Consider the following 72,089-nt stretch of genomic DNA (forward strand, 5'->3'; position numbering starts at 1 on the left):
TACTATGGGAGCCTACAGGGGGGAGAAAGGAAAGGAAGTTGCTAGAAATGTGCGGAGCCTAAATTGTTTGTCTCGCCGCAGGTTCTAAGGGGATGAAACGTATCTGGAAGGACTCATCATGGAGGTCTGGGCCGGATGGAGAGGAAAAGGGAAAGTGACGCCTCAGATCAAAGAAGACGTCACCTGTGAGTCCCTGTATGACACTTTTCTTATTTTGTAGAACATTTAGTAGGGGCGCCCCGAGGTGACAGCTACTACATTATCTGTACTCAGAGATATCACTGTGTTATCTGTGGTGTTACATAGGACTGCAGGTGACATCTACATTATCTGTACTCAGAGGGATATCACTGTGTTATCTGTGCTGTTACATAGGACTGCAGGTGACATCTACTACATTATCTGTACTCAGAGATACCACTGTGTTATGTGGTGTTACATAGGACTGCAGGTGATATCAGGTGATTTCTCCAGGTTGCAGAAGTTCAAACTTCATCGTGCCCTGGTGTGCTGGTGTCTGTATGTCTGTATACATGTGTGCTGGTGTCTGTATGTCTGTATACATGTGTGCTGGTGTCTGTATTCATGTGTGCTGGTGTCTGTATACATGTGTGCTGGTGTCTGTATGTCTGTATACATGTGTGCTGGTGTCTGTAGACATGTGTGCTGGTGTCTGTGTGTGAGATCAATTCTAGAGAACTGGCTCATATACCCCATTTTCCCCAGTGGCTTAAAATGTAACCTCTGTTATACAGTTATAAAATTGTAGAACCTAAATGTGAACAAGGTGCAATTCAAATAGACACTCACTTGTATAGCTGTCTCTTGTGCTCTGTATGCAGTGCATTATATTCACCCTTGCAACGTACAATTTATAGCGTGTCTACAAGCCCAGCGGGGCTCATTATGATGGAGACTAAAGTGGGGTAGGGGTTCCCTGTATTCAGAATGCTGTTGAGTGCTAGGCAATGCCCCGTCTGGGATTATTGAATTTCGAGGGTCTATGCAGAGCAGGATAAAGACACCTCTGCTGCACAAACAGGATCTCCTAGAAAGCGTTCTCACCGCCATGTATTCGCTATCACTGGCTTGGGTGAGCTAAACTAGTCTGCCTGGGGGGGGGGGGGTGATTTGTATATGCTCACTAACATGGAACAGCCTCATTATATTAGCCTTATCAACATATTCTATGTTAGTGAGCATACCGGGGAGGGGGGGGGGGGATATTGGTGAACATATACAAATCAAACAGCCCCCCCAGACCCTCGAAATTCAATAACCCCAAACGGGGCATTGCCCAGTACTCAACAGCATTCTGAATACAGGGGAACCCCTACCCCACTCTTGTATAAGTTTTAGTCTCCATCATAATGAGCCCCGCTGGGCTTGTAGACACGCTATAAATTGTACGTTGCAAGGGTGAATATAATGCACTGCATACAGAGCACAAGAGGCAGCTATACAAGTAAGTGTCTATTTGAATTGCACCTTGTTCACATTTAATTTCTACAATTTTATAACTGTATAACAGAGGTTAGATTTTAAGCCACTGGGGAAAATGGGGAATATGAGCCAGTTCTCTAGAATTGATCTGAACCAAATGATACCTCCCAGCAAGGCGTGGGTCGAACACACAATTTTTTTTTTTTTTTATTAATGTGGGGGGCCCAGACACTTTGGTTGTATGGGGCCCCGAAATTCCTGATGGCGGCCCTGCCGCCATTTAATGGCAAATGATTTCCGTTATTTTAAAACAATGGCCATCCACTCAATTTTTAACAGTGTGTGAACATAGCCTTTTTGTGTTTTCCATCCACTCCTGATTTTGATAATACTAAGCAATACTAAGCAAAAATACTGTGTATGAACATAGCATTAAAATGATACAATAATGAGAAAATAAATAAAAAAAGACCTATAATTCATTTCCATGAGGGCAAGAATGACCTGCTTGCAGGTCAACTAGACAAGTGGGTTACCCCTGGACCATATCCCCAACACATTTGGATTGAGAGATTCAACTATACCTAAAGTGTTTCTTTATTATTATTATTATTATTATTTTTATTTTTTTTATTTATAGCGCGGCCTTAATTCCAGAGCGCTATACAATAGATAAAGGGAACGAGCAGAAACAACACAAGATCAAAACACATTACATGAAGGCAAATGGCAGACTGGTACATGGAGAAGAGGACCCTGCCCGCGGGGGCTTACAATCTATAAGGTATGGGGAGAGAAACAGGAGGTAAAATGCAGCCAGTCAAGTGTGATGCAGAATTATTATAGGTTGTAGCTTACTTTGAAGAGATGGGTTTTCAGGTTACTTTTGAAGGACTTGATGGTGGGTGAGAGCCGGATGTGTCGGGGTAGCGAGTTCCAGAGCATGGGGGAGGCTCGGGCAAAGTCTTGGAGGCGGTTGTGCGAGGTACGCACAAGGGGGGAGTGCAGACGGAGGTCACTGGAGGATTGAAGGTTGCGTGAGGGACGGTAGCGGGATATCAGGTCAGAGATGTACGGAGGGGACAGGTTGTGGACGGCCTTGTACGTCATGGTCAACAGTTTAAAGTGAATACTTTGGGCAATGGAGGGATTGGCAGAGGGGAGAGGCAGAGGCAAAGCGAGGGGAAAGGTTGATTAGTCAGGCAGCAGAGTTTAGGATAGACTGGAGGGGATCAAGGGAGTTAGATGGAAGGCCAGAGAGGGGGATATTACAGTAGTCCAAGCGGGAAATAATAAGAGCATGTACCAGCAGTTTGGTAGAGTCAGGGTGTGAGAAAAGATCGGATTCTGGAAATGTTTTTGAGGTGAATGCGGCAGGAGGTGGTCAGGGCTTGCATTTGGGGTTTAAAGGACAGGGCAGAGTCAAAGGTGACCCGAGGCAGCGGACTTGAGGAACAGTGGACATAAACTGCCTACAGAGGACTGATCTGCAATCAGAGACACTGGCTCACAGCTGAGCGAGCAGGAGGCCCGGGAGCATTGATTATTCATGAAGAGGAGGAAGGAGTGGTGAGGTGTCCCAGAATGTGGCACAAATGATACTTTGACACTTCATTACAGTAGGATTGTGCATAATCCACTCCACAGAAAAATTACCTAAAGGTACCATGCTCAATAGGAAACTGCCAGCTACAGCACACTGTCAGCACCTTAGGTAGGGCTCGGGTGCTGACAGATTCCCTTAAATCACACTTGTGGTTTGGTCTGGCTAGGTGGTGCTGAACTTTATTGAGTGCACAAAAGAATGCCAATAATGCAGGTAGAATAAGGTAGCGGCACTCACCCACTGATGGAATCTTCTGTATTATATTAATAGTAGTCAGCAGTGCGGTGTGGGTTGGGCCCCTAGGGCTAAGTTGATGTGTGTCTGATGTAATACAGCCATCACCCACACGGCACCACTGACTGCTTTTACCATCATTCCATCTATGGGTGAATGCTGATACCTTATTCTACAAGGATTATTGCTTTTAAATTACGATGACCCAGCACAGACAAATGTAAATTATAAATTATATTGTAATCAGAGGCCATTATATTTTAAGGGGCAACTGTATAAATGTTACTTTAGATTTCCCCTGATTTTGAGGGTAGGTAAGCTACACAGTATGACATTCTATACAGAATACTTCAGTACTATATTTAGCTTTCCAGAAATCACGTCTTTCCAGTTTTACCCATTCCTTTATGGTGAGATATAGTACATTGTTTGCACAAACAGTATTGACAGGCACAGGGAGCAGCAGACATTCATTATAACCTTTAGAATTGCTCCACGACACTAAAAGGGGAAAATCAGGTGTGACTGCAGTATCCTGTTACTTGACCTTTCTTCTGGTCCGAAGGATCTGTCGGTCAATTGTGAATAGTCACTTGAATTGACATGTGTTAAACTTTTTCTGTTAGGCTATGTTCACACAGCGTGACGTGTGTTTCTTTTTCTGTTAGGCTATGTTCACACAGCGTAAAAGTACGGCCGTTGTTGCCATCGGCAACAACGGCTGTACTTTGTCCGGAGTGGAACACTGCCTATTCTTCTATGGGATCTTGGCCGGAGCGTATCCACATTGAATACACTCCGGCCGGGATACCATGCAGTGCCGCAAAGAACTGACATGTTCCAGTTGGGTTCAGGCCACTACTGCTGGGAGCCAGCTGGCAGGATTTTTGACACTTTAGGGACTTGAACGTGTCAGAAACTCAGGGCCCTATTACACGAAACAATTATCATGTGAAAGATCTTTTCATCATTCGAATTTAACTGACAATCGTTTTGCATGAATGCAGGAAACGTCGTTCCCATGTCGTTGATTGCATCTTTTCAGCTGAACCTAAAATCATTGTAAATCGTTCCCTAATTGTTTGCTGTAATCCCACATTCATTCGCTAATCGTTCAGTGTAATTCCACATTATTTGTTCAGTTGCTGCGATAAGATGGAGTAAACAATCGTAACTAACCACTGTCATTCCATGCAATATGGTGAACGATATCAGGTAGCTCTTGTTTGCCATTGTTTATCGGTAATCGTTAAAAATCTGTGCTATCTGTGGTGGCTGTTTTCTCAGTGCAGTTGTTCAATCCTTCTTCAGTGGGCTTCTTTTCTCCAGGCAACCCTCCACCACAACATTTTGAGGTATGTATTGTTATATAAACAATATTCGAGTAGGACTATGTCAAGGAAGTATGTGATAAAAAACCAGCAGACTAGAAAGCACAGTGAATTCATCTAAATGAATACCTTAGCAGATCTTCACAGGTGACAATGTGTTTAAGATCAACAGGGCAAAGCAACACCCTGAGTTTCCGTCATACGAGGGACTGTCTAAGCTAGAACCGTGACAACACAGGAGCATAGGTAAATATTTCGTATAGAGGTATTGTAAATCAGTCGTCAGGATTATTGCACAGATACAGTACAGAGACATGTGAGTACATTGTTATATCTAGGGCATATTTTGTTTTGTATGTTAGATGTTTTTACCTTTTTACGTGATAAGGCTCCTAAGAATTTATGTTGTGTGTGTGAGTATATTTGTATGTACCTGGGAATGGGGAAACTGTAAACTTCTTGTATTGTGCAGATGGATATGATATGAAGGAAACACAGTAGTCTCCTGCAATATTTTTCCTTGGGAAAAAAATTATTTGACAACTATTTTGACCACAATTCATACAATACATCTCAGCTTCCTGGACCTTGTCAGAGTAATACTGTATATGGAAATAGAATATTTGGGTCAGATATTACTGGATTTGTTAAGTTTTTAAGTGGATTTAAACTTTAATGCAGGCCTTACACGTTCGATAACTAATGGTCAAACGATCATCCGGCTGTCAGGTATATCTCCCATCCGCTGCTGATAGGAGCGCTCGGCACAGGCAAGCGTTTCTGTATTCTCTGTCAGTAGGGGACATAAGCCAAGAAGGTTCTCTCATTGTGGTTTATCTCTCCCAAAACAGAACAGGCTAAATCGACTAGACTCTAAGGTGAAGGGGGACCTTAAAGAGGATGTACCACCAGGTACATCCTCTTTAACCTAAACCCACTGACCAAACGGCGCCGGCACGGGGAAGCCGGTGCCGCGGTCCGTTTTTCGGACTGAGGCCCGGTTCCAGAGCACGGCGCCGTTCTATGCACCGGAACCGGCTGTTGCTCAAGCACTGGAGGTGGGCCGGGCCACCCCCAGTGGGAGGGAATTCCCTCCCCTGTGTGTCAGAAACTGACTCAGGCCACTTACTGGCTCTGTATGGGTTAGCTCCGCACCATCTATTGCTGTTTTATATATGTTGGAACTGTATCACTATATTTAGATGTGTCATGGCAGAAAACAAGCGATTACCATCACCCAAAACACCTGCGTGGTCCCTATTACTACTGCTGTGTGTGCTGGGAAAAAGCCCCCATGCCATAGATCCTATTCTGGGTACCATGACCTGACCTTTTCCGTGGTGGGGAACTTAAAGTCCCAACTGGCTCCATGCAGTGACAACTGTGCAATCCTGGTGACATGTTGAACATCTTTCAAGGGTCCACAACACAATATATTATATATATAGGCTTATTGTTGTAGGATGAGTTTTATTATTTATTAGTACCATTGGCTGGTCATATACAATTTTTTTTAGGTGAGACAGTGGCATAGATCTTTGGGAAGGACAGGGCTACACGAGGTGGTTGGGGTTGTGTGTATTCAGAAGAGGGAACAGGTGACACAAAGTGTTAGGGGTTCTGTATACAAGGAGAAGGGGGGAACGAAAGGTGACATAGACTTTCTGCTTAGAGTGGAGCAGTCTTCAGGGTAGGATGAGCTTTTCAGGGGGGGGGGGCGAGGAGGTCATATGGTGGCTTTATGTCTGTGATGAAATTGTGGAGGGTCAGAAGGGTTTTTTTCTGATGGAGTAAGGGAGACAGGGCATGCAAAGTAGCAGGGGGATGTGGTTGGATAGGGTAGGAGAACACAACTTGACAACAATGTATGCCACTAATATTCAAAATATAGGAGAAAGATGTATAGGTCCCACAAATTGTACTCCTCATGTACCACGCAGAAGATCAGCATAGGTAAGAATTCCTAATTTTTTTTAACCATGGAAAACTGCTGAAAGATAATTTTTTTACTCTGAATAACTAAATCCTTCAATTTTGAGGCAACCTGGGGGCTCTCTGGCCATGCTGATATACTGAATATACCCCATTGCAGGAAGATGGTATTTCTTCTGTATTTAGTATAGTCACTTTAGATGTATCTTTTATGTATTGTGGTTTTGCACTGTGTAATTTTCAATAGGCAGAACACATACTATATTCACACTATTTTTGAAAGTGTGATTTACCATGTTTTTGAGTCCCTCCATAGGACTAGGATACATTCAGGAAACAGATTGATCATAGACAATCAGAACCTGTTGGGCTATACATCTGTATTCCCTGCTGACGATGTATAGTTCAACGTATCCCCAAAACGTGATGTGAATGGGGCCTAAGAAAAGGCACAGTAAGCTCAGTTAACATTTATTTTTTATGACATTAATTTGAAACTGTACTTAAAGGGGATCCCACATAAGGACAAGAACAAACCCCAGGCTACTGACTTATCACATGTAGATTTAACTGTGGTCAGTAGTGGACTATAATTGGTCCGTTTTGGGCGGTAGCCCGGGGCCCTGAGCTCCTGGGGGGCCCATGGCCAACCAAAAAGGCTTATACTTTTAGTGGTGTATTGTCTCCTGGTTACAGTTCTGCCAGGATTTGCAACAATCCCTGTTTTTTTACAGCAATTTTGCACAATTCAGGGCATCATGACATTATCTATCCTTTATTATGAACTAGTGCCAGTGCTGCCATAGTTACAGTGGGGTGGGGGGGCCCAGGCTTGGTGAACAGCCCAGGGCCTATGGTAAAGTAAATCCGCCCCTGACTGTGGTGACTGTTTTCTCTTTGCAGTTCAATCCTTCTTCAGCGGGCTACTATTCTCCAGTCAACCCTCCACCACAACAGCTGGTTTGAGCTAGTTATATAATCAATACTTGAGTATGAATATGTCAGGGAAGTAGATGATAAAGAAAACAGAAAAAAGTTAATTTATGTAAATGAATACCTTAGCAGATCTTCACAGGTTACACTGTGTCTAAGATCAGCAGTGCGACACAACACCCTGAGTTTTCCGTCATACGCGGGACTGACTAAGCTGGAAAAGTGACAATACAAGAACACAGGTAAATGTTTAGTACGGAGGTATAGAAAATCAGTCGTCAGGATTACTGCACAGATACAGTACAGAGCCGTGTGAGTACATTGCCATACCTATGGTTTGTATGTTAGATGCTTTTACCTTTTTATGTGATACGGTTCCCAAGAATTTATGTTGTGTGTGTGAGTATGGCTATGTTCACACAATGTCAAAATTCAAGAAAAGGCGCCCGATTTTGACATTAAAAAGTCAGTTTTTGCGGCAATTTATCTGACTGCAATGGCAATGCATTGAGGTCAATGGAAAGGCGGACGTCCAATGCACACAACGTACTGAATAACGGACATTTTTACCGCGGACGTCAAAATAATCATGATCATTAATTTCGGACGTCTTTTGCAAACTGCCCACAGTTTTTCTTTTCTCACAGTTCTTTCTCCGTTTTTACTATTAAATTCAATGGACTTTTTAATTAAGCCACACCCAAAGGGCAATTAGTAACCCCAAACTAGAATCATTGCACTAAATGACATCCGTTATTTTACACTCAAAATGATGGACGTAATTTGAGGCTGCGTTCACACTACGTATATTTCAGTCAGTATTGTGGTCCTCATATTGCAACCAAAACCAGGAGTGGATTGAAAACACAGAAAGGATCTGTTCACACAATGGTGAAATTGAGTGGATGGCCGCCATATAACAGTAAATAACGGCCATTATTTCAATATAACAGCAAATATTTGCCATTAAATGGCGGCCATCCACTCAATTTCAACATTGTGTGAACAGAGCCTTTCTGTGTTTTTAATCCACTCCTGGTTTTGGTTGCAATATGAGGACCACAATACTGACTGAAATATACATAGTGTGAACCCAGCCTCAAACAGGGCTGAAAAAAATGTTGTGTGAACATAGCCTATATGTGTATGTGTGTGGTTGGGTGGGGGCGATTTATTTCTTGTATTGCCCAGCTGGATATGACAAGACACACAGTAGTCACCTACAATATTTTCCCTTAAAAAAAAAATTGACTACTATTTTTACCACAATTCCATTCAGCACAACAACAGAAGCAGCTCTTACAGAACGTATGGGAATATGCACCCTGTGAGAGTAATATAGGTATATAGAATATTTGCATTTGGGTCAGATATTACTGGATTTGTTAAAGTGTATCTGTCTGTCATGAATGTGCCTGGGATGAACTCCGTGCGCCCCTTGGCTCGTGCTGCGCAGCTGAGATGGCACTGATATTCAGTGTTTTTGTATGTTTGTGCAGTGTCCTGAACCTTGTCTGAACACTGGCCTATTTCCTCTGGGTTTGTACAGCCACACCCGCTGGCTACTCCGGAGTTAACTCTGATGCTGGTTAGCTTGTCTGATAGACTGTTCTCCCTGCCAGTCAGGTTGCTCTTGCCCCAGGTGTTCTGAGGAGATCAGGGGTCTGGTCCAATCAGCTTCTGCACTGGACCTCTGGTCTCCTATACAGTGTGTGCCAGCCTGCCTCTCACTGCCGGATATTGAGCTTGTCTCAGCCGGCTTCTGCCTCTGTTTAGCTCTGTGTTTATTCTGACTATTTTTGCCTTGTATTCTGACTATCCCTGCTTGCTGCCTGCCCCTGACCATATTGCCTGTTTATTGACCTTTCTTTTTAGATTGTGTTTTTGTACTGCGCTGCCCGATTGTTGTGACCCGTACTGTCGACCATTCTTTATTGTGTTTTGTCTGTCTGTTTTGTCATTGTGTCTCACCAAGCCAGTACAGGGACCGCCGCCAAGTTGCCCGCCGCCATCTTAGGGCGGATTGCGGCAAGCAGGTAGGGACAGTGGGCAGGGTTCAGCGTCAGGGCTCACTGTCTTGTATTGTCCTGCTGTCCGGTTCCTGACACTGTCATTATAACTTTCAAAATCTAAATCAACAGTAGATGTGATATAAAGCAAGTTTATAATATACATTCATGAATTTTTTTTTGTTATCATGCTATAAACCAAAGCTATACTTATATCCAGGTCCAGTCTCCTGAAGCTTTTTAGTCTTATGTTGGTTGAAAAGAAGAGACTAAACATATGCGCACAGCCGAAAACCTACGCCACCTGAAAGGTGGAGTAGGTTTTCTGTGTATCTTCCAGTTTAAAAAATGCGTCTCGCGTTTGTAGGGCGTCCCGCGCCCTACCCCCCCCCCCCCCCCGCGCGCGCGTACGCGACGGAAAGTGACGATTTGCAAATATTTTATTAGCAAAACGGCCATTTGCAAATAAAATACGCAAATCGGCACTTTCCGCCGAAAATACACAAACCGCCTCTTGATACATGTTGCCCTTTGGGTACAAACACACACACCGTATACGCAGCGTATTTACTGCTGCGATACGCAGCAGATACGCAGCAGATACGCAGCAGATTAGATCTAAATAACTGAACACAGCATCAAATCTGCACCATCAAATCTGCTGCAGATCTGCTGCGTATCTGCTGCATGTTTGCTGTGTATCTGCTGCATATACGGTGTGTGTGTTTGTACCCTTTGGAAAAAAAAGAGCCAGAACACAGAAAGTGCCGTGTTTTCCATGATAACTAAAAATAAATATATAATGAATGTAAATTGCAAACTTGCTTTATATCACATCTACTGTTTATCTAGATTTTACAAGTTAAAACGACAGTGACACTTTAAGTTTTAAGTGGATTTAAACTTTAAAATGGGCAATACACTTTCAATAACTGATGGTCGAACAATTATCTGGCCATCTGTTATGTCTCCTTTTTGCTGTTTGTCCCCCCCCCCCCATACACAGGAATGTTAAGCACAGCCGAGCATTCCTGTGCTCTCTATGGGGAGATAAGCCACAAGGCTATCTCACTGCAGCTTCTCTCTACTGAAACAGAGGGGTGTCATCGGTTTGCAGTCGGAAGAATCCCATGCATCTTAGATTGATGGCCAAATCCACCGTGAGCGGCCTCAGTGGCATATCCATAGCATAGATACACATGCTGACCAATTTACAGTATGTGTCATGTGGATGAGAGAAGAACTGCAGTGGGGTTTCTACATAAAACTGTGCTATGTTCCCTCAACTGTAAAATGACGAATGTCTTTCTGGACGCTTTCTGGACACTCACCATTTTGTGGCACACATAGCTTACATGTTATCCTAAAACCATGCATGGTTTGCTAACAGTAGTGGGTTCTTAGAGATCACCATAGCTTGATAATGAAGCTCCCAGGGACATCAGTTCAATGGGTACTCCCATCTCAGCTACTTGTGGCTGAGTAACAAATACATTTATTTAGCAAACCTGTCTCCTTCTCCTGACATCTATATGACAAGTCAAAAATCTTTTTAATTAACAGTGACACTTTACTGTTTCTCTTGTCATGTGATTTTGCTCTGTCATTTCTGTCCTGCACTATTCCTTTTGTGCCATCTTTACACAATTTTGGATACATTAAAGCGACTCTTTACCCACAATCGGAACCCTCCAAACCACTTGTACCTTTGGATAGCTGCTTTTAATCCAAGATCTGTCCTGGGGTCCGTTCAGCAGGGGATGCAGTTATTGTCGTAAAAATAACTTTTAATCCAGCAGCACTGTGTCTAACGGCCGGGGCTTACATTTGTATATGCATTAGGCTGGCACCACCTCTATGTCCTTCCTCCCCACCCTCCTCATCATTAGGAATGCTGCAGGCAGATTGCTTCCTATTCCCCACCTGTTTGTATAATGAACATGGGCTGGATCGTTAATACACCTGTGCAAAGCTCAAACAGCAGTAAATGCTGAGGAGGGTGGAAAGGAAGGACAGAGAGGGTGTGCTAACCTAATGCATATACAAATGTAAGCCCCAGCCGTTAGACACAGCGCTGCTGGATTAAAAGTTATTTTTATGACAATAACTGCATCCCCTGACAAACGGACCCCAGGAAAGATCTTGGATTAAAAGCAGCTATCTGAAGGTACAAGTGGTTTGGGGGGACAGACTGCGGGTACAGAGTCGCTTTAACATTAAGCGAGTCTGCCACACTGCAGATTTTGCTACATATTGATGTGAATGGGTCCATAGGCTGTATCCGTGTTTTCCTAAACTCCATGGGGCTGCATCCAACTTTGATAGCCATCTGTATTCTTCATGCTCATCTCTACATATTACCAGCACCTGCATCTGTCTCTGTATGACTCACAGACTACATCTCTGTGACTAGCGTGCACCCAGGAATACACCAACTTTGCATCCTTACTTTGGTAATTTCAAGCATTCCCATGCTAGGTTCCTGGACAGTTAAATAGCAACAACTCGTTCTATTCAAGGCTATGTACGATGCTGTGTCTATACCTGCACTCTAATAATATTGTCCTCCTGAGATAATATGCAGAAGAAAATCTGTGGAGCCTCATTTAAGCCTCTCAAAACACAAGACTAGCCAGATATTCCTCCTGGGAAAGGACTTAGCCAAGAGAAGACCACCAAAACCACCATACCAAGTGGCCCTTTCAGTCAACATCCAACTCAATTTACGTGTCTAAGGATATGACAGGGGAAATACCAAAGCCAGCTATCCATCCACAGACAGCTGTTTCGGGGTGTTGCCCCTCATCAGTGTGAAGAAAGATTCTGGCTAGGTGGGAGCAATGCCTAGAAGACCACCGTGGTAAAATGATCATTGATCTCAGGAAGACCAGCTGAAGAAGACACTGTAGGCTGCTAGCAAAAGTGTTTTTTCAGCTATTGAAGTTAATGGAGCTGAATTGCAATATCAAACACAACTTGAAGGCAGGAGTGGTGCTGTTTTTGCCAAGAAGTAGCTGTGCTTTTTCTAATCCTGTTTAACCTTGTGAGGGCACTAGTACCTTGCAGGGGCGTAATAAGGGCATTATGTGGCCGCATAGTGGGACAGTACGGTAAGATGCTGGCAGCGCAGGAGCTGGGTAAGTGTTGTTTATTATCTTCAATAACACTTGATATCAGTAACACTTGATCTACCCAGTTAAGTGGTACACTTGCTTTAAGAAAAGAATATGTTTATGCAATGTGATTGTTCATGGCTCTGAACACCCAGCTTGTCCTACGCAATGGAATGTACAGTACTGTACATAGTGATGACACAAGAAGATCTAGTTTAGTTGCTTTTGTCCTAGGTCATCGACCACTAAGTAGACTGCTCAGCAATACTGAGACTCACATTCTAATGGTATACAGAATATATATATATTTCACCCTCCCTCCATGGACCCATTGTTTCTCATTCTTCATATGTATACAGGTTTGACATGCATTCATAAGCCTTGTGATTTTCTTTCCTTTATGTAAGTATGGATCTTTTACATATGTGTGTTTGGATCCTTTTACATTTCTATAAGTTTTATTTTAATTTTCTCTCTTGTCTACTAATTATATAAATTGTATGTTATAACTTGTATAGCGTGTTATCTGTACGAGGTTCTAAATATGTCTATATTATTTTATTTTTTGCAATTAATATTTAATAAACTATTAGTAATGTGAAAAATTGTGTTTGTGAGTTTTTTGTTTTTTTTTACAATATTTATTTATTTTTATTCCTTTTTCTAATCACATGGGGGAATTTTTAATTTGTATCTTAACAACAGACAATATAACCTAACAGCCCTTGAGTAGATCCTGAACTGTCTGACTGTACAAGTTAACATAGTAATATATTGTACGAACACTTTTTCCTTAAGCATCCTCTTTGTATACCAACCTTTTATGTGGCACAGTATGAAATGTTTTTGAAAAATCAATATACTGTACACAACAGTCTTGAGCTATACACCCATGCTGATATACAGTTATGCTTTCATTTTTATTGAGATACTCCAGCATACCATCTCTTAGAAAATTCTCAAACTATTAACCCACTGCTGAATTTAACCCCTTAAGGACCGGGCCTGAAATGGCCTTAAGGACCGGAGCAAATTTTATGAATTTGACCAGTGTCACTTTATTCATTAATAACTTCGGGATGCTTTTACCTATCCGGCTGATTCTGAGATTGTTTTCTCGTGACATATTGTACTTCACATTTCTTGTAAATTGGAGTCGATACTTATAACGAATCTTTATGAAAAAACCCAAAATAGCGTGAAAAATTGTGAAAAAATGCATTTTTCCAACTTTAAAACTTTTCTGCTTATACAGAAAATGGTTATACCACATAAATTATATATTAAATAGCATTAGCAACATGTCTACTTTATGTTGGCGGCATTTATTAAACTATATTTCATTTTTTTTAGACAATAGGAATCTTAAAACATTAGCAGCAAATTTCCAAATTTTCAGTAAAATTTCAAAATCAGATATTTTTAGGGAACTGTTCAGGTTTGCAACCCTCGATTCACACGTTGTAAGAGTGCGGCTGTATTTGCGGCTGTAATTGTGCGGCGGTATTTTTGGTGGTTCGTGTGTATGCTGGGAAGTATAGGATATGCGGCTGCACAGTGCACACTATGTATGAATCTACGGCCCTATCGTAAACGGACCCGTAAAAAATGAACAAGACCATTATTTGCGGCTGGACATGCGGCCGAGGATTGACAGGCGGTCCGTACGGAGTACTTCAAAAATAGCCGGCAATGATGCCGAATGCCGATGCCTCTAATAGTTACTATATTAAATTAATCAAAGACATTTTATTTGTAATCAAGACACTTTCGTTGATCAATAATTTATTTCTAACGAATCCATCATTTTGCAATTAAATATACTGTTAAAAAAAATAGATATATAAATAAATGTATATTTATCTATATATTTATTTTTTGACAGTATATTTAATTGCACAATGATGGATTCGTTAGAATTAAATTATTGACAAACGAAACTGAATTTATTTCCAAGAAAATGTGTTTTATTCATTAAATATTAATTAGTACAGGAAGCTCTATAAGCCGGTAATTCATATGCCGGCAATAGAGCATTCTGTACTAATCATCACTTTACTTTAATGAAAACATCAAATGTTTCTTCTAATTATGTTATGACAATAACATTATTAGAAGAAACATTTAGAATTATATGTGCGCTCAGCTGATTGGCTGATCGGCTGAGCGCACATATAATGAGCCGGTCCGCAGCACAGTGACTTCATTGTGCTGCGGACCAGCGAAGAGGACACATCGGGGTGAGTATAGAGCTCTCCCCACCCCCTCCCCGGCACTGCACCCCTCCCAGCAAGGAAGGGGGGGTCAGTTAACCCCTTCCTTGCTGGGATGGGTGCAGTCTGACATCAGTCTGGCCCCCAGGGGGTTAAGGGGGATGCAATACATCCTCCCTTAACCCCTTGGGGGCCAGACTGTAAGCAGCGATCTGTAAAGATGCTGCATACTGTAAGGTGCACAACACCGCTCACAATGATGGGTGTTGTGCTCCTGTTTGTGTGTTTTTTGTGTGTTTCTCCCTTTTTGTTTTTCAGATATCGGTATCCTGTGGATTACGTCGGATTCCGTGGACTACGTCGATGACCAGCGGTTGTTCTTTGAATTTTTTAAATAAAATGGTCAATGAGGGGTGTGGGGGTGTTTTTATTTGAATAAAAAAATTTGTAAACTTGTGTCTTGTCTTTATTTCTTTACTTTATAGACTTAGTAGTGGAAGCCGTCTAATAGACGGAATCCATTACTAAGTTGGGGCCTAGTGTTAGCCGGTATAAAATGGCTAACACTAACCCCCCATTATTACCCCAGTACCCAATGCCACCAGGGGTACTGGGAAGAGCCGGGTGCCAGTGGTCCCGGAGCGTCAAAATTGGCGCTCCTGGACCGGGCGGCAGCAGGCTGGTAAGATTTAGGCTGGGGAGGGCCTAAACCAATGGCTCTTCCCACCCTGGTGTTACCAGGCTGCTGTCGTTTGGTTTTTAACCCGGCTGGTTATAAAAATAGGGGGGACCCTATGCGTTTTTTTTTAATTATTTATTTATTTAAAAAAAAATTTGCATAGGGTCCCCCCTATTTTTATAACCAGCCGGGTTAAAAACCAAACGACAGCAGCCTGGTAACACCAGGGTGGGAATAGCCATTGGTTTAGGCCCTCCCCAGCCTAAATCTTACCAGCCTGCTGCCGCCCGGTCCAGGAGCGCCAATATTGACGCTCCGGGACCACTGGCACCCGGCTCTTCCCAGTACCCCTGGTGGCATTGGGTACTGGGGTAATAATGGGGGGTTAGTGTTAGCCATTTTATACCGGCTAACACTAGGCCCCAACTTAGTAATGGATTCCGTCTATTAGACGGCTTCCACTACTAAGTCTAAAAAGTAAAGAAATAAAGACAAGACACAAGTTTACAAATTTTTTTATTCAAATAAAAACACCCCCACACCCCTCATTGACCATTTTATTTAAAAAATTCAAAGAACAACCGCTGGTCATCGACGTAGTCCACGGAATCCGACGTAATCCACAGGATACCGATATCTGAAAAACAAAAAGGGAGAAACACACAAAAAACACACAAACAGGAGCACAACACCCATCATTGTGAGCGGTGTTGTCCACCTTACAGTATGCAGCATCTTTACAGATCGCTGCTTACAGTCTGGCCCCCAAGGGGTTAAGGGAGGATGTATTGCATCCCCCTTAACCCCCTGGGGGCCAGACTGATGTCAGACTGCACCCATCCCAGCAAGGAAGGGGTTAACTGACCCCCCCTTCCTTGCTGGGAGGGGTGCAGTGCCGGGGAGGGGGTGGGGAGAGCTCTATACTCACCCCGATGTGTCCTCTTCGCTGGTCCGCAGCACAATGAAGTCACTGTGCTGCGGACCGGCTCATTATATGTGCGCTCAGCCGAACAGCCAATCAGCTGAGCGCACATATAATTCTAAATGTTTCTTCTAATAATGTTATTGTCATAACATAATTAGAAGAAACATTTGATGTTTTCATTAAAGTAAAGTGATGATTAGTACAGAATGCTCTATTGCCGGCATATGAATTACCGGCTAATAGAGCTTTCTGTACTAATTAATATTTCATGAATAAAACACATTTTCGTTTAAATAAATACAGTTTCTTTGTTCAATAATTTAATTCTAACGAATCCATCATTGTGCAATTAAATATACTGTCAAAAAATAAATATATATATAAATATACATTTATTTATATATATATTTATTTTAACAGTATATTTAATTGCAAAATGATGGAATCGTTTACATTTAATTATTGAACAATAAAAGGGACTTTATTAGACAGAAAATGTGTTTTATTAATTCAATATATTAACCATGAGAGACATCGGCTATAGTGCAGAGGATCGCAAACCCCGGTAATAGCGATTCATGTAAACTGTGTTCCCTGCTTTCCCAGATGCATCCAGAGGTGTTTCCATCACTTTCTTAACATTTTATTTGTTATTTTTAGTTGAACCAGATTTCCAAGTAAATGACCGTATGTTTTGAGCCGCATGTCTATTTTTTCCCACGGCCGGAGTTTCACCCGCACATTTACAGCCGCATAAAAAATACAGCCGCACAGTTACAGCGTGTGAATCCAGCCTTAAAGTGTATTTGAGGGGACTGTGTGTTAGAAAGCCCCACGAAGCACCCCATTTCAGAAACTGCACCCCCTAAACTCTGCAAAAGCACATCCAGAAAGTTTTTTAACCCTTTAGGGGAGTCACAGAAATAAAAGCTAAGTGTGTAAGAAATTTGAAAATTTTAATTTTCTGTGCAGAGATTTTATTGTAATCCAATATTTTTCATAATTATAAACCTATTACCAGAGAAATGCACCCCAATATTGATTGCCCCGTTTCTGCAGTTTATAGAAATACCCCATATGTGGCCCTATTGCGCTATTTGACGCAACCACAAGCCTCAGATATAAGGGAGCGCCTAGTGAATTTCAATGGCTCCGTTATTTTTGGTCATTTTTGACTGTACCACTTCAGGTTGGCAGAGGCTCTGGGGTGCCAAAACCTAAAAAACACTCCTAAAGGGACACCATTTAGAAAACTACACCCCTCAAGGAATGTAACAAGGGGTGCGGTGAGCATCTGGACCCGACAGGTGCTTCACAGATTTTCCAAACAATATGGCTTGAAAAAAGACTAAAGTATTTTTTACACTAAAATGTTGTTCTAGCCTTCAATTTTTCATTTTCACAAAGGGATAAAAGGAAAAAAAAAACACAAAACATGTAGCGCAGTTTCTCCCGAGTACGGAAATACCCCACATGTGGACATAAAGTGCCAAGCGGGCGCAGGACGAGCCTCCAAAGGGAAGGAGCGCCAATTGGCTTTTGGAAGCTGGATTTCACTGGAATGGATTTCAAGGGCCATGTCGCATTTACAGAGCCCTCGTGCTGCCAAGACACTGGAAACCCCCCACAAGTGACCCCATTCTGGAAACTACACCCCTCAAGGAATCTAACAAGGGGTGCAGTGAGCATATGGACCCCACTGGTGACGGGCACAAATGTGGAAAAATGTGACGTAAAAGTGAAAATTTTCATTTTTTCACTTTCATGGCACAAATGTGCCCGTCATCCAGGGGTCCATATCCTCACTGCACCCCTTGTTAGATTCCTTGAGGGGTGTAGTTTCCAGAATGGGGTCACTTGTGGGGGGTTTACAGTGTTTTGGCAGCACAAGGGCTCTGTAAATGCGACATGGCGTTCATCATCCATTCTAGCCAAATCCAACCTCTAAAATCCAAATGGCGCTCCTTCCCTTCAGAGGCTTGCCCTGCACCCACATGGCGCTTTATGTCCACATGTGGGTATTTACGGACTCGGGGGAAATTGCTCTACACATTTTGTGTTTTTTTTTCTCTTTTAACCCCTTGTGAAAATGATAAATTCAAGGCTAGACCAACATTATAGTGTAAAAAATTTAATATTTCATTTTCACGCCACATTGTTCCACATTTGTGCCCGTCACCAGTGGGGTCCATATGCTGACTACACCCCTTGTTACATTCCTTGAGGGGTGTAGTTTCCATAATAGGGTCACTTGTGGGGGGTTTAACTGTCTTGGCAACACAGGGGCCTTTTGAATGCAACATGGCCCCTCGAAATCCATTCCATCCAAATCCAGCCTTCAAAAACCAAATGGCGCACCTTCCCTTTGGAGGCTTACCCTGCACCCGCATGGCGCTTTATGTCCACATGTGGGGTATTTCCGTACTCAGGGGAAATTGCTCTACACATTGTGTTTTTTTTAATCTTTTAACCCCTTGTGAAAATGAAAAAAATCAAGACAAGATCAATGATTTAGAGTAAAAATTAAAAAAAAATTACACTAAATGTTGGTCTAGCCTTGATTTTTTTCCATTTCCACAAGGGGTTAAAAAAGAAAATGAACACAAAACGTGTAGGGTAGTTTCCCCTGAGTACGAAAATACCCCACATGTGGACATAATTTGCCATATGGGCACAGGGCAAGTCACCAAAAGGACAGAGCGCCATTTAGAGGCTGGAATGGGGGATGGAGGCCATGTCGCAATTACAAAGCTCCTGTGCTGCCAGAACAGTAGAAACCCCCCACAAGTGACCCAATTCTGGAAACTACACCCCATAAGGAATCTAACAAGGGGTGCAGTGAGCATATGGACCCCACTAGTGATGGGCACATGTGTAAAACATGTGCCTTGAAAATAAAAAATACCATTTTTTTCATTTTCACGTCCCAAATGTGGCCGTCACCAGGGGGCCATATACCCGCTGCCCCACTTGTTAGATTCCTTATGGGGTGTAGTTTCCAGAATGGGGTCACTTGTGGGGGGTTTCTACTGTCCTGGCCGCACAGAGGCTTTGTAATTGCTTCATGGCATCCTCTAATGGGAATGGCGGCCATACCTATTTAGCTGGGGAAAAGGGACAATTCTAATTTATTTGGGAGTATTAGGCCAATTATTAGTTTATAAGGTTGGAAATGACAGGTGTCCATCAAATTCAACCTGTGTTGATCCAGAGGAAGGCAAAAACCCCTCGTGAGGCAGACGACAGTAGCCTCATCACAGGGGAAAAATTCCTTCCCGACTCCATAATGGCGATCAGAATAATCCCTGGATCAACGTGACCCCTGAAATAGGAATAAGGGACAGAATTTAGATAATGTAGAACCCCAGTGACGTGTGGTGCGCCTTGGAGCGATCCAGTATGCAGAGGCCGGGGTGATCAGGACAGGTGTCACACTGGAAAATGGTGTCCTTCCTGATCCCCCTGTTACGCCACACTCTGCACTTCTTCTGCGGTCTCCCTTTCTCCAGTGTGGGGGACGTCACCTGGAAAATGTTGTCCTGGTGCGATACGGGGTCCTTCATATCCAGAAGTGCTGGGTCCGCTCCATGGCTGCTAAATATTAGGGCTCTATTACTACTTCTGATATGTTCGGATCGTGCCGCAAGCTACAGTAGCTCAGGCAGCGAGGGACCGGAAGAGGGGGTGCTGGTATAAAAGTTATCCCCGTACAGGTGGTGACCTTTATCCAGCAGTGGGAAGATCAGTTCCCGGACGATCTTCCCACTAACTCCGAGGATGGGGGGGGGGAGGGGGCATCCGGGGGCTGGATTCGAGTGTCCCTTCCTTCATACACTCTAAGGGTACGTGCACACTGCGGAATCGCGAAGGATAACCCTTTGTGCATTCCGCAGTTGGCACCCGCCGGCGGACTGATGCAGGCGCACGTCTCCGTCCGTGTCGTAGACTCCATTCTATGCACGGGCGGATTCCGCTCTGCGTCCAACGTGTTGATGGAATGACGGATGATAGAATCCGCCCATGCATAGGATAGAGTCTATGACACGGGCGGAGACGCGCCCCTGCATCAGTCCGCCGGCGGGTGCCAGCTGCGGAATGCACGAAGGGTTATCCTTCGCCATTCCGCAGTGTGTACGTACCCTAAATCTGTAAGTGTACCCTGAGGTACTCTCACAGAGTTTGTAGAATTTCACGCCATACCGTCATCTCTTATTGGGACGGTACTGGCAGAAAAGACGTGTCTGGGGGGCAGCGTACGCTACGCTACTCCCAGACACGTCACTGGATGATGAGGAGGATGAGGATGAATGGAGGAACAAAGGACCCCCCATTCATCCTCACTGGCTGTTTCGGTGTCGGAGGCAATAATAACGTATGCGTCCGATACCGAAAACACCCTGGGGGCCATCTTTATATGGGGATTGGTATATGGGGTATGTAGTGGTGTAGTGTAAAACTTTATTCAATGTAGTGTGGTGTAATGTAGTGTTTTTTTACGTGTTTTTTACAGTAAGTATACAAAAAAAACCTACGCCAAAAATGGTGTTGCTGATAAATGCCGCACTTATGTTCGGCACTTATCAGCAGACCGTGGCAGTAGGATATAAAAAAAAACCACCCTACGCCAAAAAGGAGGAGTTGCTGATTAGCAGCGCACTTTCGTGCGATGCTGATCAACACTCAGCGGCGATATGGTGCGGAAAATAGAAGAAAAAAAAATTGGGAAATTTTTTTTTTTTTTTACTACATTCTGAACATCCCTGTAGTGGCTGATACGTGTATTACACTTATCAGCCGCTAGGGGGCAGCAGAGCGCAAGATCCGAAAATAGACGACGCTGGAGCCGGAAAAATACGAAAAAAGACGACGCTGGAGCCGGAAAAAGCCGATCGGGACTCACGGAAGAAGCCGAAGTCCCGACAAGATGAAGAGGACGCCGGGAACCCGGAAGACGCCAATCAGGACCCCGGGACAGGTGAGTAATGTACAAATACCTGCTCTGGACCCCTCAGCTACCTAGCTGAGGGGTCCGGAGCAGGTATTTATTACTTGTGGGGACTTTGATCGCCGTGAACGGCGATCGGGACGGTGGTACCGTGACCACCATTACTTTTTACAGTAATGGCGGTCGGTGGCGTCCTCGGACAGCACCGACCGCCATTTTTTTCCGGGTCATCGGGCCACCGATGGCCCGGAAAGGTTCCGATCGCCGCTATGGGCTTATCAGCCAATAGCGGCGATCGTCGGAATGGGGGGGTTAACAACCCTCCATGCCGACAGGGAGAGATGGCCTGCTATGTATTATAGCAGGCTATCTCCCCCGATCGGGACCCGGCCGGCTGCGGCGCCCGTTTAAAGGGCCAACGTACCGGTACGTCATGGGTCCTTAAGTGACAGTGATCCATGACGTGCTGGTACATCATGGGTCCTTAAGAGGTTAAAGTGAAACTGTCATTTATTTATTTTTTTTTATTTTTTTTGCAGAAATCAATAGTACAAGTGATTTTAAGAAACTCTGTAATAGGTTTTATTAGGCAAAAAAAAAAAAACCTTTTCTGTTTCCTAGCCTCTCCCCCATCACCTCTTATCTGTGCATTATAAGGCAAAACTGTCTACATTACAGAGCAGAAAAGTTAAGACGAGTTTGCTGAGTGCATTATAACCTATGGAGGGGGAAGGGGTCAAGTGGGATGAGTGAGCATAGAGAGCAGAGAAGCAGCTGTACAGTTTGGGGACTATCTAGGCACATAAAATTGGATTCAGAGGTCCGAAAGGTCAGTGGTTATCTTGGAGCTTGGTGAGAAAAGATTGTAGGATGATGTATTTTGCAGAGAAGTCTTTTTATATCGCTGTGCTTACTCACCCCCTCGACCCCTTCCCCCTCCATGCAGCATAATGGTCACAGAAATCTTGCTTCTTCTGTAGTGAGTGGAGGAGGTAGAAAAACAGCTTTTTGCATACAGAAGGAAACTCTTTTCTTTAATAAAACTTATTACAGAGTTTCTTAAAATCACTTGTACTATTGTATATTTATTGATTTCTGAAAAATTTTATTTAAATGACAGGTACACTTTAAGGCTATGTTCTCACACAGTATTTTCGCTCAGTATTTTGGTCAGTATTTTGCAACCAAAACCAGGAGTAGATTGAAAACACAGAAAGACTATGTTAACACATTGTTGAAATTGAGTGGATGGCCTCCATTTAATGGCAAATAATTGCTGTTATTTTAAAACAAAGGATGTTGTTTTGAAATAATGACCATCATTTGCCATTTAATGATGGCCATCCACTCAATTTCATTTATATATATAAAGTCATTGGGGGAGATTTATCAAAGGGTGTAAAATTTAGACTGGTGCAAACTGCCTACAGCAACCAATCACAGCTCAGCTTTCCTTTTAGCACTGCCTAAAGCTGAGCTGTGATTGGTTGCTGTGGGTAGTTTGCACCAGTCTAAATTTTACACCCTTTGATAAATCTCCCCCATTTACTTTACTAAGTACAAAAAAATTATTATTATTTTTTCAAATTTACTTTCTATCACCATTAGAGATGATCGAACTTTTCAGAATTTGGTTCGGCAGGTCTGCCGAACCTTAAAGTGAAGGTTGGGTTCGTCCTAACTGAACCTTTAACCAACTGCATTTAAAACAGCATCATGCATCATTTGGAAACTAAAAACATCAGCATTGGACCAAAAACATGCTGTGATAAGTTAATATACACAAAAAAAGCTGGCAGGGGAGAAAGCAATACACAGGGATAACATGTATGCAAAGCTAGCTTACAGGAAACTAACTGTATGCAACTGCTTAATCCCCTAAAATAATATAATTTGGTAAACAATAGATGGTATATCCTCTCTCCTGTAGCCAGCAAGAGTACCCCTGCTATACAGGTCAGTATTGAAAATTATTTCCAATAGAAGTAACCGCTAGCTAACCATACGACATATGCCTTAGGTCTTAGTTGTTCAACGGGATGTCTGGGTTGTATGAGGCTTTTCTGCTATTATAATGCTTAGTGGGTGTTCTTTTTCTACTGCAGAACAAATCTGTAAATTTTCCCTGTGTGGGATGTGCCTCAAATGGCGGCGCACACTTCACTAGCTGCTATAGCGCTTCCAAAAAGTTCAGGCCCTGTGTGATGTCAGCAGGAAAATTCTTCTACAGCCCGGACATCCCATATAACAACTTAGACCCACTGCATATGTCATAAGATTAGTTAGTGATTACTTCTATTGGCAAGAATTTTCAATACTGACCTGTATAGCAGGAGTACCATTGTTGGCTATAGGAGTTTGGATAGACCACCTACTATTTACCAAATTATATTATTTTAGGGGATTAAACAGTTGCAAACAGTATTCTGTATGGTAGCTTTGCATAGACACTATCCCTGTGTATTCCGATTGCTTTGTCCCTCGCCAGCTTCTTTTGTGTATATTTACTTATCACAGCACAGACGGGTAAGCATCTTTTTTGTTTTTTATGTGTGTTAAATTGTGTGGCCAACATTTTTACTAACTTTGCACAAAAATTGGGTTCAGTAATGAACCGAACTTTTAGCAAAGTTCAGAATGAATCTTGGTTTGTGAAGTTCAGTTCACTCATCTGTAATCACCATGTTCTGACCCATCTAAAAAGTTAAGTGAGAGCTTATTTTCTGTGCAGTGAGCTGTACATTCTGTTGACATGATTTTGTTTTTGTCCAGTAGTTTGCTGAAAAGCAAATAGTACTACTAATACTGTCTAACTAGTGTAAAGATGTATCACAGTGGCTCAGGCTGTTTGGCTTAAACCACGCCAGGATTATGAGCCAGAGTTTTGGCACGTCTTTGACGCAAGACATTGCATCATAAGCCACATCCCCTTTTCACATGGTCACACCAAGCCTAGGCCCCTTTTCACGTTACATCCGAATATTATGTAAAAATGACTAAGACTCATAGTAAATGTGGCACAAGTTGTTAAAGTTTTGCAATGAAAAGAAGAAAAAAACGAGCTAAGGTCCTCTAGACAGGTTAGTTAGAAGATATATGCATATGATCTAATAGATATAGAAAATTTATAGTAGATATAGGTATAAAACAGGTGGATATAATGTAGATATAGGTAAAATCAGGTGGATATATTATAAATTCTATTTATTAAGAATATAAAAGATATATTGGCACAACATAAATTTTAAAAGGCTTGTTCTGGTACCAGAGAACTATAACAAATATACATAAAATGAAACAAAGTTGATGAAAAAACGATATGAGAATACACAGACAAAGTAAAAAATATAAAACAGGAAAATTAAAAATGGGTGAAAACACAAAATGATAAAAAATGTTGTGAAAAATTGTTATGTTGCAACAATAAAGCAGAAAAAATCTATATGTAAGTCGATGATATTAAAGGATGATAAAAAATAGTGTAGTAAAAAAGAATTAAAACAAGATCTTAAAACAAAATATTAGAGTTTATCTCATTCATCCAAAGCCGTTACTGAATAATCGCTAGTAGATTGACTGCGTTATGTGTAAAATTGTTTCTCTGTGTTAGAGATGCATAAACTGTAATTTAATCAGTCATTACTGCGCTATAAGCGCTAGGTTGCATGCGTGCTTGAATAGGATGATAATGTGAGGGTTTTAACACGGGTTGCAGAAGTTCATTTTGTAACGCTTAGTAGCGTCTTAAATAGCACCTGTAATGCTTTGTGCTATGTATTGAATAGCGTATTGAGAGGTATGCAATCCACTTTATGTTTAATAGTTTGCTTGTAATTGCATAAGTTGTTGCATACAACGTTACTTATGTGCATGAAAAGAGTTTAGTGTATCAACACCTCTCACCCTTCCGATGCTGCAGGAGTTGCTTGGGCAGAGTCAGATTCGGCTTTGGCTGTCCCCGCGTCTGCAGCGTTCTGTCTCCTGGCTGTCAAAGGGGTTTCAGCGCTCTCCAGCGTTTGTTAAATGGAATCCTTGTTGGGCGCTTGCGCAGAACAGGTTGTTGCCCGCGGAACCTCGTGGTAGTTTTCGCAGACTGGTTGATAGTAAATTTAAATGGATGAATGGATACTCCTGGTTTAAGAATTAGCAATGTAGATCATAATAGAACTTAATGGCTGACGGAGGAAGGGGGGGCACTAGGATTCATAGGACCCATACTGTTTTTTGCCATGGGGCCCCATAAATCCTAGTTACGCCCCTTATGATCTTTATTGTACAAATAGATTAAAGGGGGGTATAAAAAACATACATACATCACTGGTAACGCTTCACAGACCAAAAAAAGAAAGCAGGGGTACACTTAAAGTACTGGTACAGAAGCCAGGCAGCAATTTAATTACATATAGAGTAGTGCAAAATAAAAATAAAAAGTGCTCTTCAGAATCACAAACAGTAGTCTGGCTCCATTTACTGGCTGTACAGTTGGTGTTTTACTTAAATCACTTTTAATTTTTACCTTTAGTGTCAGCATCTGAAATGTCTGAAACGAACAAAGAGGATTCAGCTCGTGTATATGAGACTGTACAGAACCAAGCTCCCACATCTGTAACTAACTGGAATACACAAGTTCCTCCCTTCCTGCAAAATGTTCCTCCACAACTCCCTACGTATAGTGCCACTCCTTCAGGACAGGTGTGGGCTTTCCCCACTGCAGCACCACAATGGAGTGTGGCCAGAGTAGTGGCACCGAACACAGATCCATCATCTCCTTTTTACCAAACATTCCTGAAAAGCAGACCAAGAGCCTTGGGGGTAAGTAGCAATAATAAAACTGTCAGACTATGTTCATACACTGTTGGGCTATGTTCACACTAAGTAAGTACCGTAGTGATCACGGCCGTGATTACTACGGTACTTACGTAGTGCTGCCCCTGAGGGAATCCCGGCTGCAGTGTATACACATAGTATACACTCCGGCCAGGATCCCTAGCAGTGCCACGAGAAACTGACATGTCAGTTCACACAATGGCTCCGGCCGCACGCTCCATTGTGAGCAATGGGGAATTCTAATGTGGATGCACACGGACGCGCCCGCATCCGAATTCAGCGGCAGTAAAGATCATCTACCCAATACTGCAGGCCGGGATGATCTTCTCTAACACCGGCCGTTCCGTGACCCAGCCTTAGGCTATGTTCCCATGGAGCGGCCGGTGTCTGAGAAGATCATACTGGCCAGTACTGCAGTACTGGCCAGATGATCTTTACTGCCGCTGAATTCGCCCCTGTACACAATGGAGTGCGCGGCCGGAGCTGCACGCTCCATTGTGTGAACTGACTGGGTCAAAATGGGTTTGACATGTCAGTTTCTTGTGGTGCCGCTAGGGATCCCGGACAGAGTTTATACTATGGGGGACATGTATGAAAAGGCGTAAATGCCTTTTTTTGGCGCAGATGGGGCAGATGGGCGGAAAAATATTCGCAAAGGGTATTTTTGCAATTTTTTTGTTCAAATCTGCCCCATCAACGCCACCTTCGCCAGTGGGGCGGAGAGGGAGTGGAGAGGGGGGTGCGGCAGCACGCAGAAGGGTGCGGCCTCTGCGTGCGCCGCATTTATCATTTTTCCAGTGGAAAAATGCTAGTGAAACCTACACCTGCTCTGAGCTGGTGTAGGTTTCAATATTTTCGCACAGAGGGGCTTCGTGCGATCGGGATTTATGTAGAGGCAGTGCGCCTCTACATGAATCCCCTGAGCTCCAGAGCTGCGGGGATATTTGTAAGCCCAGCGTAAAAAACGCCGGACTTCATAAATGTCCCCCTATGTGTATACACTCCGGCCGAGATGAACATAGAAGGCAGCACTACGTAAGCTATGTAGCAATCACGGCCGTTGTTGCAAATGTGCAACAACAGCCGTGATTACTATTTAGCTTACGTAGTGTGAACATAACACTGCATAATAAAAGCTAAATAAACATAAAGTTGCTGACAGCATGATGTAGGTCATTCAATATCCCTTCTACACATGCCGATACTATGTATGCCATAGTAATAGGCTTTTAAAAGAAAATGTATAGTCTCTTCTCCCTTGCCGCCCCAGAAGCATAGCGAAAAAGAAGGGCTGAAAAAGAGAGAGTTGCTGCAGGTCTAGGGCACTGATGCTTTTGTAGCCCTGCCTTTGTAGCCCTCCACCGCCAGAATAAAAGATCTTTTTTACCAGAATGCTGGCATCGGGAGGAAGACAGACCCCGGCACTAGCCATAGATTTGTTAAAGCTACATAATGGTACCGGTGGTTTGGGGAGGGGTAGAGCGCTCAGGTGGGAGCTCAGTACGGATTTACATTAAGCTTTGTTTGTTGGTTATCTATATGTAAATGAAGTACCTGGAGTCATTGGGGTCCTCCACCAGAGAAGTGTTGCAGCGGCTTATCGCTCCTCTTTCCACTGAACACATGAACATTTGGTTGAGCTGAACTTTCAAATGTATGAAGGGATTTATTGTAATAGCTGTTGGCCAACTAAAAGTGGTGGATTATCTCTCCAAAAACAGTGTAAACTGATCCACTCCTTCCCTAGAGCCAAGGTGTAATAATGCTATGACATGCCATAAGTAAGGGACCTGAGAATCACATGTGGCCTATGTGAAAATATGTGATGTCAAACTAAAATGTAGTAAATTTTAACGTTTTTGCTTTTTTAAAATTTTTTTTTTAGATTGTTATAATTTTTTCAGCCATCTTGGAGATTGCCTTGGGAATCGGTCTCTGTTTCACAGCACTTGCCACAACATTATTCAGCGGTATTCCTTTTTGGGGGCCAATTTTTGTAAGTACCATTACTATTTCTACACTGTGATGTGTTAGATCAATGTGTTCATTTATTGAGTTCATGACTAGAATTACATACAGTATATCTGATATGGACACCACTAAAGCTACCTAAAGCCCCTATTACACGTGTCGGCAACAAGCGGGTAAGAGCCGGGGGGGGTGTCGGCACGGGGTGATGCGAGGGGACTGCCTGGGTGATCGCTAGAACGTCCGGGCAGCCCATAGGAGACAGCGGCGGTCTGCTGGCGCCACTCCTATTACATGGAGTAACGGCAGCATATCGCTACTATCCTCATCGTTGCTTTTTCAACATGTTCATGCATGTTCAACATCGTGCATGTCGGCTGATCGTTGTTTTCTATTACACGAGGCAATTATCGTCCATGGCGGCCGTTATCAGCTGAATACGGCCGATAATCGATTTGTGTAATAGGGCCATAAGTTTAGCTGAGAGGTCTAGTCATACTGGATATAGAATAATAAATATCCCTGTCGTTTAACACCTGTAGGCTTTGTTCACATTTGCATTGGTGGTTCCACGAGGTGCCTCCATGGCAGATTCAATTATACAGGGGAAAAATAACATGGTGCTCTATTTTGTCCAGTAAAATACTGGACACCATGATGGAAGCCTAACACGGATCTTATTAAAGTGTATTGGATAGAGTTAATGTCCATGGAGTAATGGATCTGGTAATGCCCCCCCCCTCCCCCCCATTTTTATGCTCCTGATAAAGCAGAACAGTTGAAAAAATATACCTGATGTGATCTGATTTTTTTAAATTATTTTTATTCATTATGTAGCTAGACAGCCAATATCAGTCATTTAGTCATGCCATTCTATCTGAAAATTCCTGGCATCCTTTTCTTCAATTTGGTCATGTGATCTCATAGTGACCCCCCTCCTCAAAATTCCATGTTCCTCTGTCCTCTCACTAGGGTCACCATCTTAGCCAACAGAGCCTCCTGTTTGATGAAACTGCATGTACTGTTCGATTACAGTGCTCCTGTCACACAGTTATAATGGATTTGATGACAGTTCAGTCTCTCTGTCTGTAAACTTACGGTCTCTTATATTATTTAAAAGTATATAAAGATGAGGGAAGACTACACTTTCCTCCCAGCAGAAAGAGATGGTACTGGCTCTAGTAGATGTAGTTTGAAATCTGGTGGCTGATCAAAAGGTCACAGGACCCAGATACAGTAATGAAATGTATGGATGCAGTAGAGCTGGGATGAAACAGATGACACTGCAGGCATAGTGTAATGGTGAGTGTAATTTATATGCCCCCCCCCCCCCCCAAAAAAAAAAAAATGATAATCTGGTAGTGCTTTAGTCAGAGGCACACTGAAAACAGTATAGCCTATAGTAGTCTATTGGAACCATGTTACAGATCTATACAATGCAGAATTGTACTACAGCCATGTGCATGAGGTAAGGTTCTTTTGTTGCTGTAAAAAAAAAATGCAGTCCAAGGAGATGGAAATATATATGATTTATACCTCTATTGTGTGATTCTAATTAGTATTTGTATTTTTACAGTACATCATTGGAGGATCTCTGACCATTGCGGCTCATCCTAAACCCAACCTCTGCTTGGTGAGTGACCGCATAAGGATTGTGTGTTGCCAATGTTACTTGATCAGTGTGATGTATTACATTTACAGTTGTTTTTGTATTTTGACAGTATTTTTATGCACAATTTGCTGAAAATAAATAATGGAGCACATTATGCCAATTGTTAACAGAATTTTAACAGTAAAATGCTGTTTTATGGCTAAAAAAAACTTGGGCAATCTATACTATTGTATGGCAGTGAACTGTCAAATGGATGATCTTCTAGTATAGCCTGCCTGTGGCAATAGTGAAGCCTATATGGCAGGCAAGGAGCCTTCAGAAGAGCTCTGGCTGCCATGATAACTGACTGATAACTGATAATTGACAATCTGATCCAGGGGCGCCAACTGGGACTTTGACAGTACTTGATGAATCACCCTCTACATGCTGCTACATGTCACTATTCATGGCTGCACAGGGAGGGTTAAACTGGCAAGAATCACACTAAAGTTCAATCTTGGTAGTTGCAGGTGAGTGTCGGCTTTAATATACAGCCATCACCGAACCAGCTCCTGAGTCCCCTCTATATTTAGTGATTCCCAAGCTGCTGTAAAAATGGGTATTGACAGTCACTAAGGGGTTAAATGCACTCCATCTCTAGGATTGTCCTGCCATAATTGAGGGAAGCATAAGCTACTAACAGATGATTAACAGAACAATGTTTCACAGCTGTTCCTCTGATATCCTCATAACCCTTGATAGCAATGAGCAAACTTGCCAAATGACAATTAACTCCCTGTGGTTGGAAAAGTTGGATGCAGCCCTATGAAGTCCTGGAAAAGTCCCTGGCCAAAGGCTGTATCAATATTTTCCTTGCTGCTTTAGGGCTGCATGCAACTTCTTCAGCTACAAGTACAGAGTATTAGGCTTCAGCCGAACCCAGAACGTTTGGCAAGTTCGCTCATCACTACCTATTAATATAGAGGACACCAAGCACAGAGAAGTATTGTATTTTCTTCCCTATTATGTGTGTGTGCTCTGTAGTCATCAATATCCATGAGGACCTGGTCCTGGTCCTCACCTGCTGCTGACTGTCCTTTGTTTACACAGGTTAAAGGATCCCTCTCCTTAAACATCATCAGTTGCATAACCAGTATTATTGCTGTAATCCTGAATATCATTGATCTGGGAACCATCTATTGCAATTATTTTAATTCAGGAGGAGGATACTACCATAATGAATATAATTACAGAAGATGCCAAAAAAACATAGTAAGTTTTGATCACCTCTAACACTGACTACACCATTTAGGAAAACAATGAATTTTCTGAAGTGAGTCCATGATAGACGTTTATTCAAAAGGTCTTCTGAGGAGCCAGAGAAGTGCTGGATCTTCCTTTAAGACATTTGGGGGGGCGTGGATTTATTACTGGTCTGTGTAGGCTTTGGTTTAAAATTGTCACAGTTTTTCGAGCCTTCACTTACTTGCTCAAAATGTTTAGTGTTTTATGCTAAAATTTGCAAGAATTGTGAAAACAATGACAGTGTTGCACAGAAATGTAACCTTTTTTACAAATTTTCTGGTGAAAGCATTGAGAAATTCCACCAATGGAAATTAGTTTCACGTATATGGAATTAGTTCCCTCTGGGCTATACACTACCAGCTTTGGTTCCAAAGAAAATGAGAATTAAGAAGCTCTGTGCTGGAAATATATGGTGGACTACCATAATGGGCACATAAATGTACGATGGTGGATTCAATGGCAATTAAACTGGCAATAGATAGATGATTATTGTCTTAACGTTTCAGATTTCTAAAACCAAAGGAAAAGAAAGGAAAAAACGGGAAATGCAGTTAATTTTTTTAAAACATATAGAAGCAAATTCTTTGCTCAAGATTTGGTAAATCTCCCTCTAGTTCTTAACCCAATTAACTGAAGTAAAGGGCTCACCCAAACAGGACGCAGTAAAGAGGCAGACACATGGCGGATTACAGAGTTATTTAAAGCATAGGACCGGCAGTAACAATTCTCCATACCAGTCAGATAACACAGTATGAAACTGAGGGCACAAGTTTTATGGTCACAGTCTCTGAGACCATCAAAAAACAACTGAAGATGACCGAGTACATGGGTTGGTACTTCCTCAGTCTCTAGTCACAACTGCAGTTCACCCTACTGAGAACAAGTCCTTTAAGTTGTTTTTTGATGATGACTCCTTTTTCTTTTGTATTTACAGGGCGGTGGATATGCAGTGCTATCTTTTCTTCTTATTATAAATTTTTTCCTATTCTGCGTGTGCTTTTCCTTGTCCATTTTTGGGTGTCGTTCTTTATCAAAGGTCTCCTCAAGCTGTCCTCAGGTAAGAACGGAGGGTGCACAATGGATAAAATGTGTGGCTATCTGATAGACACTCAAAGAACTTTCTGTACCTATAGATTAATCTTATTGAAGATGCAGTATTTGGTTTTGTTAAAGGGGTCCTCAGCCTATGTTCATAATTCCTATATGCATGTCACTGGTAGAGACCATTTTCTCAGGAACCTTCTCAATGTGCTTTAATGGTGCGTTCACACCTACAGGATCTGCAGCTGATTTTCTGCAGAAGATTTCATTTAAATAACTGAACACAGCATCAAATCTGCTGCAGATCTGCTGCAGATCCTGTAGGTGTGAACGCACCCTTAAGAGGTATTCCATATATCGGCCCGTGGCTCCTTTGTTTTGAATAGAGCCGCTGATACTGCACATGACCCGCGGCTCTATTTATTTCTATGAAGCTGTCAGAAAGAGACGAGTACAGAACTCTTTCTGACGGCTCTGTAGGAATGAATAGAGCCGCAGGTCACGTGCTGTACCCGCAGCTCTATTTAACGCAAAGGAGTCGTGGGACGATTTTGAGATTGCAGGGAGGGTGCTTAGGTTGAATCCCTGCGATCACTTATTTGACAACATCATGTGGCAGAGAGTTCCATAGTCTCATAGCCCTTACAGTAAAGAATCTGCGCTGGTGCTGATGGGGAAATCTTCTCCTCCTAGACGTAGAGGATGCCCCCTTGTCATGGTTACAGACCTAGGAATAAAAAGACCACTACAAAGATCTCTGTACTGTCCATTCATATATTTGTACATTGTGATCAGATCGCCCCTAAGACGTCTTTTTTCTGCCTTTGTACTGTAACTCACCCATTCCCTTAAAGGGATACTCTGTACTCTGGCAATATTTATTTTCTTTCAAATCTACTGGTTATATTGATTTGTAAATTCCTTCTACTTAAAAATATCCAGTCTTCTAGTACTTATATGCTGCTGTATGTCCTACAGGAAGTGGTGTTTTTTCAGCTTTCTGCTGAAATCTCTGTTCGAGACAGGAACTGTCCAGAGGGGTAGCAATGCCAATAGAAAATTTCTTCTTCTGTAGACAGTTCCTGTCTGAGACAGAGATGTCAGCAGAGAGCACTGTATCAGACTGGAAAGAATATACCACTTCCTGCAGGACCTACAGCAGCTGATAAATATAGAAAAACGTGAGATTTTTTAAATAGAAGTTAATTACAAATCTATATAACTTTCTGAAACCAGTTGATCTGAAAGAAAAAGATTTTAACCGGAGAATCCCTTGGTTTACCTTGGTTGCCCTCTTTTGTACCCTCTCCAGATCAGCTGTGTCTTTCTTAAATATAGGTGTCCAAAACTGTACACAGTATTCCATATGTGGTCTGACCAGTGATCTGTACAAAGACAAAACTATGTTCTCATTTTAAGGCTATGTTCACACTGCGTATGAATCCGTCCGTAGTGCGAACCGCGAATATACGCACATAGTTTTGAGGTTGATGCGTTCGCTTGAAAGTATACGATATACGCCCGCACAGTGCACACTACGTATGAGCTTACGGCCGGATCGTATACGGCGCCGTGAAAATTGAACAAGACCATTGTTTGAGGACGGAAATGTTGAAACTCACGGCCGTGGATTTCCATGCGGTCCCATACAAAGTACTTATTTCAGCCAAATTAAACTTGATTTTTCGATCCAAAAGGTTCTGTGTGGTTTACGGGGCTGGGCGAAGATTTCCAAGTAAATGACCTGCCTCAGATCGCTTCGAAACAAGCTAGGGAAGCATAACTGTACTGCGGGCGTATGTTCGCGGTGCGTAAACATCCGGCTACATGTCGATTTTTCGCACGCCCGTAGTTTCAGCCACACATGTACGGCAGCGTAAAACCTGCGTACGGATTCGTACACAGTGTGAACATAGCCTTAACATGTATGCCTCTTTTAATGACAAGATTTGTAATGAAAGTCCCCCAATCCTGATCTAAGAAGAAAATCATAGTTCTATATGTGGTTCAAGTATAATTCTTATAAAGAAATATCTGGAGCTTTGACTGGGGTTCCCCATCAGAAGAAATGATGCAGCCCCATGTATATGTGCGTATTTAATGACATTTGTAACCATTAGACACACAGCACATATAATCAGTAGGGTTTAATAGGTAATTTGTGAATCATCCTATAAAAAATATGCTCCTATAAATATAAATGTACTCTGAAGTCATCTCCAAATTTTATTGTTTTCTGCTGAATCTTCGGGCCAAGGGTCAGGACCACTTTAGATCTCTTATTAGTCCTTCTGGTTGCTTAGGCCTTCTTCACACAACTGTATTGTGTTTGTAGAGCACAAAATCATGGATGTGTTTGCCTCAAAAAACTATCCGCAATTCATCCGTGCGGCATTAGTATGTCATCCGTGTGGCATCAGTATGTCATCCGTGTGGCATCAGTATGTCATCCGTGTGGCATCAGTATGTCATCCGTGTGGCATCAGTATGTCAGCCGTGTGGCATCAGTATGTCATCCGTGTGGCATAAGTATGTCATCTATCTGTGTGGCATCAGTATGTCATCCGTGTGGCATCAGTATGTCATCCGTGTGGCATAAGTATGTCATCTATCTGTGTGCCATCAGTATGTCATCTGTGTGGCATCAGTATGTCATCCGTGTGGCATCAGTATGTCATCCGTGTGGCATTAGTATGTCATCCGTGTGGCATCAGTATGTCATCCGTGTGGCATTAGTATGTCATCTATCTGTGTGGCATCAGTACGTTATCCGTGTGGCATCAGTATTTGCAGATCCACAAAAAAAGGAAGGTGTATTAGAAGAGGATGTTGCCTGGAAACATCCACAATTTGGAATCTGCGCACATATCATCTTCATCGCACCCCAAAATATAGACAAACACAACACTGAAACCGAAACAGAAATTCAAAACCCAGAACAAACCTTTCATTGTTTATTGCATATTACTCATTGCTTTACTGTACTCATTCTTTGCTCTGTTTTTAGGTGTATTTGATCCAAAATGATGTTGTGGTTTCCATGAATCCTTCTACAGTCCCAGGCACAGTCCCAGGGACAATCCCAGGATTTGGTGAACCAATTTCAACAGGAAATCTACCACCTCCTCCACCATATGTGCTCCAAGAAGTCAAAGCTACACCATTGCCATAATTACATTATATATTTCCAGGAATGTTCCCTTACAATGAGACATGGCAGATAATTTTTTAATCATTTGTAAGAATTAATACAGCTTAGCCTATGACTTCGCATGGAATTTGTATCTTAATAGTATGGATAAAGCTGAATTATACATTGCTATAATTATCTACAGTACTACACTGCTATCTCCACTTCTTGTGATTTTAGAAACATCTATTCCAAGTGATTTTTCCATTCTCTAATAAAGTCCTATAATTTATTATTAATTTACAGAATTGTGTGAACTGATTATGTTCTTTTTTTTCCCCAAAGATGTTTTATTACTGGCATTTTTAAAGAGAACCAATCATGGACGAAAGTTAAAAATTTTTTATTCCTTATTTAGATGCAAATCATAATTTAATTGACATTTGCAAATATAATTAATTATTTTTATTGTCACGTTTTTGAATTATTCCCTTTTTACTTTCCTGTCTCGAGCCGGCTCTTTTCAAAAGAGCCGGCGCGAGACAGGAAACTCCCGTCATGCAGAGTGGCAGGAAAGGTTCCCATGATCCTTTGCCTGCCGCTCTGTTAACACACAGTGATCTCGCGCTATACAGCGCAAGATCGCTGTGTATTATCTAAAGTCCCTCTTCTCTAATCTATTTATGAAGATAAAGACTGCCTCTGCAGTCTGTATCTTTATACTTTACCTAATCCTCTTCTTCGGTGCAGCAAGGCCGGCGGCGCCATCTTGATTACGTCACTTGCGTTCCAGCGGTGGAACGCAAGGCCCGTAATCAAGATGGCGGTGCCCGGCCTTGCGGCACTGAAGCAGAGGATAGGTAAAGTATAAAGCTACAGACTGCAAATGCAGTCTGTATCCTCATGAAGTCTATCTATGAAGATACAGACTGCCTTTGCAGTCTGTATCTTTATACTTTACCAGATCCTCTGTTCCCTGGCTGTTCCGGAGGCGCCGCCATCTTGATGACGTCACTTGCGTTCCAGCTGTGCGTTCCAGCGTGACGTCATCAAGATGGCGGCGCCGCCGGAACAGCCAGGGAACAGAGGATCTGGTAAAGTATAAAGATACAGACTGCAAAGGCAGTCTGTATCTTCATAGATAGACTTCATGAGGATACAGACTGCATTTGCAGTCTGTAGCTTTATACTTTACCAGATCCTCTGTTCCCTGGCTGTTCCGGCGGCGCCGCCATCTTGATAACGTCACGCTGGAACGCACAGCTGGAACGCAAGTGACGTCATCAAGATGGCGGCGCTCACCGGAACAGCCAGGGAACAGAGGATCAGGTAAAGTATAAAGATACAGACTGCAAAGGCAGTCTGTATCTTCATGAATAGACTTAGGGAGAGATGTACTGTCATAATAGGGACAGTTATATTTAGGTGATTGGTTCTCTTTAAAGAATGGAACGTACATAATGATATTCATCAAAAGAAAAATGACAAAAAAGTTGCGCGCAGGCGACAAAAGCAGTGTTTGTATTTCATTACAATAATAGGAGCCATTTAACAATATGTAAAGTTATATAATTACAATAAAGAATCATTAGAAAAACAGTTCTAACAAACAGTATCACCTCAAACATAGTATATGTGGCAGATATATACTAATACTATCAATAAAGGATAACAAAGTATCTTGTAATAGAAGAAAAAGAGAGATTACGTAAGTTGGAGTGCTCCCAGGGTACCTCTTTAAGCGGCCATGCAATACTAGTCAGTGTCTTCAAACTGATTCACAATAGGTTCTCTCTCTTCAGTAGTGAAGTCATGAATTAGGAATTGTTTCCATTTAGTCATAAACGTTTTTGTTGATTTTTCTTTAGTACGTAGTATATCTAAGAGTTCCCAATGAAATATTTCCTTTAAGGTAGATATTATTTTGGATATAGAAGGTATAGTGTCTAGCAACCAGTGTCTTAGTAAACATTTTAGGGAAACCAATAATGTTAGGTGAATCCCTTTTAAAGAGATTAAATGGTTAATAGAAGTAGCAGAATTGTCTTTAATGAAATGAAAAAGATAGCTAAGAGAGAGAAGAGGTATTGCATGACCCCATTTGGATAAAAGATAGAGCCGTACTGAATCCCAAAATTCCTGAACACGTACACAGGACCAAGCACAGTGATACAAATCCGCCTTAGGAAGTGCACATTTTGGGCAACTTTTCAGGTAATGGGCAGGTGAAGTAGAAGAGGAAAAGTTAAAAGCGTATATGGCCTTATGAATAAAACGGAAATGTATTTCCCGTAACACAGCGTTAGGAGTGGCAGAATGCACAAATTGATACCCTCTCTGAATTTGTTGTGTCAGATCCGTAGAAGGAAGTATGGATGACCATTTGTGTTGAAATATTTGTTGAGATAAATTTCTTTGTGATCGTGATCTAAGTTCTCCATAAATATGTGATAAAGAATTATGTATAGGTGGTACCGGAAAAAGATTGTCAAAATCCGTATTACATTCTGCCTCGGCAATATTCCGTACTCTATTGGTGAAATATTCTATTAGTGAGTTGTACTATGGTAAGTGAGAGGGAGGAAGATTAAATTTCATTTGGACAGTGTCCCATGACAGGAAGGTACCAGAAGTAGTATCTAATAAGTCTCTTATAGAGGAGTTATGTGCACTCTGCCACTCTGCATAGTCTAGGTTGTTGGAATTAGGTGGAAAAAGTGGGGAGTCCCACAAAGGAAATCTTTTAGAAAGACAAAAATGTAGCTCATATAACTTTCTAACTGCCTTTCATGTGGCAATTGTGTCTTTAAAAATCACATTTCTCTTAATAGCAGGGGGAAGTTCTGGCAATTTGGCGTGTAAGAGGGTGGAAAGAGGCCAAGGGTCTGCTAAAGCAGATTCTATGGAAATGTTAGAGAAATGTGATGTGTCCATAATCCAATCCTTGGTATGCCGACAGAGAGAGCAGAAAGATTGTATAGTCTAATGTCTGGACATTAAGCACCACCTTTTAGTGAAGGAAGACAAAGAGTAGAATAGGCTATACGCGGCCTTTTAGATTGCCAAATAAATTTAGTAAAATAGGATTGAAACAGGGAGACATCAGAATGTTTAAGCAAAAGCGGAATTGTTTGCACTGGATACAATAATTTTCCAAAACACATCATTTTAATTAAATGGGTACGACGCAATATCGAGAGGGGTAGAGATTCCCATCTCTGTAAATCTTGTTTAATTTTTTTGAATAGTGGGTGATAATTCAAAGAGTACAATGAGGACGGAGTGCGACCAATTTGAATACCAAGATAGGTAAGACTAGATCTGGCGACAGAAACTCCCGCAGGGCCTATGGATGTCCTTGCATGTGGGGCAAGGTAAAGAAGTTGACTTTTTTGTACATTAATTTTGTAACCAGAAAAAGAACCAAAAAATTTCAGAGTATCTAAGACAGGTGGGACATGTAAATCTGGATCTTCTAAATATATTTAGGTTTCATCGGCAAAACACATCAATTTAATGATCTAGGAGCCAACCTTAATTCCTGAGTAGATGTCTGAAGAAATAAAATGCCTAGCGAGAGGTTCCATCGCCAAATTAAATAATAAAGGGCACAGGGGGCATCCCTGTCTTGTGCCTTTCTGGAGAGGGAAACTATCTGAGAGGAAGCCTGGAGTGTGGATCCTGGCCTTAGGAGATGTATATATCGTAGAGATAAAATCCCTGAATTGACCAATAATTCCAAATTTAGTTAGTCATATCCAGCCATTCCCAACTGATATTATCAAAGGCCTTCTCAGCATCAATAGCTAATAGGCCTGGAATGACTGGAACGACCCCCAAATTGTGTGCTTGCTTGAGCTGCCAGAACGGTTCATATATTGGTGACACCTGAGCGTCCCTTTATGAAGCCGACCTGATGATTTCCAATCAACGAAGGCATAATCTCTGCTAACCTATTAGTCATAATTTTCGCCAATACTTTTAGAACTAGATTTATCAACGAAATTGGACGGTCAGAACTTGGGGATGTCGTATCCTTACCTTGTTTATGTAAAACTTTTATATATGCCGTGTCCCCTGAAGGTAACATGTGGTGCTCAGTTAGAATAGTTTGGAAAGTAGAAAGGAGAAAGGGAGAGATATCAGAAGACATAGATTTGTAAAATTCTGCACTATAACCATCAGGACCTGGAGCTTTGTTATTTTTTAGTGCAGAAATTGTTTTAATGATTTCCTCCAAGGTCACTGGGGCATTTAGATCAAGAAGAGAAGAGGTGTCAAGACAAGATAGAGACAGTGAGTCAAGGAAAGTTTTACCAGAAGCCAGATCAACTCTTTTGAGTAAAGTGAACGGTAATATTGTTGTAGCAGTCGGGAGATGACCTTAGGATCATTTTGTACATTATCCGCTTTATCTTTAAGGCCAGTGATATTAGAGATAGATTTGCGGCCTTTAGCGAGATTTGCTAACATCTTTCCCAATTTATTTCCATATGTAAATAGGCGAGACATATATTGGTCTCTATATAGAAAGTTAAGCTTTTCCTGAGCTATTTCAAAAGCTTGTCTGGCTGCCATCCATTTAGATTTATTATCATCAGTAGGGTAAGATAAAAAGAGAGTATAGGAAGAGCATAGTGTTTGGGTAAGAGATAGGTATGTTTTCCTTGCCCTGCGCTTCTAGGCAGCCATAAACGAAATTATGTGGCCTCGGAGGACTGCTTTAGCAGTCCTCCAGAAAAGCAAGGGGGATTTTGTATGTTGTGCATTATTAGAAGAACAGTCCGACCACCAAGTTCTCAAAAGTTTAGTAAATGAGACATCATTGGCTAAATGAGAGGGAAATCTCCAAATGATGTCAGTTCCTTTTTGGAAATTGTCTCTTAAATGTAGACTAACAGGGGAGTGATCCGAAATCGCCAGGTCGTGTATGTCAAAGTCTTCCACTCTGCACAGAGATTCCGATGAAACTAGACAATAGTCTATTCGTGACCAGGCCGTTTGGGAGTGGAAGTAAAAAGAACACTCTCTACTATCTGAGCGAAGGTGCCGCCAGGCATCAGATAGAGAGGTAGAGTTAAGAAAGGTAGATAATACATTATCTTGTGAAGAATTATCTAATGTGGTGGGCTTTGTTCTTTTTCTATCTTCAGCTGTGTTTAGATCACCACTAATTACATTGAGAGGATTATTATCTTGAAGAACTAGAGCTTCCAATTTCTTAAAAAAATCTGATCTATTATTGGGCCCATAAAGATTATTGATTATGTTCTTTATGGGAGGTGGTCAAGTATGATTAAGGGATGACCAGAGACAACTGATACAGCACTCTGTTGTTTCCATCTGCTCCATAGAGCTCAATGAAGTTATGTAGGGATGGTCCGAACCTGCCGAGGTTCGGGTTCGTATGAACCCGAACGCTCGGCATCAGATTCTCGCTGTCTGCCCGCTCCGTGGAGTGGGCGGATACAGCGGGAGGAGCGCCTGGAAAACTGGGATACAGCCTATGGCTATGGCTGTATCCCAGTTTTCTGGGTGATCCTCCCGCTGGATCCGCCCGCTGCACGGAGCAAGCAGACAGCGGGAATCATTATCGAGGGTTCGGGTTCGTATGAACCAGAACTGAACTCGGTTCGGACCATCCCTAAAGTTATGCGATATAAATTTTAGTACTCGCCCTAATATCGATCAAGGTCTCTACAATTTGTGCATTTATCACTTATTTTGTGTAAAGGTTATAGATGTCCTCTGTGGGACATTTAGATCAGTGAGAGATGGTTGTCATTTTCAGATTAGTGTAAATTATCCATTCTTGGAATGTATGACAGTATTATAATTATTATTATTATCATCATCATCGGTACTTTGTTTTCTTTTTATAATGACAAGAGAAAACGACATAGAGACACCACAATGTGTCAGTAGATAATACATGTGACACACATACTGAACACAAATGTAGAACACTAAATCCTGAAAAAGGACTGAAATATAATAATGATGTATAAATGTTCATCTATCAGATAGCTTCTTCTACTAAGCTTGTAAAGTAGGTAAAATAAACAAAAAATACACCAGAGAAAATTTTTTATTGAAATAAAAACACACCTACTGTGACGTAGAGGAAATACTGTAGTCAACTGCAATTTTTATTTTTATAAAGTTAATTTTTAACTTCTTCATTGTAAAAAGTGGCCACAGCTCCCTTCATATCAGAGACCAGCACAACAACCGAAGCAGCTCCACAGTGTGAGAACCTCATCAAACATGTCTCAGCTTCCTGGACCCTGTGAGTGCAAAAAAGAAATCTCGAAAATTGGGGTATGGGGCAGTTATTACTGGATTTGTTGGTTTTAGGTTGATTAAATCAGTAAGGGTAGGTTCACACAGGGTGGATAGACTGCAGAGTTTGTGCGGTAGATTAGTGTGCAAAAAATGTGTAATGTATAATAGTAGCAGCAAAGTAGTAATCTCATGATAGTGTTGATTTTAAATCTGCAGCTTGTGGGTAAATATAAATCATATGTTTTGTGAATTATAAGCCGGTAAAAGGACAGGCATAAGTAAACTGAGGCCTGTAAATACTAAAATGGTATGATGGTACTGTATTAGTGTTTTTATTGAATGAACTTTTGGATTTCAACTATGATTCTCTAGAACTGTTACCTGCATTGTTGAGATGGAAAAGATATTTAATCCTTCTTAACTTGCTGCATGGGGGGCATTGCACACCAAGCTTTAGTATGCCCAAGTTTCCTTTCTGGGGTTCCTTAACCTCTTAAGGACCCATGACGTACCGGCACGTCATGGATCACTGTCACTTAAGGACCCATGACGTGCCGGTACGTCATCCCTTTAAACGGGCGCCGCGGCCGGCCGGGTCCCGATCGGGGGAGATAGCCTGCTATAATACATAGCAGGCCATCTCTCCCTGTCGGCATGGAGGGTTGTTAACCCCCCCCATGCCGACGATCGCCGCTATTGGCTGATAAGCCCATAGCGGCGATCGGAACCTTTCCGGGCCATCGGTGGCCCGATGACCCGGAAAAAAATGGCGGTCGGTGCTGTCCGAGGACGGCACCGACCGCCATTACTGTAAAAAGTAATGGTGGTCACGGTACCACCGTCCCGATCGCCGTGAACGGCCGGCCAGCCGGCCGGCCGTTCACGGCGATCAAAGTCCCCACAAGTAATAAATACCTGCTCCGGACCCCTCAGCTAGGTAGCTGAGGGGTCCGGAGCAGGTATTTGTACATTACTCACCTGTCCCGGGGTCCTGATCGGCGTCTTCCGGGTTCCCGGCGTCCACTTCCTCTTGTTGGGACTTCGGCTTCTTCCGTGAGTCCCGATCGTCTCTTTCCGGCTCCAGCGTCGTCTATTTTCGTATTTTTCCGGCTCCAGCGTCGTCTATTTTCGGATCTTGCGCTCTGCTGCCCCCTAGCGGCTGATAAGTGTAATACACGTATCAGCCACTACAGGGATGTTCAGAATGTAGTAAAAAAAAAATTTTTTTCCCAATTTTTTTTTTTTCTATTTTCCGCACCCTATCGCCGCTGAGTGTTGATCAGCATCGCACGAAAGTGCGCTGCTAATCAGCAACTCCTCCTTTTTGGCGTAGGGTGTTTTTTTTTTATATCCTACTGCCACGGTCTGCTTATAAGTGCCGAACATAAGTGCGGCATTCATCAGCAACACCATTTTTGGCGTAGGTTTTTTTTGTATACTTACTGTAAAAAACACGTAAAAAACCACTACATTACACCACACTACATTGAATAAAGTTTTACACTACACCACTACATACCCCATATACCAATCCCCATATAAAGATGGCCCCCAGGGTGTTTTCGGTGTCGGACGCATACATTATTATTGCCTCCGACACCGAAACAGCCAGTGAGGATGAATGGGGGGATCCTTCTTTCCTCCATTCATCCTCATCATCCTCATCATCCAGTGACGTGTCTGGGAGTAGCGTAGCGTACGCTGCCCCCCAGACACGTCTTTTCCGCCAGTACCGTCCCAATAAGAGATGACGGTATGGCGTGAAATTCTACAAACTCTGTGAGAGTACCTCAGGGTACACTTACAGATTTAGGGTACGTGCACACTGCGGAATGGCGAAGGATAACTCTTTGTGCATTCCACAGCTGGCACCCGCCGGCGGACTGATGCAGGGGCGCGTCTCCGCCTGTGTCATAGACTCTATCCTATGCATGGGCGGATTCCATTATCCGTCATTCCATCAACACGTTGGACGCAGAGCGGAATCCGCCCGTGCATAGAATGGAGTCTACGACACGGACGGAGACGTGCGCCTGCATCAGTCCGCCGGCGGGTGCCAACTGCGGAATGCACAAAGGGTTATCCTTCTCCATTCCGCAGTGTGCACGTACCCTTAGAGTGTATGAAGGAAGGGACACTCGAATCCAGCCCCCAGATGCCCCCCCCCCCATCCTCGGAGTTAGTGGGGAGATCGTCCGGGAACTGATCTTCCCACTGCTGGATAAAGGTCACCACCACCCGTACGGGGATAACCTTTATACCAGCACCCCCTCTTCCGGTCCCTCGCTGCCCGAGCTACTGTAGCTTGCGGCACGATCCGAACATATCAGAAGTAGTAATAGAGCCCTAATATTTAGCAGCCATGGAGCGGACCCAGCGCTTCTGGATATGAAGGACCCCGTATCGCACCAGGACAACATTTTCCAGGTGACGTCCCCCACACTGGAGAACAGGAGACCCCAGAAGAAGTGCAGAGTGTGGGGTAACAGGGGGATCAGGAAGGACACCATTTACCAGTGTGACACCTGTCCTGATCCCCCCGGCCTCTGCATACTGGATCGCTCCAAGGCGCACTACACGTCATTGGGGTTCTACATTATCTAAATTCTGTCCCTTATTCCTATTTCAGGGGTCACGTTGATCCAGGGATTATTCTGATCGCCATTATGGAGTCGGGAAGGAATTTTTCCCCTGTGATGAGGCTACTGTCGTCTGCCTCACGAGGGGTTTTTGCCTTCCTCTGGATCAACACAGGTTGAATTTGATGGACACCTGTCATTTTCCAACCTTATAAACTAATAATTGGCCTAATACCCCCAAATAAATTAGAATTGTCCCTTTTCCCCAGCTAAGTAAGTATGGCCGCCATTCCCATTAGAGGATGCCATGATGCAATTACAAAGCCTCTGTGCGGCCAGGACAGTAGAAACCCCCCACAAGTGACCCCATTCTGGAAACTACACCCCATAAGGAATCTAACAAAGGGGGCAGCGGGGATATGGCCCCCAAGTGACGGCCACATTTGGGACGTGAAAATGAAAAAAATTGTATTTTTTATTTTCACGGCACATGTCCTACACATGTGCCCATCACTAGTGGGGTCCATATGCTCACTGCACCCCTTGTTAGATTCCTTATGGGGTGTAGTTTCCAGAATGGGGTCACTTGTCGGGGGTTTCTACTGTTCTGGCAGCACAGGAGCTTTGTAATTGCGACATGGCCTCCATCCCCCATTCCAGCCTCTAAATGGCGCTCTGTCCTTTTGGTGACTTGCCCTGTGCCCATATGGCAAATTATGTCCACATGTGGGGTATTTTCGTACTCAGGGGAAACTACCCTACACGTTTTGTGTTCATTTTCTTTTTTAACCCCTTGTGGAAATGGAAAAAAATCAAGGCTAGACCAACATTTAGTGTAATTTTTTTAAAATTTTTACTCTAAATCATTGATCTTGTCTTGATTTTTTCATTTTCACAAGGGGTTAAAAGATAAAAAAAAACACAATGTGTAGAGCAATTTCCCCTGAGTACGGAAATACCCCACATGTGGACATAAAGCGCCATGCGGGTGCAGGGTAAGCCTCCAAAGGGAAGGTGCGCCATTTGGTTTTTGAAGGCTGGATTTGGATGGAATGGATTTCGAGGGGCCATGTTGCATTCAAAAGGCCCCTGTGTTGCCAAGACAGTTAAACCCCCCACAAGTGACCCTATTATGGAAACTACACCCCTCAAGGAATGTAACAAGGGGTGTAGTCAGCATATGGACCCCACTGGTGACGGGCACAAATGTGGAACAATGTGGCGTGAAAATGAAATATTAAATTTTTTACACTATAATGTTGGTCTAGCCTTGAATTTATCATTTTCACAAGGGGTTAAAAGAGAAAAAAACACACAAAATGTGTAGAGCAATTTTCCCCGAGTCCGTAAATACCCCACATGTGGACATAAAGCGCCATGTGGGTGCAGGGCAAGCCTCCGAAGGGAAGGAGCGCCATTTGGATTTTAGAGGTTGGATTTGGCTAGAATGGATGATGAACGCCATGTCGCATTTACAGAGCCCTTGTGCTGCCAAAACACTGTAAACCCCCCACAAGTGACCCCATTCTGGAAACTACACCCCTCAAGGAATCTAACAAGGGGTGCAGTGAGGATATGGACCCCTGGATGACGGGCACATTTGTGCCATGAAAGTGAAAAAATGAAAATTTTCACTTTCACGTCACATTTTTCCACATTTGTGCCCGTCACCAGTGGGGTCCATATGCTCACTGCACCCCTTGTTAGATTCCTTGAGGGGTGTAGTTTCCAGAATGGGGTCACTTGTGGGGGGTTTCCAGTGTCTTGGCAGCACGAGGGCTCTGTAAATGCGACATGGCCCTTGAAATCCATTCCAGTGAAATCCAGCTTCCAAAAGCCAATTGGCGCTCCTTCCCTTTGGAGGCTCGTCCTGCGCCCGCTTGGCACTTTATGTCCACATGTGGGGTATTTCCGTACTCGGGAGAAACTGCGCTACATGTTTTGTGTTTTTTTTTTTCCTTTTATCCCTTTGTGAAAATGAAAAATTGAAGGCTAGAACAACATTTTAGTGTAAAAAATACTTTAGTCTTTTTTCAAGCCATATTGTTTGGAAAATCTGTGAAGCACCTGTGGGGTCCAGATGCTCACCGCACCCCTTGTTACATTCCTTGAGGGGTGTAGTTTTCTAAATGGTGTCCCTTTAGGGGTGTTTTTTAGGTTTTGGCACCCCAGAGCCTCTGCCAACCTGAAGTGGTACAGTCAAAAATGACCAAAAATAACGGAGCCATTGAAATTCACTAGGCGCTCCCTTATATCTGAGGCTTGTGGTTGCGTCAAATAGCGCAATAGGGCCACATATGGGGTATTTCTATAAACTGCAGAAATGGGGCAATCAATATTGGGGTGCATTTCTCTGGTAATAGGTTTATAATTATGAAAAATATTGGATTACAATAAAATCTCTGCACAGAAAATTAAAATTTTCAAATTTCTTACACACTTAGCTTTTATTTCTGTGACTCCCCTAAAGGGTTAAAAAACTTTCTGGATGTGCTTTTGCAGAGTTTAGGGGGTGCAGTTTCTGAAATGGGGTGCTTCGTGAGGCTTTCTAACACACAGTCCCCTCAAATACACTTTAAACCTGAACAGTTCCCTAAAAATATCTGATTTTGAAATTTTACTGAAAATTTGGAAATTTGCTGCTAATGTTTTAAGCTTCCTATTGTCTAAAAAAAATGAAATATAGTTTAATAAATGCCGCCAACATAAAGTAGACATGTTGCTAATGCTATTTAATATATAATTTATGTGGTATAACCATTTTCTGTATAAGCAGAAAAGTTTTAAAGTTGGAAAAATGCATTTTTTCACAATTTTTCACGCTATTTTGGGTTTTTTCATAAAGATTCGTTATAAGTATCGACTCCAATTTACAAGAAATGTGAAGTACAATATGTCACGAGAAAACAATCTCAGAATCAGCCGGATAGGTAAAAGCATCCCGAAGTTATTAATGAATAAAGTGACACTGGTCAAATTCATAAAATTTGCTCCGGTCCTTAAGGCCATTTCAGGCTCTGTCCTTAAGGGGTTAAAGGAGAAGTCTGGTGAAAATTTTTATTAAAGTATTGTATTGCCCCCCAAAAGTTATACAAATTACCAATATACACTTATTACGGGAAATGCTTATGAAGTGCTTTTTTCCCTGCACCTACTACTGCATCAAGGCTTCACTTCCTGGATAAAATGGTGATGTCACGACCCGACTCCCAGAGCTGTGCGGGCTGTGGCTGCTGGAGAGGATGATGGCAGGGGGACACTGAGGGACACAGGGCACTGGAGGGACACTGAGCATCCCTCTGCCATCATCCTCTCCAGCAGTCACAGCCCGCACAGCTCTGGGAGTCGGGTCGTGACATCACTATTTTATCCAGGAAGTGAAGCCTACAGCTTGTGAGCTGCAGGGACTAGATCTGTGGGCCAGCACATTGACAGCATATTATCGTGCTGGCCAGTGAGAAGATCACATCAGTGGCTTATCAGCAGGGGCGGATTAACTTTACCATAAGCCCCGGGCTGTTCACCAAGCCTGGGCCCCCCCACCCCACTGTAACTATGGCAGCACTAGCCTGGAGTTCATAGTACAGGACAGATGTCATGATGTCCTGATTTGTGCAAAATTGCCATTAAAAAACTGTGATTTTTTGCAAATCATGGCGGAAGTGTAGCCAGGAGACAGTACACCACTGAAAGTATAAGTCTTTTTTGGTGGTCATGGGCCCTCTGGGAGCTCAGGGCCCCGGGCTGCCGCCCGAAACGCCCCTATTATAATCCACTACTGCTTATCAGCTGTATGAGGTGCATGTGCATTCAGCTTTATTGTATGACTTGTAATGCAGCATAGAAAAAAAATAATATTGTTTTACCTCTTTACCACATTTCCACATGCTTGCAATATTAATAGCTAGCCCCATGAATGTTACCTAGCCATAAAGTGGCAACATACTGTAATGGAGCCATACAGCTGACTGACTTTTGACATTTGACAGTTCCAAAAACCACAAAAGCCATTACCATGCAATGGACAAGGGGATAATTAAATGTCCGGCCATTTGAAACATTTTACAGCTGGCAGGGGGGAACCTAAACTCACCTCTCACCTCAACTCACCTCTCCTCGTGCCGTAGCCGTGCTGGATTGCCGCTCTGATACTCCGCTAGGCTCTGGGATCTCCTGCACTGCTGTCACGACCTGGTTGATGGACTGCCCGCTCAGCCAATCAGTGACCACTGCAGTCTCTGATTGGCTGAATGCGCAATCCATCATCTGGGACATGCATTTTACCCTGAGTTGTGATGTCATCATAACTCGAGAGTAAATGCCTTCCTGCAGCCGTCCTAAGGCCTGTAAAATGGCAGGGGGCAGGGGGAAAGGTAAGTAATGATTGTTTGTTATGTTCCCCCCTGCCCCTTCTGGCTGTGAAATTTTTCAAATGTCCGGACTTCCCCTTTAAAAACAATAACCTGCACCTACCTGACTGTGTGCCAGCTCCCTGCTGTTTGGAAGTCGTGACACTGCAGGTCCAGTATCCAATCAGTGGTTGTAGTGGTGTCCTCTCTAGGAGGGTGAGTGGAGGTTATCACCCCCTCCCTGGCATATATTTAAAAACACCCCTGCCTGGACAACCCCCTTTGAGACTATGTTTACACTACGTACATTTCAGGCAGTATTTGGTCCTCATGTCAGGTCCTCATAGCAACCAAAACCAGGAGTGGATTGAAAACACAGAAAGGCTCTGTTCACACAATGTTGAAATTGAGTGGATGGCCGCCATATAACAGTAAATAACGGCCATTATTTCAATATAACAGCCGTTGTTTTAAAATAACAGCAAATATATTAAATGACGGCCATCCACTCAATTACAACATTATGTGAACATAGCCTTTCTGTGTTTTCAATCCACTCCTTGTTTTGGTTGCTATACAGCCTCAAATATACAGCCTCAAATATACGTAGTGTGAACCCAGCCTGAAGGCTGGATTCACACTATGTATATTTGAGGCTGTATTTGGTCCTCATAGCAACCAAAACCAGGAGTGGATTGAAAACACAGAAAGGCTATGTCCACACAATGGTGAAATTGAGTGGATGGCCGCCATATAACAGTAAATAACTTCCATTATTTCAATATAACAGCCGTTGTTTTAAAATAACAGCAAATATTTGCCATTAAATGACGGCCATCCACTCAATTACATTTTAGATTGAGCAGCAATGGTCAGAGATCCTGCGATGATGTACTGTAAAAATACAACTTAGAATCACACAATACAGGTATAAATAATTCTACACTTGTTCAACAGGTCTGGGAAAAGGGGATTAAGAATTGTGGGAGAAAGATTGTTGTTATATTCTACAAAATTGAGCTGCCAATATATTTAGAGCATATGGTTACTACAGTGGTTTCCCCCCTCTTGGATAGATTTCTTTTCTCTAGAGCAGAGAGCCTGCCACAAAGAGCAGCTTCTTCTTTAATATAGTTGATGTGACTATATATTATAGGGTCCAGAATAATTTGAAATACCTCTGCAGCTGTATCAGTTGTTCTCCTAGGATTTTAGAATAAGGAGGACCAAATAGTTGGATTAATATAGTTAGAAAGACTGAGGCTACAAACCCACTTGACGGGTCTGCAGCGAGTCCCCTTGCTGCGTATTTGCAGCGAGACTCGCTGCAGATCCCGGCCCTATACTTTTAATGGCAGACAAACACGCAGCAGGGATGTACATCCCTGCTGCGAGTTTGTCTGCAGCCCACCCCATTAACCCCGCCGGAGCTGATACTTCACCTGATCCCGGCTCCGGCGGTTCCCGATGTCTTCAGCAAGCCGGAGCGGGGACCAGGTGAAGTATATGCTCCAGCCAGCCGCCCGCAGCCCCTTTAACACCTCCCGCAGCCCCGGCCGCCTGATCGCCCCCCCCACCCACAGCACTGATCGCTAGCACGTCCCCCCCAATCGCCCCCCTGCAGCGCCGGCCGCTCGATCGCCCCCCGGCAGCACCGATCGCCCCCCTGCAGCCCTCATCGGGGGGGCGATTGGGGGGGCGTGCGAGCGATCGGGGCTGCAGGGGGGCGATTGGGGGGGGCGTGCGATCGGTGCTGCGGGGGGGGGCGATCGGGGCTGCGGGAGGTGTTAAAGGTGCTGCGGGCGGCTGGCTGGAGCATATACTTCACCTGGTCCCCGCTCCGGCTTGCTGAAGACATCGGGAACCGCCGGAGCCGGGATCAGGTGAAGTATCAGCTCCGGCGGCCGGGGGGTTAATGGGGTGGGCTGCAGACAAACTCGCAGCAGGGATGTACATCCCTGCTGCGTGTTTGTCTGCCATTAAAAGTATAGGGCCGGGATCTGCAGCGAGTCTCGCTGCAAATACGCAGCGAGGGGACTCGCTGCAGACCCGCCAAGTGGGTTTGTAGCCTGAAAAGGATTCCAAAAAAAGGAAGGCCACTTCTGCTGGGGTTCACCCAGCTGTTGTGATCCATGTGAGAACTAACGGCAGAATACAAGGTGGGCAAAGGTCCATTAAAGCGACGATGTACCCACAATCTGACCCCCCCAAACCACTTGTACCTTCGGATAGCTGCTTTTAATCCAAGATCTGTCCTGGGGTCCGTTCGGCAGGGGATGCAGTTATCGTCCTGAAAAGCAAATTTTAAACTTGCAGCCCTGTGCCCAATGGCCGTGGCCTAGATTGTGTATGCATTAGGCTGGTACAACCTCTCTGTCCCTCCTCCTCGCCCTCCTCATCATTAGGAATGCTCCAGGCAGATTGTCTCCTATTCCTCACCTGTGTCAGCACGGCACATGGGCTGGATCGTTAAGGCACCTGTGCAGTGTTCAGACAGGAGAAAATGTTCTAGTGGCATTCCTTAATGATGAAGAGGGTGGGGAGGAGGGACGGAGGGGTGGTGCAAAGTTGGGGCACAGATATTGTAGGCCATGGCCGTTTGACACAGGGCTGCAAGTTTAAAAGTTGTTTTGCCTCAACGAATGGACCCCAGGACAGATCTAGAATTAAAGCAGCTATCCGAAGGTACAAGTGGTTTGGAAAGGGTGGGGGGGGGGGGGGTCAGATTGTGGGTACAGAGTCACTTTGAGAATAATGTAAGACAACTAGGCCAACTTGAAGTGGAGGACCAAGGTTGCCTGTTGCAGGAGTTTATGGAGTTAAATGCATGTTGTATATGTGTTGGTGTAAGAGAGGAGGAAGGACAAAGAGGAAAATCAAGTATCCTCAAGAAACCTCTAAGAGGTTAGAGAGGGGTCACAATATAGAGATGGGAGGAGAAGAGACATATGGAGGTAGCATAAGAGCAACGAAAAAGGAGATCTATTCATTACAAATTAGCAGTAAAAACAACTGTGTCTACAAAATTAACAGATCACAATTCTGATAATGAATGTGTTAAAGTAGATGGCAACTTAAAGCGAATGTACTATCAGGACTATGTAAATTCTATTTTTCCAGTACCTTATCAGCACCGACACAGGGATCCTGGTGGCGTGTCCATTTTTCAAAATGTCACCTGGTTTTTTCTTGTGCACCAGCCTGGCTCTATGCACCGGCTCCCTCAGCGTGACAATAATCCCTTCCCTTATTGACAAAGCCCTGCTTGATTCTAATGGAGGTTCGTTACCGAGGAGATATCGTCACACTAGGGGCGCTGGGCCCATCTCCAGTTTATAGAGCTAGGCCGGTGAACAAGAAGAAAGCGGTGCTAAGCACAGGAACGGGGCAATGTTTTAAAAAAAGCATCACACCTTCAGGATCTCCACGCTGGCACCATTAAGGTACTGGGGAAAAGAAAGTTACATAGTCCTGATGGTACATTCACTTTAAAGTCTATGCTTACTAATTCCAGAAGTCTACTAAATAAAATTTGCACTGTATGACAGTACTACACTTATCTGAGGGAGTGTATGCTATGGCTAAAGGGGTGCCCTCTGGCTTGCGTCTCTGGGTCTCCTTCTCAGTGACAGCCTGCTCGGCCAGTGTCCCAATACAGTCAGTGATTAGCTGAGTGGGGTGTCACCTTTACACCGCTGTGGACTTTATTCTCACAGTGCCATAGGCTAGTTAAAAACTCACAGCATGAAATGCGCTGTAATACGGTACATGTGAATGGACCCTTACACAGCATTTTTTTTTTGGGGGGGGGGGGCTCATTTGTTAGGCTCAACACAGTTAGAATCTAGGCGCATTGCCCCCTGGGAAATGAAAATATGCATTGGAGTCCATAGAGCCTCAGTTAAGAGTCTCAAAACATGAGAATAGCCAGATTTCCCTCCAGGGAAGGAAAATCTAGCGAAGAGGTGGTCCCAGTAAGGAGACCACCAAAACCACCATATTTTGTGGCCCTTTCAGACAATATCCAACTCAGTTACAAGACAATGACAAGGGAAATACAAAAGCCAAGTATCCATCCACATTCTTGAAGCAGTTCACTATTGAAGTAGCAAAAAAAATTTGCTCTAAATTCCAAAGACTCCAATCACCACCTAACTCACTGGCTGCACCAGCTGCAGTCCGAGGTTTCTCATCATGTCTGCTAATAGGATGAAGTGGAATGCAGGATCCAGACTCTACCTGAGTACCTTGGTCTCAGATCAACATGCAAGGTGAGATGAGCCACCTGATCAGACTGGATCTACATGCTTCACAAGATGGCACAGCATACTCTCTATTACATAACCTGTTTAAAACAGTCTGTTTGACTGTTTTCAGCTACCCATCCACATCTAGCTATCACACTAAAATTGCAGGGGGTGTGACCACAGGGCCTCTTGAAATTTCAAACACAGGGACCCCTAAAATTAGGGATGGTCGGAACCTGCCGAGGTTCGGGTTCGTACGAACCCGAACTCTCGGCAATGATTCCCGCTGTCTGCCCGCTCCATGGAGAGGGTGAATACAGCGGGAGAACCGCCTGGAAAACTGGGATACAGCCATAGCCATAGGCTGTATCCCAGTTTTCCAGGTGGTCCTCCCGCTGTATCCACCCGCCGCACGGAGCGGGCAGACAGCAGGAATCTGATGCCGAGCGTTTGGGTTCATACGAACCCGAACCTCAGCAGGTTCGGACCATCCTTACCTAAAATCCACACTGGATGGAGTGTCAGGTCACACATGCAAACCACCATTCTATTCATTCTCTATAGAACCATCGGAGACAGACAAAAGACTCAGTTGAGAATAAATGGAATGGAGGAGCTCATACTGTATGTGGCCGGCTGCTTAAACTTTGGGGTCCCCATTCTCAAGATCATCCAAGCAGATTGACCGCCATGATCTCATAATTATGCCCTATCCTGTGGATACTTTAAATAAATATGACAAATTAAAGACTTACAGTTTTTTACTAGAGATGAGCGAATACGATTTGATCGAGATAATATTCGATCGAATATTGCGGTATTTGAAAGATTCAAATTCAATCAAGTAGTGTGGCGAATAGGCTGGAAACATTCGAAAGCCCTCCCATCGCAGTTGGAGCTTTTTTTAATCCAATCACCATGCAGGGAGGCCGTGAGGGACCCTGGGAGTACGCATGCGGCACAAAAACGGCGTCTACCCTCATTGGATGGCTGAACCACATGACCTCGAATCTTAAATACTTGGCTCCCGCCTCTCGACCGCAAATGTGCTTTCAACCTAGTCAGGGAAAGATCTTGAAGCAGGGAGAGATAGGTGTTAGTAGTGTTTTGGTTAGGCAGGCTTACTACAGCACCCAAAAGTCCTTTTCAGGGCTAAGATCCAGCGAAAAAGTCATCTCTAAATCCAAAGCACTTTTCAGTGCTAAGAAATAGATGATAACAGCAGCATCAGCAGCATCATCATCATCAGCAGCAGCAGCTGTATTTATTCCAGTACCCTGTGTGTACAAGTGACTTATAGTGTCCCTGGTGCCCCAAAGGCACCTGATATATACTGTTCCAGTAGCCCAGTAAAAGGCACGTGATACATATTGTTCCAGTAGCCCAGAAAAAGGCACGTCATACATACTGTTCCAGTAGCCCAGTAAAAGTGTGTGAACATTGCCGTAAAGCGTTCGCGAATAATTTTCCTTCGCAACTGCGATTTTGGGGTGTTGGGTGCACCCAGGCATGCTCATCCCTAATGTCCCAGTGTCATTCCAGAGGTGTTGGCATCGTTTAGAGAGGTTTCATAGGGGACCTGGTGACCTCCAAGTGGTCTAATTTTGATTTCCAAGTGCCAAGAATTTTTTCCCCATAGCCTATAATGGGATCGAATATTCGTTCGAATAGTCGAATCTCGGTGCCTATTCAATTCGAATTCTCGAAAGTCGAATATTTCACTACTCGCTCATCTCTATTTTTTACTTCTACTTACCCCCATAGCTCTTGGTTTGCCTTTCAGGAATATTTGGTAAAAAGGAGATGATGTGTCTGTATTTGGTGGCATTACACTAGTTACTCTCCATTGTGGTGCTGCAGTGGGCATAGGCCACACTTGTGTTGCGTTTTCGGTTTTTCCTCCTTGTGCATAAAAGGCCATAGCACTTGCATTTTTCCACCTAGAAACCCACATGAGCCCTTATTTTTTGCGTCACTAATTGTACTTTGCAATGACAGGCTGAATTTTTGCATAAAGTACACTGCGAAACCAGAAAAAAATTCAAAGTGTGGTGAAATTGAAAAAAAAAACGCATTTTGTTTATTTGGGGGAAATGTGTTTTTACGCCATTCGCCCTGGGGTAAAACTGACTTGTTATATATGTTCCTCAAGTCGTTACGATTAAAACGATATGTAACATGTATAACTTATATTGTATCGGATGGCCTGTAAAAAATTTAAACCATTGTCAACAAATATACAACACTTAAAACCGCTCCATTCCCAGGCTTATAGCGCTTTTATCCTTTGGTTTATGGGGCTGTGTCAGGTGTCATTTTTTGCGCCATGACATGTTCTTTCTATCGGTACCTTGATTGCGCATATACGACTTTTTGATCGCTTTTTATTACAATTTTTCTGGATTTGATGCGACCAAAAATGCACAATTTTGCACTTTGGGATTTTTTTGCGCTGACGCTATTTACCGTGCGAGATCAGGAATGTGATTAATTAATAGTTCTGGCGATTACGCACGCGGCGATAGCAAGCATGTTTATTTATTTATTTATTTACTTTTATTTATAACCTGGGAAAAGGGGGGTGATTCAGACTTTTATTAGGGGAGGGGGCTTTTTACTAATAATGACATTTTTTTTTTTTACTTTTACACTTATACTAGAAGCCCCCCTGGGGGACTTCTAGTATAAGTGCTTTGATCTCTCATTGAGATCTCTGCAGCATAGATATGCTGCAGAGATCCAGGACATAGGCACTCGTTTACTTCCAGCTGCTGCAGCCGGAAGTAAACGAGTGCCGAGCCGGGGACGGCGCCATCTTGGAGCGGTCCCCGGCCGACTTCATTTACGGAGATCGCTCCTCCGGGATAACATCCCGGAGGAGCGATCTCCCCACTAGACACCAGGGATGACGCTGCGTCCGGTAATCGGATGCAGCTGTCAACTTTGACAGCTGCATCCGATTACTGTATTAGCGGGCACGGCGATCGGACCGTGCCCGCTAATACCTGCGGTCCCGGGCTACACGCGGCACCCGGGACCGGCGCGGTTCAGAGCGGGGCCTCCCGCGCGGCCCCGCTCTGAACTCCCTTACCGGCATCAGGGCGTAAATTTACGCCCGATGTCGTTAAGGGGTTAAAGGGGTGCTCCAGCGTGGGGGCACTTTTTTGGCGGGTCCCGCATCACGGCGCTCCGGTGCCCAGTTCCCGTCCGCTTCCGGGTGTCTGACGCCACCCGAGACGCTACGTCTCAGGGCCGCTCAGCCACTCAGTGAAGGAGGCGGGATCCGTTTGAAGTCCGCTCGGATCCCACCTCCTTCAGCGGACACCCGGAAGCGGCCGGGGACCGGAGCGCCGCGATGCGGGACCCGCCACTGGAACCGTCTTTTATTTCAGCCACCTACTCCCCGGTCCCCAAAAAAAAGTGCCCCCACGCTGGGGCACCCCTTTAACTAAATTCCCATAGTTTTTTTCAGCCATTGTAGATACTGCCACTGAAAGTACAAATGTAAAGTGAGTTCAGAAACTATTATAACAATAATCTGTAAGTAATTCACAACTCATAACCTCTTATATAGTTATATAGTTACTAATTTTAGTTTGTATAACAACTTAAAGAGCAACTACCAAAAGAACTGTGACCACCATCTGTAGTGCCCCAGCACAAGGTGCTGCACTAAGTTTCTTATACACCTGTGTAAACTGTTTTCCTCACTAGGCGTCACTACTGTATTTTGTTATAACTTATTATGTGCACAGCTGATGAAAGTACTGGGTTAATTGTCACTTGTCACATGTTATTCTCTCGTCCAGTTGTAGGTACAGACTGTTTCCCCTCCTTTTCTGTCCTATCCTATCCCTTCTGTCTCACACACACAAACCCCCACCAATCACAGGGAAGCTTAGTAAGGCCCTAGGAAAGGAGTTTAGTTCCTGGTGGAGGAGTTCAGTTCAGTTTAGTCTAGTTTTAGATAGAGCAAGACAAGGCACAGTTCCTGCTCTAGTCATGCCAGGGCCTGGCTCCGGACAGGACCCCTTGACAGGGACCCAGAGACAATTTATTTCTGGAGAAGCAAGCAACCACTAGCATGCAGTGCTAGACCCCCTCAGGAGGAAACAGACATCCTCTGGGGAACACCTTGCCCATGTCAGGGGACACTGCCCATACAGTACAGGGCACTGACCTGTATCCAGGTAGGCACTGACCACAGCGGAGCATAGCTGCAGTTAGCCTATGTATTCCACTGCATAATGCACGACTATCCTGGAAGGTTTCAGGAAGGTATTGCACTGAAGTTCCAAGTAAACAGACAATATTCTATTTTATGGACTAACCCAGTGCTTGCTCGCTGCACATCCATCCTAAGTATTGTAAATGTGCAGATAAGCACCTCTGATACAGAGCAAATTTACAGTGACAGACTCTTGTTTCATCTATATAAATAATGAATATTAGACATCTTCTTTGAGATGATCAACCCCTGGAAGACCATTTTTTATGCAATTTGGGTGGTCGTCTTGTTAAGGATGTCATATTTTTTATATTTAGTGCAGCCATTACAATATGGTGCTGACCTTCTAAACACGTAGAGACATTTACATTCCCGAAAGCTTACGAAAGTAATCACTATTGCTATGTAACTGTTCTCATACCTCCCTACCTGCACTGGGTCGGACTTCACCTTTAAGTTATTAACCACAGTTAAACCTCTTTAAGACGACCTCCCAGACTTGCATTAAAAATGGCATCATCAGAACAGCAGCCAAAGGGGTTCAAGGCAGGTGAGTATGCTTGTTTTTGTTACGTTTAAAGCACCCAGACTCATTTAGGGTGCGTTCACACCTACTGTGTTCAGTTATTTAAATGAAATCTGCTGCAGAAAATCAGCTGCAGATCCTGTAGGTGTGAACACACCATTAAAAAGAAAAAAAAAATCAGCATTGGAATACTTTTTAACTGTTTGTAAACAAATGATGACTGTGGTCATTATGAGTGACAGGCAGCAACCACATCATGAAAAATAAACTTATTGGGGGATTTACGAAACTTATGCCAGAGGCGTACACTAGGGAAAAGGTGCAGAATCACGCCTTCTTCCTGGCGTACGCCTCCCGTGCACCCTGCTCGCCCGATGGGGCACAATGAGGCCTCCTCCCGCACCTCATTTATCATAATTTACGCCTGGAAGCAGGTGTAGATTTGGTACGCCAGGTGCAGATTCGGGTACCCAGCCGGCCGGAGCCGCGAAAAGGGGGCAGTGCTTAATATAAGACCGGCGTACTTGTGCGCCGGTCTTCATAAATCCCCCCCATCATGCAGATCATACAGGCACTGTTACTGGGATCATTCATTTAAGAAACAGTAAAACATAAAAGAAGTATAAAAATTAAAGTACAACTTTTTTTCGTTATTTAGTTCCTTTACGGAAAAAAATGTCACATTTCGTATTTGGTTACATTTGAAGGATGAAGAACAATGGGTTTTTTTTTTACGGAGAGAGTGGAAAATAAAGAAATCATTTAATAGTCTTTCTTGGTATTACTCATCAGTTTACTTTATGGTTTATAATATAGGACAAAAGCTACTAAACTGGATTGTCATGTTTCTACAGCTTTTGAGTCTTTGCTATGTGTATTCCATTAAATAAAAGAAAATAAAGGTAAAAGTGTAAAGGAAAAACAACCTAAAAGAAAGTCCTGCCTAAACGACATACAGTGCAACAAAACCATATAGAAAACTGAAAAAAATTGCACAATTATTTAGAAGTATAACAAAGTCCTTTATTTACATATACATAATTTACAAAAATTTATAAAAACTAGGGAATTTCATGGGAAATGACACAAATAACGCAAGGCCAGAGGGGGAGAAAGATCTCAGTGTGGTAAATCAATATAAGGGTGCCTTCACACCTACTGACTCGCAGCGTTAATAACGCTGCAAGTCGGCTAGGTCCTGGCAGATCACTGTCAGTACATACACGCAGCGGTCTGAACGACCGCTGCGTGTATGTAAATCTGCCTGCTGCTTAACCCCTTCTGATGCCGGCCGGCCGCCTCCCGCTCAGCTCTGTATACATTACCTCCTCGCTCAACGGGGTCCCGGCGTCCTGCTCTCGCGTCCGGCCAATCAGTGTTTTGCCCTGCCGCAGCCACTGATTGGCCGGGCGGGAGAGCAGGACGCCGGGACCCCGTGGATCGAGGAGATAATGTATACAGAGCTGAGCGGGAGACGGGCGGCATCAGAAGGGGTTAAGCAGCCGGCAGATTTACATACACGCAGCGGTCGTTCAGACCGCTGCGTGTATGTACTGACAGTGATCTGCCAGGACCTAGCCGACTTGCAGCGTTATTAACGCTGCGAGTCGGTAGGTGTGAAGGCACCCTAAAATTAGAAATTATAAGTGCTGCAATATTATGTGTACCAATTGCAACACTATCATCTGGTGGTCACCGAAATTATAGCAGATGACAAGTATTTAACCTGCAATGCAGTTACAGCATAGATGTAGTATAATATGATATAGTATAATGGAGGAGAGACTATTTGTAACCCCTCAGCGGCCAGCCAGGTAATGAATAGAGCACCACAAGTAAGGCCCTACAAATTTCAATTCCTATGCGACCACACAAAAGTGAAAAACAAACCAACACTGAGATCTTACCCCCGACCGGCCCACCAGCCCGACGCATGTTTCGCTCACTTCATCAGGAGTTTTTCACTTTTGTGTGGTCGCATAGGAATTGAAATTTGTAGGGCCTTACTTGTGGTGCTCTATTCATTACCTGGCTGGCCACTGAGGGGTTACAAATAGTCTCTCCTCCATTATACTATATCATATTATACTACATCTATGCTGTAACTGCATTGCAGGTTAAATACTTGTCATCTGCTATAATTTCGGTGACCACCAGATGGTAGTGTTGCAATTGGTACACATAATATTGCAGCACTTATAATTTCTAATTTTATATTGATTTACCACACTGAGATCTTTCTTCCCCTCTGGCCTTGTGTTATTTGTTTCCCATGAAATTCCCTAGTTTTTATAAATTTTAGTAAATTATGTATATGTAAATAAAGGACTTTGTTATACTTCTAAATAATTGTGCAATTTTTTTCAGTTTTTTGTGTAAAGGAAAAAGTAAAAGCATTGTCCCAGAGCGGGTGTCCACTGCTTCTGTATAACATGTATAGGTCGGTACTAAGTCTATGTACGTTCTGAGACTGAATTTCTGATGTTTGTAGAATGCTGCTCCAGCCACCAGATGTCACTGTGTTACCTGTCCACTATTGCCCAGCTGAAGATTCCTAAAGGATCATCCTGACAGCTAGCTTTCCCACTAGGTAGGTTTACATCCCTGATCCTCTGTCAATCGGTGCCCACAAGATAGCTTAGGCAGACATTCATTTCTGTGTAGATAGGACTCTTCTTCTCACAGCCCCTAGCTTAGTAGCTTAATAGGGTCTGGACAGGGCCCCTAACCCCTAACCGTCAGTCCACTGTCACCACCGCTGAACTTAAATAAAGGTTATTACAGGTCACAACTAATAAAGCCAAGTTTGTTTAAGTATATACTATATTCAGAGACTGGCCAAGTGTTTATCTATATTCCTACCAGCGTCAAAGCTGTGCCTACAGAAAGTATCTTATCCACCAGCGTACCAGCTATTATTCTTTGTGCATTCTGTATATATTCATACGAGTGAGAATCTACATGCAGCCTCACATGCAGCCACGTCGCTAAGCAGGTAATGTACAGTATGCTCTCGGCGGTGGGCTGCGGAGCTGGAGCAGTTAACTCACATACTCACAGTGGGATGTCAATCCCGCTGCAAGTATGGGCTATCATAGGCTATGTTCACACTGCGGAAGAGACCGGCCGTTTCGTGACCCGGCCGGGTCACGGTACGGCCGGTCTCTGCAAAGATCATCCCGGCTGGTACTTAAGTGCCGGCCGGATGATCTTTCCAGCCGCAGTGTTCTAATGCGGGCGCATCAGCGCGCGCCCGCATCAGAACTCCCCATTCAGCCGGAGCCGCTCGCTTCATTGTGTGAACTGACAGGGTTTCCTACGGCCGCAATTCATTGAATTGCGGCCGCAGAAAACTGACATGTCAGTTCTTAGCGGCGGCGCCCGGGATCCCAGCCGAAGCGTATACGATGTGTGTACGCTCCGGCCGGGATCCCATAGAAATGTAGGAAGTGTTCACAGGCATACAAAGTATGTCCATTGTTGCCGCCAACCACAATGGCCGTACTTTTACGTAGTGTGAACATAGCCATAGGGATGAATGGCACTGGATTCGCAGCAAATTTCGCTGCAAATCCGCAGCGAGAAATCTGCTACGAATTTAGTAAGTGTGAAGGCACCCTAAAGGAAGATGTGGCACTCACCAGGTCTCTTTCTCTGTTTATTTTCCAACAAAAAAACATGGCACTACATACAGGGATATCCAGTCGATCAGTTGCTGAAGGAGCAGGAGTGGCCGTTACCTCACATAAAGTTACATTACAGTTATAGTGCTGACCCACCTTCTTCTACTTTTAGTGATATAAACTTGGTTTGGTATGACGACACATCTGGAATGGCAAGTATACCCGTTTATTTAGAACCTAACAGGGAATATGGTGATCTACTAGCATCTACTAGTAGATTATCTAGGTATCATCAGTTTACTTCTTTATGCATATTCATAAGGCTATGTTCACACTATGTATGTGTGCGGCTGTATTTTTTATGCGGCTGGAAATGTGCGGCTGAAACTACGGCCATGGGAAAAAATAGACATGCGGCTGAAAACATACGGTCATTTACTTGGAAATCTGGTTCAACTAAAAATAACAAATAAAATCTTTAGAAAGTGATGCAAACACCTCTGGATGCATCTGGGAAAGCAGGGAACACAGTTTACAGGAATTGCTATTACCGGGGTTTGCGATCCTCTGCAGTAATGCCGATGCCTCTCATGGTTAATATATTTAATTGATAAAACACATTTTCTTTGTAATAAAGTCCCTTTCATTGTTCAATAATTACATTTAAACAAATCCATCATTTTGCAATTAAATATACTGTTAAAATAAATATATATAAATAAATGTATATTTATATATATATTTATTTTTTGACATTTTTGAGCGCACATATAAAGAGCCGGTCCGCAGTACAGTCACTTCATTGTGCTGCGGACCAGCGAAGAGGACACATCGGGGTGAGTATAAAGCTCTCCCCACCCCCTCCCCTGCACTGCACCCCTCCCAGCAAGGAAGGGGGGTCACTTAACCCCTTCCTTGCTGGGATGGGTGCAGTCTGACATTAGTCTGGCCCCCAAGGGGTCAAGGGGGATGCAATACATCCTCCCTTAACCCCTTGGGGGCCAGACTGTAAGCAGCGATCTGTAAAGATGCTGCATACTGTAAGCAGCACAACACCGCTCACAATGATGGGTGTTGTGCTCCTGTTTGTGTGGTTTTTGTGTGTTTCTCCCTTTTTGTTTTTCAGATATTGGTATCCTGTGGATTACGTTGGATTCGGTGGACTACGTCGATGACCAACGGTTGTTTGGTGTTTTTTTTTATAAAATGGTCAGAGGGGTGTGGGGGTGTTTTTATTTGAATAAAAAAAAATTTTCACTTGTGTGTTGTCTTTATTTCTTTACTTTATAGACTTAGTAGTGGAAGCCGTCTAATAGACGGAATCCATTACTAAGTCGGGGCCTAGTGTTAGCCGGTATAAAATGGCTAACACTAACCCTCCATTATTACCCCAGTACCCAATGCCACCAGGGGTACTGGGAAGAGCCGGTGCCAGTGGTCCCGGAGCGTCAAAATTGGCGCTCCTGGACTGGGCGGCAGCAGGCTGGTAAGATTTAGGCTGGGGAGGGCCTAAAACAATGGCTCTTCCCACCCTGGTGTTACCAGGCTGCTGTCGTTTGGTTTTTAACCCGGCTGGTTATAAAAATAGGGGGGACCCTATGCGCCAATTTTGGCGCTCCGGGACCACTGGCACCCGGCTCTTCCCAGTACCCCTGGTGGCATTGGGTACTGGGGTAATAATGGGGGGTTAGTGTTAGCCATTTTATACCGGCTAACACTAGGCCCCGACTTAGTAATGGATTCCGTCTATTAGACGGCTTCCACTACTAAGTCTATAAAGTAAAGAAATAAAGACAACACACAAGTGAAATTTTTTTTTTATTCAAATAAAAACACCCCCACACCCCTCATTGACCATTTTATAAAAAAAAAAACACCAAACAACCGCTGGTCATCGACGTAGTCCACGGAATCCGACGTAATCCACAGGATACCGATATCTGAAAAACAAAAAGGGAGAAACACACAAAAAAAACACAAACAGGAGCACAACACCCATCATTGTGAGCGGTCTTGTGCTCCTTACAGTATGCAGCATCTTTACAGATCACTGCTTACAGTCTGGCCCCCAAGGGGTTAAGGGAGGATGTATTGCATCCCCCTTAACCCCTTGGGGGCCAGACTGATGTCAGACTGCACCCATCCCAGCAAGGAAGGGGTTAAGTGACCCCCCCCTTCCTTGCTGGGAGGGGTGCAGTGCTGGGGAGGGGGTGGGGAGAGCTCTATACTCACCCCGATGTGTCCTCTTCGCTGGTCCGCAGCACAATGAAGTCACTGTGCTGCGGACCCGCTAATTATATGTGCGCTCAGCCGATCAGCCAATCAGCTGAGCGCACATATAATTCTAAATGTTTCTTCTAATAATGCTATTGTGATAACATAATTAGAAGAAACATTTGATGTTTTAATTACAGTAAAGTGATGATTAGTACAGAAAGCTCTATTGCCGGCAATATGAATTAACGGCTTACTGGAGCTTCCTGTACTAATTAATATTTAATTAATAAAACACATTTTCGTTAAAATAAAATCAGTTTCTTTGATCAATAATTTAATTCTAACGAATCCATCATTGTGCAATTAAATATACTGTCAAAAAATAAATATATATATAAATATACATTTATTTATATATATATATATATTTATTTTAACAGTATATTTAATTGCACAATGATGGATTCGTTAGAATTAAATTATTGAACAACGAAAGGGACTTTATTAGAAAGAAAATGTGTTTTATTAATTTAATATATTAACTATTGGAGGCATCGGCATTCGGCATCATTGCCGGCTATTTTTGAAGTACTCCGTACGGACCGCCTGTCAATCCACTGCCGCATTTCCAGCCGCAAACAATGGTCTTGTTCATTTTTTACGGGTCCGTTTACGATAGGGCCGTAGATTTATACATAGTGTGCACTGTGCAGCCGTATATCGTATACTTTTCAGCGTACGCATGAACCACCAAAAATACCGCCTCACAATTACAGCCGCAAATACAGCCGCACAGTTACATAGTGTGAACCTAGCCTAAAAGCGTAAGATGTAGGTAAGCTGAGTCTTAGATAGACAAGACATGAGATATATGGTATACTGGGGTAATGTATACATTACAAATAAGAACATCCTAAAAAAGTGAATTAAAGTGCTAAAGCCAATTAATTTACAGTCATGGACAAAAGTTTTGAGAATGACACAAATATTATATTTTCACATGATCTGCTGCCACCTGGTGTTTGTCAGATGTTTTTTATCACATACAGAAATATAATTGCAATCATATTATGAGTAACAAAAGCTTATATTGACAGTTAGAATGAGTTAATGCAGCAAGTCAATATTTGCAGTGTTGACCCTTCTTCTTCAGGACCTCGGCAATTCTCCCTGGCTGCTCTCAATCAACGTCTGGACCAAATCCTGACTTATAGCAATCCATTCTTGCAAAATCAATGCTTGCATTTTGTCAGAATTTGTTGGTTTTTGTTTGTCCACCCGTCTCTTGATGATTGACCACAAGTTCTCAATGGGATTAAGATCTGGGGAGTTTCCAGGCCATGGACCCAAAATCTCTAGGTTTTGTTCCCTGAGCCATTTAGTTATCACCTTTGCTCTATGGCAAGGCGCTCCATCATGCTGAAAAAGGCATTGTTGATCGCCAAACTGCTCTTGGACGGTTGGGAGAAGTTGCTTGTCTTGGAGGACATTCTGGTACCATTCTTTATTCATGGCTGTGTTTTTAGGCAAGACTGTGAGAGAGCCGATTCCCTTGCCTGAGAAGCAACCCCACACATGAATGGTATCAGGATGCTTTACAGTTGGCATGAGACAAGACTGGTGGTAGGGCTCACCTCGTCTTCTTGGAATAAGCTGTTTTCCAGATGTCCCAAACAATCGGAAAGGGGATTCATCAGAGAAAATGACTTTACCCCAGTCCTCAGCAGTCAACTCCTTGTACCTTTTGCAGAATATCAGTCTGTCCCTGATGTTTTTTTCTGGAGAGAAGTGGCTTCTTTGCTGCCCTCCTTGAGACCAGGCCTTTCTCCAAGAGTCTCCGCCTCACAGTGCGTGCAGATGCACTCACACCTGCCTGCTGCCATTCCTGAGCAAGTTCTTCACTGCTGGTAGCCCGATCCCGCAGGTGAAACACTTTTAAGAGATGGTCCTGGTGCTTGCTGGTCTTTCTTGGGCGCCCTGGAGCCTTTTTGCTAACAATGGAACCTCTCTTCTTGAAGTTCTTGATGATGCGATAGATTGTTTACTGCGGTGCAATCTTTCCAGCTGCGATACTCTTCCCTGTTAGGCCATTTTTGTGCAGTGCAATGATGACTGCACGTGTTTCTTTAGAGATAACCATGGTTAACAGAAGAGAAACAATGATGCCAAGCACCAGTCTCCTTTTAAAGTGGCCAGTGGTGTCATTCCTACTTAATCAGAAAAAATGTGTGGTGTAATAGGTAGTCTGATCTACCCAGCGATATTACCTTAATCTTGCAGCACTTCCATCAGGATATACTGTCCTTCTGTAGCTAGAAAGACGCATACACACAATATATACTTTCCATTGCTTTATTTTTCTTTTGCAAGGTATATCGCAATCATAGCTCACAGGCTGAGTAATTCCATGAACACATGCCAAACACTATGGCCTATAGTGTTTGGCATGTGTTCATGGAATTACTCAGCCTGGATCGGATTTGTGGAAGTCTGGATTGTGGGGATTTGGATCATTATCCTATGAAGTGCGATGTTGGTTGTTTGTTCAAAGTCATTCTTACTTAATCATGACAGATTGATCTCCAGCCCTGTCCTCATCAACACCCACACCTGTGTTAATGGATTAATCACTAAAATGATGTTAGCTGGTCCTTTTAAGGCAGGGCTGCAATGATGTTGAAATGTGTTTTGGGGGACAAAGTTCATTTTCTAGGCAAATATTGACTTTGCAAGTAATTGCTGTTAAGCTGATCACTATTTATAATATTCTGGAGTATATGCAAATTGGCAATTTAAAAACTATAGCAGCAGACTTTGTAAAAATTAATATTTGTATAATTCTCAAAACTTTTGGCCATGACTGTACATTTTGACATGTCACTCAGATCATTCACCATAGCCAGGTGTATGCCTCACTCCCCTGCTGACCTTCTAGTTTACTTATCACAGGACACAGGAGAGCCTGTGTCATGAATGTGCCTGTGCCGAACTCCGTGCTCCCCTTGGCTCGTGCTGCGCGCCTGAGATGGCGCTGATATTCAGTGTTTTTGTATGTTTGTGCAGTGTCCTGAACCTTGTCTGAACACTGCTCTATTTCCTTCCGTGTTTGTTCAGCCACACCCGCCTGAGATACTCCTGGCCACTCCGGAGTTAACTCTGATGCTGGTTAGCTAGTCTGATAGACTGTTCTCGCTGCCAGTCAGGTTGCTCTTGCCCCAGGTGTTCTGAGGAGATTAGGGGTCTGGTCCAATCAGCTCCTGCACTGGACCTCTGGTCTCCTATATAGTGTCTGCCAGCCTGCCTCTCACTGCCGGATATTGAGCTTGTCTCTGCCTGGTTCTGTTTCTCTTGCTCTGTTTATTCTGACCCCTTTGCCTGTGTTTCTGACCATTCCTGCTAGCTGATTTCCCCTGACCATATTGCCTGTTTTTTGACCTTGCTTTTGGATTGTGCTTCTGTACTGTGTTGCCCGATTGTTGTGACCCAGTCTGTGGACTATTCTTTATTGTGTTTTGTCTGTTTGTCTTGTCTTTGTGTCCCACCTAGCCAGTGCAGGGACCGCCGCCCAGTTGCTCGCCGCCATCTTAGGGCGGATAGGGCGGATTGTGGCAAGTAGGTAGAGGACAGTGGGCGGGGCTAAGCTTAGGGCTCACTGTTTCGTATTGTCCTGCTGTCCGGTTCCTGACAGCCTGTCTCCTGCAGTGAGTTTGATCGGGGGACCGCGAGGGGAGTGCTGTTATAACTAACATCCAGAGGTGGTCTTGGCACCGAGAACCCGACCATCTTACCTTTTGCCATGTCTGTGTAGCATGAAGAGGTCCCAACAATACCAACTAGTACTAAGTCAGGGGATGCACTCTGGTGGCCAACAATCCTGGATAGAGAAAAAACAACATATAAATATAAATAGTTATAGGTCTGTGCAGCATATCAAAAGTTAATTTAAATGACATAAGCACTTTAAATGAACAAGTCCACGCCTGCTATGACTGCAATGCAAAAGCAAACGAACACAAAAGTAAAGCAGCACTCTGCAAGCACTAATGGTGTGTTCACACATACAGATTTTTGGTTGCAATTGATGAAAACAAAGCTTCAAGACCAGGAAAGAAGTTTCTGCCATTCTGTCTGTGCCCCCCTAGTCTACACAAAGATCAGATGCGTTCTTATCAAAGATCCTGACTGCATTCTTGCCATCTTGCCTGAGCTGTTTTTAACAGCATTAAAGAGGAAGTCCCATGAAAATAAAAAAGCCAGGCAGGCAGGGGAGTGCTGTTAATCTAAATATTCTGTCTTCCACTCCTGTGCTGGCATCTTCTCGTCAGGTCTGGCTCCTAGTGCGATATGGAGGCAGCTGAATGTGTGGTATCCCACCACTGGTGTTTTCTTTGGCACCTGTCCTAAAGCTTTCTCTCTCAGGTTACCGAGTGGGAGATGAAGTACCTTAGTTTCCCCACTAGGTGTCTCTGTTGTCTTATATCTTATTTGCACAGCTGTAGTCAATAGGTTAACTGTTTTATGTCATGTGTTTGTGTGCTGACCACTCTCTGTTCTATCCTGCCTGTCCTCTCTTACACACAAAGAGATTTTATTTTTTGGCCACATCACAGTATATATATGAGAATGCTGTTGTGTTATTGGTACTGTCTTAAGTATGAGTAGATCATGGGAGAGATCTCTGACCCCTGATTTATTAACCAATTAAGGACAGAGCCTGAAATGGCCCTAAGGACCGGGCCAATTGTCACTTTTGCATTTTCGTTTTTTCCTCCTTGCCTCATAACTCTTTCATTTTTTCGTTTTTTTCAGGAGCAGGTGTACTTTGTAATGGCATCTTTCAATCAGCTATAAAATGAATGACGGAACCCCCAAAATATAATTTATGGGGTGAACTTGGGTCAAAAAATGCGATTTCGCAAATTTTAGGGGGCTATCATGTTTATGTAATCCACTTTGCGGTAAAACTGGCATTTTTCCTTTATTCTATGGGTCAGTCTGAACACAGCCATATGCATGGTTACTAGGTTTTCTAACATTTACTATTTTTATTAGCAGTAAAACTTTTTTCTTGCAAATAGGCATATTTAAAATGGCCCTATTGTAACTCCTATAGCGCATTTATTTTTTCACCTACCGGGTCGTATGGGGCGTCATTTTTTGCAGCATGATCTCTAGTTTTTATTAGTAACATTTTTTCTAGATCAAACATATTGATCGCTTTTTATAAAAATTTTTATACAGAAAAGGTCATTAAAAAAAAGCATCTCTGCGTATTTTTACCTTTTTTTTTTTTTTTTCTCGACGTTCACCGTGCGGGAATAATATTGTATTATTTTAATAGATCGGTCAATTACTCACACTACGGTATATAATATGTTAATTAACTTTATTATTTTTATGTGTTTTATGTATCAAATGGGTAGGGGGGGGGGGGATTTTCACTTTTATTGGGGGAGGGGCTTTGGGGCATTTTGTAAAACATTTATTTATTTATTTATTTAAGTATTTTCACTTTTATTTTCACCTTAGGAAACTATCACTGACATACATTAGATCACATACACTGATCTCTGCTATGCCATAGCATTGCAGGGATCAGTGTTATCTGTGATCTTCTGATAGAGCCTGCCTGTGGCCTGTGGCAGGCTGAATCAGAAGACCGAACAGAGGACTGCACGGAGGTAAGGAAAAGACCTCCGGCAGTCAGAAAATGCGATCGGGACCCCTGCAGACAAGCTGCGGGGTTCCAGATTGCTACGTGACCAGAGATGCTAATCCACTCACCCTAATCCACTCATTTCACCCATTATTTTCGTGGCCATTTTGTTGTGTACATGCAGTTTTTTTAGCGTATACAAAAATGTGGCTGACCACATTTTTGTGTGAACTAAAAAAAGGATGCGTTATGATCCGTTTTTTAATCCATTTTTTTGCATAAAACAGATGAAAAAAAACAAAACAAAAACAGCCTTAGAAGCAACATAACATCTCTGCTGCCACCAGTGGCTGTGTTAGGAACTGCAGGGATTGAAAAGGTCTGGTGCCACCATTGTTAGTTATTGCTAATGCTGCATGCATTGCTAGTAAGCTGTCTGTGTCAGGAGCCCTGCGGCCGTGGCATAGTGAAACAGCGAGCAGGGATAGCTGTATTTTAGCGCTTGCTTTACTTCACTATGACACGGCTGCAGCGCTCCTGACACAGACAGCTTCCCCTGTTGTAATATCAATTCTTTAAATAATGGCTACTATTTCATAACAACGGCCGATGTTTTAAAATAACACCAATTATTTGCCATTAAATGACGGCCATCCACAAAATTTCAAGTGTGTGAACATAACCTTTCTGTGTTTTCAATCCACTCCTGCTCCTCTGAATAGGCCTGTGTAATAGGGGCTTTAGGTTTGCTCATCTTTAGAGGCCTAATTTAAGCCCGCTATGTGTCTGGGATCGCGGGAGGCCTGGCTGACGTCTGACAGCTTGGCTTACACTGATGATATCCGGAAAGGAGAAGCTTCTGCTCCTAGCAATGCCATCCTCTTCAAACGCCATGGTCAAAAAGTTAAAGAAGCAGTTAACAAATTTTTCATTGCCCCCCCCCCAAGGGCACGTACTGTATACTCACCATGGGTGATCAGTGTCCCGTGGCACGGCTTTGTTCCGGTCCCACAGCGCAGTTCAAATCCGGTGCACGCTCACGTCATCCGCTGCTGTGACCCCTCTTCTGTCTCCTCTGATTGAACACGGGAAGTCATGTGCTCCCATAGAGAATGCATTGTAAAGCGCGACTTCCGACGTTCAATCACAGGAGACAGAAGAGGGGTCAGAGCAGCGGATGAAGTGAGTGCCCGCCGGATTTGAACGGCACCGCAGGACCGGAATGAAGCTGCACCATGGGACACTGATCACCTGTGGTGAGTATATGCGCCAGCGCCTGGGGGGGTTAATAAATTTTTTGGTGAACTGCTTCTTTAATAAACGAAAGGCAGTGCTTCTTTGCGTAGTTGTGCGAAAGGGTGAGGCACAACTCTCAGCAAGGCATGTAACAGACCGTAGACTCTTCCAATGATCCTGGTATCAGCTCCGCTGCGCGCAGGTCCAAGAATCAATAAAAGACATGGCATGGATACAGAATAAAAATGTATTAGACCCAGTGTATTTCAAGACCGAGCTGGTGGCTTTCTCAAGTGGACCTAATATGAGCGGATGGAGGTTTTTACAATGGTCAAATAGTGATCACAGCTGGTAAGGAGATTCTGTGGCTCCTTCACCCCATTGGAAACCTGGCATTATGACCCCCAGGTACTGATGGGCTTTCATGTAAGCCTAAGGCCTAAAAAAGGCTGCCACCTCTGTCCATATCAGGAACTGTCCAGAGCAGGGGAGGTTTTCTATAGGGATTTGCTGCTGCTCTGGACAGTTCCTGATATGGACAGAGGTGGCAGCAGAGAGCACTGTGTCAGACTGGAAAGTATACACCACTTCTTGCAGGACATACAGCAGCTGATAAGGAGTGGAAAACTTGAGATTTTTAAATGAAAGTAAATTATAACTATGTACAACTATAGAAAAATAGAATAAAAAATGAATAGAAACACAGAAGTAGTGTCATAAAATGTGCTATAAACCTTGGTAACCTGAGAGCACTGACAGCTCCATGCTCCGCACTTGTGTAGCATCGCTGGTCTTTACCTGCTGGGATCTGTAGTCCCTCTAGTTAGTAGTACTGTTGAATGTTCCCGCTATTTATACTGTTACACCAAGTTGTATACGTTAACTGTATAGTCCTCCAGTCCACATACCCCAGGGGGCGCTGTGGTAGAGTCTGTCTGGGATAATAAGCTGCACTTGCCACATCCTCCTCTCTGCTGCTGTGCACACCTTACTCTGTGTCTTCCAGTATGATTGCTCCCTGGTGCTCCCTCAGGCGCTGTCCCGGCTGGTGGAGATATGACAGGGGCAGCCAGCAGGTGGCAGTGTCATCCTCCAGTCTCTGGTAATCTCACTATCCTGGCTGGTGAAGGTATAACAGGGGCAGCCAGCAGGTGGCAGTGTCATCCTCCAGTCTCTGGTAATGTCACTATCCCGGCTGGTGAAGGTATAACAGGGGCAGCCAGCAGGTGGCAGTGTCATCCTCCAGTCACCGCTAGTGGCGCGGTTTTACCTCAGCAAGACAATTCACCTGTGAGAGGAGCCGCTCCTGTGAGGGGAGTCACTGTGTGGTCCATGTTATAGGGAGCGGCTACTGGCTGTACAGTGAGGACAGGGAGGTATCTGTTATGGAGGGCTCCATGCTCATGTTACTCTATGTAGCCTGTCTTCCTTATGGGGGTCTATTGCTGCGTCTGGTGTGAGGGGAGTCTCCTCATAGCTGATACTATAGTGGGGGGTCTGTGGGGGTCCCTGCTGTGGGTGGGGAGTGTATGGCTGTCACTGTATTATTTATCCACTTACACAATATACCTCAGTGTGCAACTGTATAGAGGCCCTCCAGTTATATATACTACTCTGTGGCCCCTGCATGTATATAGCAGTGTATAGTCACCCCTCTCTGCACAATATCAATATATATATATATATATATATATATATATATATATATATATATATATATATATATATATATATATATATATAGCAGTGTATAGTCACCGCTCCCTGCACTATGTATATATATATATAGCAGTGTATACACCGCTCCCTGCACTATGTATATATATATATGTATATATAGCAGTGTATAGTCACTGCTCCCTGCACTATGTATATATATAGCAGTGTATAGTCACCGCTTCCTGCACTATGTATATAT

At 43.4% G+C, this 72,089-nt stretch overlaps 1 protein-coding gene across 1 annotated transcript; it reads left to right on the forward strand.

Moving 5' to 3' along the window:
- Positions 1-7,376: 7,376 nt before the first annotated feature.
- LOC138800080 (membrane-spanning 4-domains subfamily A member 4A-like) lies at positions 7,377-35,267 on the forward strand. The gene is made up of 7 exons (XM_069981887.1): positions 7,377-7,721; positions 25,886-26,175; positions 28,076-28,186; positions 29,735-29,791; positions 30,860-31,021; positions 31,989-32,111; positions 35,103-35,267. The coding sequence occupies exons 2-7, from the start codon at positions 25,900-25,902 to the stop codon at positions 35,265-35,267; spliced, it is 894 nt and encodes a 297-aa protein (XP_069837988.1). The 5' UTR covers positions 7,377-7,721; positions 25,886-25,899.
- The last annotated feature ends 36,822 nt before the right edge of the window (positions 35,268-72,089 follow it).

The sequence above is a fragment of the Dendropsophus ebraccatus genome, chromosome 8 (assembly GCF_027789765.1).
Source record: "Dendropsophus ebraccatus isolate aDenEbr1 chromosome 8, aDenEbr1.pat, whole genome shotgun sequence".
In the NCBI taxonomy this organism is placed as follows: domain Eukaryota; kingdom Metazoa; phylum Chordata; class Amphibia; order Anura; family Hylidae; genus Dendropsophus; species Dendropsophus ebraccatus.

What these genes read in the sequence shown, in the direction of transcription:
- LOC138800080 (XM_069981887.1), top strand. Translation starts at nt 25,900, where the DNA reads ATGTCTGAAACGAACAAAGAGGATTCAGCTCGTGTATATGAGACTGTA. An exon ending in GAAGATGCCAAAAAAACATA is followed by an intron (nt 31,022 to 31,988) that starts GTAAGTTTTGAT and finishes TTGTATTTACAG; the next exon opens with GGCGGTGGATATGCAGTGCT. An exon ending in TCTCCTCAAGCTGTCCTCAG is followed by an intron (nt 32,112 to 35,102) that starts GTAAGAACGGAG and finishes CTCTGTTTTTAG; the next exon opens with GTGTATTTGATCCAAAATGA.